The following is a 60,948-nucleotide window of genomic DNA, read 5'->3' as shown; positions in this document are numbered from 1 at the left end:
ATAACATCAAATTAACAGGGATCATCTTATATTTTTTGTTTGTACTTGTTAACCTTTATTTGCGAACAATGCCCACACAGTGCCTGATATAATGAGGAACTGGAAACTAAAAAGCAGAACCTACCCTTCCATCAGGGATTAACAATACACTTCCTGTTATGCAGGCCTGGTGATTTCAATCAGTAGAGGCTGCTCCAGACCAGAGACAATCAGATAATGATAGAGAGACTAAGAGCTTTTATATTCCCTGCAATATCCCCATACCTTTACCGTGAATTCTGGCTCTGTGTGGAATTTAAACTATTCCTGTTGGTAAGCATGCGTGCCCGGTTCAGCAGGCAGGTTTTTTTTTTAAATTTGTCCACTAGGTAAAGCAGATGAAGACAAATCTGTTGTTTTCAACTACAGCACATGATCATGGAGAGAATCCATCACAAGCTGGCATCTTCTATTTCAGGGGCGGACTGAGGGTGGTCTGGGCTTCCCGCCCGGCTGCTGCCCGACACCCCCCCCCACACACACACTGCTGCTCCGATCCTACCTGAGGGGTCCTGGTGGCCTCTGCAAGAGGGGCATGTTCTTTCCTGCCTGCTGGCACCGCTGTGTTTTCAAAATGACAGCCGAGATTTCCCGCGGTAGTCTCGGCCGCCATTTTTAGCATACAGTGGTGCTGGGTGATAGAAATAGTGGCAGCCCAGTGGACCGAGCAGGAAAGAACATGTTCCCCCCTGCTGAGGCCAATAGATCACCAGCAGCGTGCTGGGCATCCGGGCATCGCCTCTGGGCCCTCAAGTACTGCCCGGTTGCCCGAATGGTCAGTCTGCCTGCCCCTGTTCTATTTATACCCCTGGATTTGATGTAACCACTGGGTCACATCTCCTTGCAAAATCTATTTTCTGAAATCAAGAGGTTTTAGACAATTATATGACCTAATTAGCTGAAGGCTTCTGGCACATGTGTAGTTGGGAGGAAAGGGCAGGAGAGGGGGGAGGGCAATCCAATCCCACCCCCACCACTGCTCCAAGTGTTAATGCTGAATTGCCCCACCCCACCAATATGATTTTCTTTCCTCTTGCCCCTACACAGTCAATAGGCAAATTGCACCTATGGCTTCTCGATAGGGTAAAACTGCCACTAGTGCTATTTCAGGGTAACGATCTGCAGTAACTATCCTCTTTAAGACTTAGATTTCTTCATTGTATTACAACTTGCTTTGCTGGTAGAAAAATAACCAGGAAGGAGGAAGTAATAAAGACATCCAGCAATACTTTAGTCACATACAAAAAGAAAAGAGAAAATCCCTGCAGGTAGTGTTACTCTGGCCATAGGTTGAACCACTTGGCATTTTCTTCAGGCTGGACAGAGGTCTCAAGTTTTCAGCTGTCCACCAGCTGCAGACTACATATGGATTCTCAGGTTCTCAATGGTACGTATTTACTTGTAACAACTTGTTTTTAATGAGTTTCTATTACAAAAAGATTTGCTTTATTTACGTACAAGGAGGCTGTTATGTAGCGCGAGGGATACAAGACAAGCCAGGGGCTTTTCCAGTGTTTAACAGACACCTATTTAATTTCTGCTTTTTTTGCATTCAGTGTTTTTCTATTAAACCCTAAAGGAAAGGGGATTTGATATACCGCCTTTCTGTGATTAAAATCAAAGCAGTTTACCTATTCTATACAGGCACTTATTTTGTACCTGGGGCAATGGATTACGCATCTTGTCCCGAGTCACAGGGAGCTGCATTGGGAATCAAACCCAGTTCCCCTGGTTCTTAGACCGCTGCCTTATTAGGCTACTCCCTTCACTCCAACTAAAAATCAAATGTGCTAAATATGTATCATATATTAATAAAACAAACATAAACATCTGCTTGTTATAAGACACTACTACTACTGCTTATCATTTCTAAAGCGCAATTAGATGTACGCAGCGCTGTACACTTGAACATGAAGAGACAGTCCCTGCTCGACAGAGCTTACCATGTCATCAGGACAGACAAACAGGACAAGTAAGGGATAAGGACAAAGAGTAGCAAGATTCTGTGCAGAATCCTGAATAGTAGCAAGATTCCGGAATCCCATAGTAGCAAGATTCTGTGCAGAATCCCAAAGAATAGCAAGATTCCGGAATCCCAAGACTACTACTACTTATTTCTATAGTGCTACTAGAAGTACACAGCGCTGTACACTTGAACATGAAGAGACAGTCCCTGCTCAACAGAGCTTACAATATAATTAGGACAGACAAACAGGACAAACAAGAGATAAGGGAATATTAAAGTGAGGATGATAAAATAAGGGTTCTGAACAAGTGAATAAGGGTTAGGAGTTAAAAGCAGCAAAACAATAAGTCAGCTTGGATGGAAAAACTAAGGCTTTTATTCTTGAGCAGGGTAGGAACAAAGCACAGCTGTAATGTCAAACTATTCCATAAATCCGGTGCAGCTTCAGAAGTTTCATGTTTATTTGATATTCTGCCCTTTAGGAACCTTTCAGAATGGTTTACAAAATCAAAACAAGTTACATTGATAAGATGAGGAAAAGAAATACAATATTTGCGAAGGAAAGAGAGAAAGAGAGTATTCAGAGCTGCAGGACACAGCACTGCCAATTCGGATCAGCTCACACAGAAGCGGAGGGGCGGGGTGGGGCATTAAGGTCCGTTGTTATAGGCATCCTGAAAGAAAAGTTTTTTAAGACCAGATTTAAATTTGGTATAAGAGCAGAGGCAGCTTAACCACTGGACCAGGTGAGGCTCTGGCCCAGGGCCCCAGTGATTAAGGGCACCAAAATACCCAGCCTCTGACCTCACCTGGACTACAGTTTAAGCCTTTTATGACACTCCCCTTCCTCATCTGGTCTCTCCCCTTCTCTCCCCCCCCCCCCCCCCCCCCAACCATGGGTCTGGCACTGGTCCCTCACACCCTGGATCTTGCCTCTGCTGCATTCTGCCTCTTTTGATGCAATTTCCTGTGGGTGGGATGCAACAGAGAGAAGACCCTGGGGTTGGCCGAAGGCAGCCTGTCATGCTGCTGTTGCTGAAGTGGGTGACTGATGTAAACTTTATAAGCTGCGGGGGAGTGAGAGGGGGGGTCTATAACACTGAAAATTCTACTGTGTACAAAGTTGAAGCACTTATTTCGGAATGACGGCATGATGATACAATTGTTTTGAGAAGACCAAAGCGTTCTGGAGGGGGATTAGGTTTATCAGTAATCAAGAAAGATATAGAGGAGACCTGGCCGCCTTGCTGGGCAGATAGAAAAGCCCTGTTTGGAATGAAGGGGCAGTCTGAGAAGCTAAAAAGAGTGGAATAAGTTTATTTGTCGCTAGCCATGTAAAGTGAATTTATTTACAACCAGGAGCAAACTATGTGCCCCAATCGTGCAGCTGGCAGAGGTTTGCATTATTTGACATTTATTTTCAGGTAATCCAGAATACAAAGCATTGCAATAATGTAAGGCAGAAATTCTATAAATTGGGACCTTATTTTAGGTGCCACAAAAGGACGTAAGGCACTAATTCTATAACGGTTTAAGAGCTTGCCTAAGCCATTTATAAAATACTAGTGCAGAGCCACAGGGATACACCAGAAGTTAGTCAGGCTGCTTACGAAACGTGAACGGCTGGTGTGTGGGTGCCTAGGTGTGCCATTTGACACACGCAACCGGCAGTATTCTATAAGTTGTGCGTGTCGCTTAGTAACCCGGCCATGACATGCCCATGATCCATGCTAGGCTTACTATTTATAGAATAGCACCTAGCATTTCTGTAATGGACAATTTTTGCTGCCAGTCACCCATGTAGGCATGACTGTTCTATAAGGTAGGTGCACCTTGAATACTGTGTGCGATTCTGGTCACCGCATCGCAAAAAAGATACAACCGAATTAGAAAAGGTACAGAGAAAGGCGACAAAAATGATACAAGGGATGGGACGACTTCCCTATGAGGAAAGGCTGAAGTGTCTAGGGCTCTTCAGCTTGGAGAAGAGATGGCTGAGAGAAGATATGATAGAGGTCTATAAAATAATGAGCGGAGTGGAACAGGTAGATGTGAATAGTTTGTTTACTGTTTCCAAAAATATTGGGACTAGGAGGCACGCGATGAAGCTACTAAGTAGTAAATTCAAAACAAACCGGAGAAAATATTTTTTCACTCAGGGGCCATTTTACTAAGCAGTGAAACAATCCAGAACTATCGCTGACCCAATGTGGGCGCCACCGGTAGTTCCACCCCCAGCGTGTGGCATTTCTAGCGCTAGGGAAAATAGGTCCCTATTTTTTTTACCATCGGGTTAGCGCAGGAGCCCTTACTGCCGCCTCAATGGGTGGCGGTAAGTTCTCTCCCCCACATGGCCACGTGGTGTAATAAGAAGGATTTTAGAGATTGCTTTTCAACTCTATCTGCCTTGACTAACAAGTGCAGTTGGGGTCTGTATTGTTGATTAGAAGTAATTCTGTTTAAAATGATTGTTTAACTTTGATTGTGTGAAAATAAGTTGGAATGCAGAAGATAAGGCACAACTCTAATTAATTTGGTATGTGAAGAGGAGGATGGTGGTGCTTGTTTTCGAAGTTTAGACTATTCCAAGGCCACCTGGACTTGGAAACATGTGACCACATTCCCACAGTAGGTCTTGTTTACCTATTCTAGAGTATTCTGTAATTTTCCTTGGCTCTGAAAATAAGCTTCAGCTTAATAAAAAGGGGGGCTTGTTGCGGCAGAGCTTTGAGGCTCATCTGTGGGTGGACGCATCGTGCAGAAAAGACTTGTTCCTGGTCGTAAGGAGACTTCAGGTTTTCGCTGCAATGGGCCTCCAGGCTGATGAGATAAGGGCCTGAAATTCCTGACCAGTGATGTTGTATGTATAGTGTATTATTGCTTCTTTTCCTGGTCTAAGAACTCTTAGCATTGCTTAGATGTAGAGACCAGTGATGTAATGATTGTTTACAGATAGGTATTGTTTCTTTTTCGTTATATAGCTAATCATTTGTATATATCTTAATCATTGTAGATTTTAGCACCTCTAATAAAGGTCTCATTTACCTAATACGAATCCAAAAGAATCCACAGTAATTATTGAGTAGTCTGCGTCAGTGAAGCAGGCTGTAAATCCATACAAGTGCAATCTTACCACATGGCCGTTTCTTTTTTTCAGCCTTTTTACCTGCTGCGATAAAAAGGACCTGCAGCTTAGTAAAAGGGCCCCTCAATGTGTAATTAAACTCTGGAATTCATTGCCAGAGAATTTGTTAAAAGCAGTTAGCTTAGCAGGGTTTAAAAAGGGTTTAGATAATTTCCTACAGAAAAGTCCATAAGCCATTATTAAGATGGACTTGGGAAAATCCACTGCTTATTTCTAGGATAAGCAGTATAAAATCTGTTTTTCTGTTCTGGGATCTTGCCAGGTACTTGTGATCTGGATTGGCCACTGTTGGAAACAGGATACTGGGCTTGATGGACCTTCGGTCTGCCCCAGTATGGCAACGCTTATGTTCTTATAAAATTGCCTTTTAAATGTGTCAACACAAAGGTCTTCGACAGTGATTGCGGGAGGGGAGCTGGGCTCTTTAAAGGGGTTTTTAAGGAATTTTCTGTGGGTTGGGTTTCCTTACTTTACCTTTATTATGTTTTTTCTAAGGATTAGATTGGGAATATTTAGTACGTAGCGTCGTTACATTATTTAGCTTAACTGTAGGGAGGAATTGCATTACTGATTTGATTGGTTTAGTTTAATATGGCCTATTTTTATTCCCTAGTGGAAGCAAGGGCTGTGTAATAGGAAGTTTTCTTTTGTATATCCATTTTTAAATTAGTTGTGATATACCTTAAGGAGGAAATTATATTAATTGCGTTGAAAAATGGGTTGCTAGATAAGATCGGCACTAAGCACAATTCTATAAAAAGTGTGCACCATTTATTGAATTGCACAGAGGTTCGATTCTCATCCCCAAACTTTGGGTTCCAGACTTAACACCTGCTGAAACCTGGTGTAAATGCTGATGCACAGTCTGGGCATGCTGAACCTGTATTCTATAACACAAATGACACTCCCGTGCCTCTCCCATAGCTACTCTCCCTTTCAGATTCCTGCTATGGGAGTTAGATGCCCTGCCTTATAGAATAACAAGATCATGTCCCAAACAGTAATATATTCAGCAGGAATTTTCTTCAAACTGATGTTCAAATATATACAATAGATTATTTCTCATGATCTTATAAATGTCTTTATAGGGATTATCAGACTTCTATGCATCTCGCAACCATCTGAACAGTAATGTTCTATCGTTCTTTCTTTGCAAACGAAATGGCGCGGTGCAAATCCTCATAGAATCCCACTTTTGCTCTAATATTTAATTAATTTAATTCAAAAAAGATTTTCTTAAAAATTCTTAGAAATCCTTAGAAATTACGACTTATCTTTAATGGCAGCAGCATAAAGTTATCAGGAACCCCCGCCGACATGGCCAAGTTTCGTGATCCGCTTTATCAAGGAGGAGGCTCACTGCAAACCAACAATAAAAGTGAGAATCAAACACCTTCAATAAAGGGATTCCTTATAATCTCGAAATTTAAACTACATAAGGTATTTATTTACCGTTAAGCTTTCATACTGTTCCTGCATCAACAAAATGGCCGCGGCATCTCAGCACACGCCTTCCTTTTAAATAAGCTACAGCTGATCAAAGGGAGAACTCCAGGATTGGATAATCAATCAAAGTAACCAGCCAATCAAATTAGATCAGCGACCACCAGTCTATTTCAGAATTCAAACCGTCAGGATACAAGAATTAAGCTGGAAAATCCATCTTTTTATCTGAAGGATACAACTGACTTTCTTTGCAGTCTTCAAGATGTAAATCTTGGGGAAAGTTCCATCTTTGTCACAGTAGACGTTACTTCCTTGTATACTGTCATTCCACAGGATGGGGCTTTAAATATCATTCAAGAAATATTGGATCAACGTTCTGCTCCCCATCGGATTTCTACTGAATTCCTTATGAAACTTGCTCATCTGGTTATTGAGCATAATTACTTCTTTTTTCAAAAACAATTTTTTGTACAAAAAACAGGTATAGCAATGGGGGCCACGTTGGCTCCCTCTGTTGCAACATTATATTTAGCTAAATTTGAGTATCAGATGATTTATACATTACAGGAATTCAGTAATATTTCTTATTGGAAACGTTATTTGGATGATATATTCTTTATCTGGGAAGGTTCTGAGACATCTTTGTTACATTTTATGAATAAATTGAACTCTTTACAGAATAATTTGAAGTTTACATTCCATTATCATCATCAGAGTCTGGAATTTCTGGATGTCTGGATATTTAAAACATCCAATCAGATACATACTACTGTGTTTCAAAAACCCACCTCTTGAAATACCCTGCTACATTTTTCTAGTTTTCATCCCTATCATCTTAAAACTAGTTTACCCATAAGTCAGTTCTTAAGAATTAGAAGAATATGTTCTGAAATGGGTAGTTTTGAGGATCAAGCTAGAAAACTGACAAAGAAATTTTTAGAAAGAGGTTATCCAAAATCAGTGGTTAGAAAGGCTTATTTACGAGCAAAATTCTCCAATAGAGATCTATTGTTACAATATCGCGCCAATGACACAGAAGATAAACTTACTGTTGTTCTTCCCTACTCTCCATTAAGTTCAAAAATTTTGGAAAGTATTCATCAGCATTGGCAGGTTCTACAGATCTATGAATGTTTTGTATATCACCCGATTGGGGCTTATAAACGGAGTAAAACTCTGGGGGAGTTATTATCATATAGAAGATTAGATTATGAGTGTACTAACTGTGCCGTTTTGGGTCATTCAAAATGTGGAGCATGCCAATGGTCTGATACTACTATTGAGGGTGTAGTTTGGAGATATTCTGATGATTCTCGACCTATATATGCTAGATCGAATACTAACTTTGTCTAATAATGTGGTATATGTTATAATATGTCCATGCCACAAGATATATGTAGGGAGATCCAGTAGACCTATCAAGGTGCATTTGAATGAACATAAATCTCGTATAAAAAATCAAGTGCTTTCGGCACCTCTGGTTCAACATTGGTTAGAATTTCATCATTCTTTTACAGACCTTAGATGGAGAATTATTGACCACATATGTGCGGGATGGGAGGGTGGTAACACTGGTCAACTATTAAACTTTAAAGAACAAAGATGGATTTTCCAGCTTAATTCTTTGTATCCTGACGGTTTGAATTCTGAAATAGACTGGTGGTCGCTGATCTAATTTGATTGGCTGGTTACTTTGATTGATTATCCAATCCTGGAGTTCTCCCTTTGATCAGCTGTAGCTTATTTAAAAGGAAGGCGTGTGCTGAGATGCCGCGGCCATTTTGTTGATGCAGGAACAGTATGAAAGCTTAACGGTAAATAAATACCTTATGTAGTTTAAATTTCGAGATTATAAGGAATCCCTTTATTGAAGGTGTTTGATTCTCACTTTTATTGTTAGTTTGCAGTGAGCCTCCTCCTTGATAAAGCGGATCACGAAACTTGGCCATGTCGGCGGGGGTTCCTGATAACTTTATGCTGCTGCCATTAAAGATAAGTCGTAATTTCTAAGGATTTCTAAGAATTTTTAAGAAAATCTTTTTTGAATTAAATTAATTAAATATTAGAGCAAAAGTGGGATTCTATGAGGATTTGCACCGCGCCATTTCGTTTGCAAAGAAAGAATGATAGAACATTACTGTTCAGATGGTTGCAAGATGCATAGAAGTCTGATAATCCCTATAAAGACATTTATAAGATCATGAGAAATAATCTATTGTATATATTTGAACATCAGTTTGAAGAAAATTCCTGCTGAATATATTACTGTTTGGGACATGATCTTGTTATTTGATATATAGTCCCCACAGATCTCTGTTTAGGTGATTTAAATATAGACTGCCTTATAGAATAGCATGCAGCCAGATGTTTGCGCAAATTCTAATGGGTGGCAATTAACCTCAATAATTGGATGCAGAGGAGTAACCTAATAGTTAGTGCAGTGGCTTTGATCCTGGCAACCTGGGTTCAATTCCCATTGCAGTTCCTTGTGACCTTGGGCAAGTCACTTAACCCTCCGTTGCCCCAGGTACAAAAAACTTAGATTGTGAGCCCCCTAGGGACAGAGAAAGTACCTGTATACAGTGCTGTGTAGATCTAGTAGCACTATAGAAATTATGATAATAATTATATTATTATTATTATTATTCCCTGAATCTCCACTTCCCAAGCTTCAAAGGACTAAAATATAAACTGACACATGCATCCAGTTTTTCTTATATAGGCACGCAGCTATGGAATGCACTGCCAACTGCCATGAAAATAATACATGACCTAATCAACTTTCGGAAATCCTTGAAGACCCACCTCTTTAACAGAACATACCATAATGATCCATCATTTGAACTTTAGTAAAGCACCGTCTCATCTGTTATTCCATAAATGTTCTCTTTATACATGTTACTTTTATGCACTATATTTCCCTTGTTTCCTATGTAATTACTAATTGTATATGTTTATTCAGTCATGATGATACCATGACGGAGCAATGTAAGCCACATTGAGCCTGCAAATATGTGGGAAAATGTGGGATACAAATGCAATAAATAAATAAATTATTAGTAGGTTGCTAGCACCCAATCATTGATGGTTCAGAGCATGTTATTCAATAAATTTGCACACAAATCTCAGGAGCGAGTGCAAATCTGGGTACCATATATAGAATCTGGGCAAAATTGTTCCCGTAAACTCCTGTGAGTCCCTTGTAGTGAAAAAGGCAGTTTAGAAGAATGACATGCATGGACATCACTATGGTATTTTGATCACTAATATTTCTTAAGCTTCTCTTGCTTTAGGAACCTAGGATGGATTATCCATTTACAGAAGCTAAGCAACACTCTTTGGACAAACAGCATGGAAGCAGGTCGTCAAACACAGCTTTGCTAAGCGCTCTCAGCAGGCAAGACATCTTGTCATTTAAAATAACTCTGCCTACAAGGAAAATCAAGGAAGACTCCCTGGAGGAAATTGCTGTAGAAATCCCCACCCACTCTACAGTTAGGAATCTTAGGCTACAGATTATATTGACAGCAAACAAGGAGAGCGTTCATTCTCAACAATATGAGCTAGCTGATCCAGAGACATATCAGCTGCTCTACAAGAAAGGGGAAGATTGGTATGAAATATATGATGACCAACAAATCATCCAAACTTTGGATGCTGTTAGGTATTGGAGGAAGATGGGCACACAAAGGGGTCACGTTTATCTCAGAAACGGCCCACATAATTATGTGGACAGTGACAAGTTTCAGAATTTATTAAATGAGCTGATTGGATATGATCTAGGGGTGCTTAGTGCGAGTCACTGCCATGATGAGTTAGCCTTTGCACGTAGGCAGCTTGCACGTCCGAGGCAGATGGAACTGAGAAAAAGAGACCCCATGTCCTATCACATGGAACCTTGGGTTTCCACTATCCCACTGCCAGCAGACCTCAGGGCTTTGGTTACTGAAAAACAATTGGTGACCATTCATCACTTAAAAGTTGCTCATAAAATGAAAATAAACATAAATGATCTCCCTAAGACTATTATTCAGAACTGTATTCATAAACTTGGCCTAGTTGTGAGTCACCCTCAGGATAACTTGGTATTAAAAGTTTGTAACCGAGAAGAGTATATTGTTGGTAACAAACCACTTGTAGATTTTTTGTGGATAAGAAATTGCCTGAAAACTAGACAGGAAATCCATTTGTCTCTGATACCAATCATATTTACAGAAGATAATGCTACCTTTGAAGACTGGCCATTGATTGATGAGCTAACAGGACTTAGTGGTACCCATGAAGAACTTCAACTGGAAGATAAAGATATAAACCAAATTTTATTTTTGTCTCTCTGGGATTGTGCCAGAAAATTTAGAGTCAAGATCGTTGGTATAGACATTCCAGACCTTCCAGATAAATGCCCCCAGTCTGTTTACGTTGTGGCGAGTATCCTGCATGGAAGGAGAATTTTGTCGTCAGTTATAACCAGGCCCAAATCCTTTCAAGATGAAGTTCTGTGGAATATCTGGCTTGAGTTTGACATTCTAGTAAAGAATCTCCCAGATAGAGCAAAGCTGAGTCTCTGTGTATATGGTAAAAACAATGAAACCTTGCTCAAGGGGCACACAAATCTGCTCCAGAAAACCAAGGAAGATAAGCAAAGAGGGAAATCTACGCTTTTGTACTTTGTCAACTTGCTCTTAATTGACCACAGGTCCCTTCTGCAGCAAGGAGAACACATTCTTTACATGTGGCCTTATCCTGAAAAAGAGGAAGACTTGTTCACTTTCGAAGCAGATCGGATGACCTCTAAAACCAACTACAATGTGGAAGATACAATGGCTATAACCATTATCCTCGATACATACAATTATCCAGTGGTCCTACCTCATAGTAGGGGAGCTGAATCAAGCTGCTTTAGTCCAGGTGGGTGCTCTTCAAAATCCCAAAGTAAGGAAGAAGAATTTTTCTTTCAAAACCCTGTCTCTGGCACAGAGTTGGATCTCCTGAAAAGATTTAAGGAAGAATGTGCTAAATATAGTAATAATCTCCCAACATTTCTGAGTCAGGTAAAGTGGGAAGACCTGAATGCTGTCCAGGATATCCATTGGCTGCTCGAACACTGGAATCCTAAAAACTTGGACATTGCGACTGCTCTGGAGTTGTTGAGCATTAATTTTGCTGACAAGAATGTCAGGAAGAAATCTGTGCATCGCCTCAAAGAACTGCCCAATGATGAATTTCGGAGATACTTATTACAAATGGTGCAGGTGACTAAGCTTCTTGTGATACTTTTATACACACAGGGGTGGCTATTCTATAAATTAGAACCTCAGGTGCCCCAATGCTGTGGGTTTAGTGTCAACATTCTATTATAGAATACTGGTGCAAGCTGGCATTGGCGCCTCCATGTTTATTCACACCCTCTTATGCCAGGTCAATGGCAGATGTAATTTGGCACACTGAGATGCACCAAGTAATGTGTGCAGTTTATAGTATTCTATAAACTAAGCACATACTTGGGAGACACGCCCATGGCCAACCTTTTCTCTGCCTACATGTACACCTCCCTTGCAGTTAGGTGCTACCTTATAGAATATTGTACGTGGAGGGGCATTTTTGATATGATGTCTAAGTCCAACTGGACGTTTTGCTAAAAACATCCAAAATTCAAGTGGGGAATATAGCCATTTTCAAAACAGAAAAACATCTATCTTTTTTTTTTTTCCAAAAATGTCTATTTACTAGATGTTTTGGTGCTCTGTGCATTTATCTTTTTGGTCCATTTTCAAAAACAAAAATGTCTAAGTGAAAAAACGCCCAGAATCCAAGCCATTGGAATGTAGGAGGAGCCAGCATTCTTAGTAGACTGGCCACACAGACATCCCAGGAGAGCAATGGGGCACCTTAGGGGGCACTGCTGTGGACTTCAAATAAATGCTCCAGGTACACATCTCACCGTTGCTCCCTTATCTTGTCTGCTGAGCTCCCCCCAAATCCACCCAAAACCCACTGCCCCAACTGTACACCACTACCATAACCCTTACGGGTGAAGGGGGCACCTATATGTGGGTACAGTGGGTTTCTGGTGAGTTTTGGAGGGCTCACAGTTTCCACCACAAATGTAATAGGTAGGGGGAAGTATGGGCCTGGGTCCCAGCAGAGCAGTGATGCAACCTAAGGGGTACTGCAGTGCATTTCACCTAAAAGCTCCCAGGTACACAACCCATCGTTGCTCCCTTATATTGTATAGTGAGCCCTCCAAAACCCACCAAAAACCTGCTGTTCCCAACTGTACACTACTACAATAGCCGTTATGGCTGCAGGTGTCACCTATTTTTGGGTACAGTAGGTTTTTGGTGGGTTTTGGAGGGCTCACACTTTCCACCACAAGTGTAACAGTTAGAGTGGATTATGAGTCTGAGTCCCCTTCTCCACAATGCACTGCATTGACCACTAGGCAATTCCAGGGACCTGCTTGCTGCTCTACTTAGACTGGCTATAACTTCTAAGCTGGTATGTACTGTTTCTTTTACATCTTTGGAGGGTGAGAGAGGGTCAGTGACCACAGGGGGAGTAAAGGGAGGTCATTCCTTTATTCCTCCACTAGTCATCAGTCATTATTAAAACAGGTCTAGCTCAAAACATTCTAGATTTAGTCCTGGATGTTTTGTTTTTTTTTAAATTTATATTTATTCATTTAACAATATGTTACAAGAAAACTTCTTGAGTAGGATAGAGTCAATAGTAAAAGTTTTACACCAGTAAATAAAAGGGAAAAAAAAGCAAAAAGGAAAAGAAAATGTGAATAAATCTTCACTTTTCTAAATCTATTGACTCTCAAGTCCATAAACGGAGATCCAAGATTAAATAATCTAAGGGAGAAATATAACATAGGAATTAATTTAAACAACAATTATAACTCTGCTAGAAAGTTGTACATCATCTTCTCTACTGCTTCTCAATTTTAACTGAGGCTATCAATGTTGAAACATGAACAGGTTCAGTAAACATATATTTTTTACCCCCAAGCCTTATTATGCACTTGCAGGGGTACTTTAAAAAGAAGGTACCCCCCAAGTGCAATACCTCCGGCTTAGTGAGCAAAAATTGTTTCCTCCGTCGTCTTGTCTCCTTGGAGACATCAGGAAATAACATTATTCTAAAACCCAAAAAGGGTTTCTCTTTATTTTGAAAGAAAAGACGGAAAATCCAATTCTTATCGGGCATTAAGGCGACAGTCGCCACCAAAGTAGAGGCCGTCGCCAAATCAGAGTCAGAAGTCTCAAGCAAAAGAGAGACGTCGATCGGTTGTTCAGTTTCTTGATTAAAATTCTTCCCCGGGACATAGTATACTTGTGAAAAGGGTGGAAAGTCCTTTTCCATAATATTCAAAACTTCAGAAAAATAACGCTTCAACATATCCAAAGGAAGAACATTTGGTAACCTGGGAAAGTTGACAAATCTCAGGTTATGATTTTTAGTAAAATTATCAAATGTTTCCATTTTTTGCCTAATATTCGTCAAATCTTTTAACATCGTAGTTTGTACTGTTTCCAGTTTCACAATCCTTTGATCAATTTTTTCTACTTTTTTCATTCAAAGCATTAGTCTCTTCTTCCTTTTTTTGTAATTCAGTTTCAATATGCTTTACTTTTGGTAAAACCTCGTTAACTTGTTTAAGGAAAAGCTGTCCCAGGTTAGACATTAAGTCCCACAAAACATCTAGAGTCACTTCTTTTGGTTTTACCGCTAACTCTTTAGGCAATTCAAACCTTACTGGAAGCTGCTCATGAACCTCACTTCGGCTCTCAGTTTCTCTCCCTTCATTCCCCGCCGGCTCCATGGGCAAACTGCCCTCCATTCCCTCCTCAGATAGATTCGTCGCTTCTCCCCGGCGTTCTCCTGGGTCCGTACCTACTTCCAAGGGGGACCCTGTCGGGTCAGAGAGGAAGGAACTTGCACAGAGGGGTTGGGGAGGCGGAGTTCGCGCTGTGGGGCTCAACGTTGTTTCTAGACCGGAGGAAGTCGAAATCTCCCTTTCGCCGACATTCCTAACCGGTAGCGTTCCGTGTTCCAGTACAGTTGCTCGTGGCCTCAGAAATTGGTCAATTGAACCAGGTAAAGGACGTTGCAGCGGGGAAGCTCTGCCCGCTATTCTCCCCCTATGCTTCGGCATCTTCAGAGAGAGGTTCAGAGCGTCCTAGCAGAGCGGCGCCATCTTGGATCTGGGTCCTGGATGTTTTCATTTTGTTCCATTATGGCTGAAAAATGTCCAGGTCGCTGGAACACCCAAATCCCGCCCTTATCACACCCCTGACCAGGGGCGTAGCCACGGGTGGGCCTGGGTGGGCCCAGGCCCACCCAGCAGTGGAGGCAGCGGAGCGGAGGGAGCAGGCTGAGCTCCGATCCCGCATCTGCCTCCCCAGCCCGCCACTGCCCCGCCCCCCGCCGTACCTTTAAATATTACAGTTTTGCTGGAGTCGCGGGCAGCCGGCATTGAAGACATCGGCAGGCTTACGCCGGTTCCAGCAGCCTTCCCTTCCCTCGTTGCAAGTCGGATGATGGCTCCGCCCTCTTCTGACGTATTTCCTGTATCTACGAGGGCAGAGCCATCATCCGACTTGCAACGAGGGAAGAGGGAAGGCTGCTGGTCCTGGAACCGGCGTAAGCCTGCCGATGTCTTCAATGCCGGCTGCCCGCGACTCCAGCAAAACTGTAATATTTAAAGGTACGGCGGCGGCGGGGGGGGGGCAGGAAGGAAACAGGGCAGACGGGAGAGGAGGGTTGCTGCACATGGTGGAAGAAGGGGAGAGGAGGGTTGCTGGATGGAGGGAAGGGGAGAGGAGGGTTGCTGCACATGGTGGAAGAAGGGGGGAGGAGGGTTGCTGGACATGGTGGAAGAAGGGGAGAGGAGGGTTGCTGGATATGGTGGAAGAAGGGGAGAGGAGGGTTGCTGGATGGAGGGAAGGGGAGAGGAGGGTTGCTGCACATGGTGGAAGAAGGGGAGAGGAGGGTTGCTGGATGGAGGGATGGGGAGAGGAGGGTTGCTGGACATGGTGGAAGAAGGGGGAGGAGGGTTGCTGGATATGGTGGAAGAAGGGGAGAGGAGGGTTGCTGGATGGAGGGAAGGGGAGAGGAGGGTTGCTGGACATGGTGGAAGAAGGGGAGAGGAGGGTTGCTGGATATGGTGGAAGAAGGGGAGAGGAGGGTTGCTGGATTGAGGGAAGGGGAGAGGAGGGTTGCTGCACATGGTGGAAGAAGGGGAGAGGAGGGTTGCTGGATGGAGGGATGGGGAGAGGAGGGTTGCTGGACATGGTGGAAGAAGGGGGGAGGAGGGTTGCTGGATATGGTGGAAGAAGGGGAGAGGAGGGTTGCTGGATGGAGGGATGGGGAGAGGAGGGTTGCTGGACATGGTGGAAGAAGGGGGGAGGAGGGTTGCTGGATATGGTGGAAGAAGGGGAGAGGAGGGTTGCTGGACATGGTGGAAGAAGGGGGGAGGAGGGTTGCTGGATATGGTGGAAGAAGGGGAGAGGAGGGTTGCTGGACATGGTGGAAGAAGGGGAGAGGAGGGTTGCTGGATGGAGGGAAGGGGAGAGGAGGGTTGCTGGACATGGATGGAAGGGGAGAGGAGGGTTGCTGGACATGGATGGAGGGAAGGACAGGGGAGAGGAGGGTTGCTGGACATGGATGGAAGAGAGGGAAGGGAGAGAGAAGAAATGCTGGACATGGATGGAGGGGATGGAAGAATGAGGAAGGAGATGAGATGAGGGAAAAGGAAGAGAGGAGAAAAACTGCACATGGATGAAGAAAATAGGCAGAAGCTGGATCCACTAGACAGTCAAGTCTGCAGAGGACCCAGCTTTTACTTATGGATATAGAGCAAGAAATGAAGGAGAAAGGAGGAAAGTAAAGAAATAAATGGAAAGGAAGCCCTGGAAACGGAGTTAAGAGGACAGATAGCAGCAGAATCGGATACTGGGCCAGCATGATCAGAAAAACAGTCACCAGACAACAAAGGTAGAAAAAAATCATTTTATTTTCATTATAGTGTTTGGAATATGTCCACTTTGAGAATCAGGTGCTCAACATTAAAAGTTTATATTTATTTACTTATTTATGGCATTTTATCCCACATTAAACATGAATTAAATTGGAACCTGGGATCATTTAATTTTTTTTTCCTGGAGACAGTAATGCATTGCCCCCCCCCCCCCCCAGGCTCTCTCCCCGGCTACAGCCAGCTCTGCAATTTTGAGGGGAGGTGCACAGGTGGATGGGGGGGGGGGGTGCAGAGGTGGACCGGGGAGAGAGCCTGTTGTTAAACATTTACCAGCACACCACTGTCTAGTGCCCACCCATCCAACCTGTTGGCCCACCCAAAAATTGACTTCTGGCTACGCCACTGCCCCTGACACGTCCCCTTGAGATTTGGACGCACTGCAGATGAACTGCATAGAAAAACATCTGGAAAATGGGTTTCAAAAATACTGATTTGGACGTTTTGGTGAGAAAAACATCCAAGTGCTGCTTTATGCCACTTTTTAGATGTTTTTTCTCTTTCGTAAATGAGCCCCTAGTGTCCCAGAAATTAGGCTCCATTTCTTCTTATAGCGAGTGAATGCTTACAAAGCTGATGTTTTTGGTATTATTAGTATTTTAATTTTTCATTTGCTTTTCTAATATAAGCTCAAGACAAGGGAAAACAGTAGTAATACATACGAGTCTGTAAATTACTATATTTATTTAATGCTTTCTTAACTGAATGTATTTTAGTCAGATAACTTTATTCAGTACAGATGTGAACTTTGCATTCATGTCTGTCCATAATGTACCAGAGTTTAACAGGCTTTCACATAATTGACCATCACCTCATTGGGAACCTACTATCCGATGCCACTTCCTGTAGTCGGCCTGGTTATTCCTTTATTATAAGACAAGATAAGGAACCAATTGGCTGATGTCATTTCCTGTAGTCTGCCTGGGTATTCCTCCATTATTTTCTTTTTCTTCACTCACTCATTGAAGTGAGATTTCAAACAATTAGCATACTGCAATCCTCGTAAACAGTAAAAAAAATAATAAAATAAACTCTGTAAAATAGAAACTTCTGAGGAAATATGGCAATAATTCTGTATGTTATCATTTGTAGGCTCTAAAGTTTGAGGCCTATCATGACAGTGCCTTGGCAAGATTTCTTATCCATCGAGCGCTGAGGGTGAGTCATGTCGGCACCTGAAAGTATAGCTGATATTTCAGATAACAAAGAAAAACTATACCTAACCTTAGCTGTGCCTCCAAAGAGTTTGTACATAAGAAGACAAAATGGTAGGAATTTGAAATATTACTAATTCTATATCTGGGGCTTAATTCTAGCAGAGGGTTTATTACATTTTAACTGGGTTCAAACATTAATTGTATGATGGGGAGAAATCCTTTCATGCAGCACTTGCTCCTGTAACCTCATTTTTTGCAAGATGTTCCCTGAAAACTCAAGGGGGACACCCTCAGAGGTGACAGGGCAAAAAAAACAACTAACGAGTGTCAGGAACAGAAATTCCGGTATGAAGACCAGAATATGAGTTAATTCCGGTCCTCAAGGTCCACAGCAGACCAGGTTTTCAGGATATCCACAATGAATATGCATGAGAGAGATCTGCATGCACTGCTTTCTTGGTATGCAAATCTTTCTCATGCATATTCATTATGGATATCCTGAAAACCTGGCCTACCTCTGGAGCTTGAGGACCTGAATTGAGTAGCCTTGCCCTAGGGAATCCCTCAGTGTCTCAAAGAAAAATCCATGATCTGAGTGTTTTGTCCAAACTTGAAATGCAGGGCTCAATATTCCAGAAATGCCAAGCTACCCAGTTCCAGGCTTTAGATTGTGGGACAGTCCTGGATTTCTGACTACGCCATCAGGGTGCATTAAGGGACTTGCAGCATTGATTTCAATGGGCAGGATCAGGCACTACAAATTGGATTGGAATTATTGATTTAATATACCGCTCTACACTAAAGTGTCTGAGTCGTTTACAAAAAAAAAAAAAAAAGTGAACATGCAGCATACATCATTATCATACTAAAACTATATAAAATTTAAAGTATAGTATATAATTTATTAATGATATAGCAGCAACATCATCACACAATCAGCCATAGTATTGCTGAAACAAAAGAGCCTTACAAAGTTTCTGAAAATTACGATAAAATAAGCAGTCAGAAAAGCTTTGCAACCACAAGTTCCAAAGAGATGGTCCACTATTAGAAAATGCCCACCTCCGGGTTGAAGTCAACCTGATAGTATCCAAACCTGGCAGTTTAAGGAGTCCTTTCTGAGAAGACCACAACTCGCAAGAAGGAGAATACTTAATTAGGGTTTTTTTTTTTACAAATATTGAGGACTTCTCAGGTTTAAAGCTTCTTAGATTCCGTCCTTTTCTTAACAGGCAACCAGTGGAGTTCATACAATATTGGTGTGATGTGATTCGATTTTTTTTGCTCCTGTTAACAGCCTTGCTGCAGTATTTTGTATCAATTGTGAGCATTGTAGACTAGCTTTACTGGAACCAATCAGTAAAGAATTACAGTAGTCTAGCCTACTAGTAATAAATGCATGGAACAATTTTGTCAGGTTGTCCATAGTGAGAATCGGTTTCAACTGCCTTAGCATACACATATAATAGAATCATGATTTCACTACATGACTTATCTGTAGATGGAAGGACAAGTTGATGTCACAATGAACAACCAAAGTAACTATATTCTGGGAGAGTGACAAAGGATGGTCACCAGTCTCAGGAAGGATCCTCAAAACATTGTGCTTTTGTGGTAGCTACATAGCTGTACACTTTTCTGCATTTAGAATTAATTCTCTAGAACTCATCCAGCCTGCCAGAAAACCCACCCAGCATGTCATTAAAAGTAGAAATGATCTCTTCTTGATTGTCCTCCATAAAGACGATTAAGTGAATATCGTCCGCAAAAAATGAAAATCTACTTGCCAATGGAGCTAAGTACAAATTAAAAAGTAGTGCTGATAAGAGGGAGTCTTGAGGAACTCCTCTTTGGGAAACCTTTTTGGAAGACAGGTCAGAATTCCAGCAAACTGAGTGAGTTCTACCTGAACAATAAGATTTGAACCAGTGAAGCACGATAAAATCAAGACCGACATCTCTTAGACACTGCAACAATTTGGAATAAGAAATTGTATCAACAGCTGTGGAAAGATCCAGAGGGCATCATACCCTTGATCTGCTTTAAGCAAAATTTCATCAGCTATCTCAAGTAGCAAAGATTCCACTGAAGCACGTCACTGACCTCTTCACATCAGGGAAGGTTCTGGCCAAGGAGCTCTTCAAATGGCAGGGCTTGGGCATCCCCGGCCAATTTTTAATGGGGGGAGGGAGAGAGCTGAGAGGAATGCTTGACCCCCCCCCCCAGTCCACCCTGGGGGGGGTCTCCCCCCAAAATGGGCTGCTGGCTATCCCCCTGATACACTCATATGTGACACATATGAAACAACCGGTGCATAAATGTTAGGGTCCCCTTTGTAGAATTACCCCCATACTCTAGGACAGGGGAGCTCAATGTCAGTCTTTAAGGTCTGCAATCCACTGGGGTTTTCAGGATTTCCCCAATGAATATGCACGAGATCAATTTGCATGCACTTCCTCCATCTCATGCATATAGATCTCATACAAATTCATTATGGAAATCCTGAAAAACTGACTGGGGTTGCGGACCTCGAGGACCAACATTGAATATACTACCTACACTCTCATTTTGAAGGTGATGCCATATAGAAAGATAGTAAGTCTCTTAACTATATCTAGGGTTTTTTTCCAGGGGAACTCGGGGGGTACTGAGTACAGGCATCTTTTCTATTGCCTGCTAAAAGTGACCCATTTTCCCCAAGCTTAGGCTGAGTGGAGGAGTAGCCTAGTGGTTAGTGCAGTGACTTTGATCCCGGGCAAGTCACTTAACCCTCCATTACCCCCAGTAGATCCCTCAGTGTTCACTTGAATATACAGTTCAACCATGATTTATGTCACTTTATATTCCATAAATGTACGTTATAAAGTTACGAAGTGTGAGTTCTGGGAAGGAAAAAGCCTCAGAGCTCAGCCTTACTGATTAAACATGTCCAGCAGTTTCATGATTGACGCATAGCCCTACGATTCCCTCATGCAGCATTAAAGCGAAACGCTGGCCACCATCATCGCATAAAGCACAGATTTTGTTCACTGTGCACAGTTGAAAACACAATAGGAAGTGGAAGAGTGGCCTAGTGGTTAGGGTGGTGGACTTTGGTCCTGGGGAACTAAGGAACTGAGTTCAAGTCCCACTTCAGGCACAGGCAGCTCCTTGTGACCCTGGGCAAGTCACTTAACCCTCCACTGCCCCATGTAAGCCGCATTAAGCCTGCCATGAGTGGGAAAGCGTGGGGTACAAATGTAACAAAAATAAAATAGATACTATTGGAGATTCTACATGGAATGTTGCTACTATTGAAGATTCTACATGGAATGCTGCTATTCCACTAGCAACATTCCATGTAGAAGGCTGCACAGGCTTCTGTTTCTGTGAGTTTGACGTCCTGCACGTACGTGCAGGACGTCAGACTCACAGAAGCCTGCGCGGCCACATTGGTGATCTGCAAGGGCCGACTTCTACATGGAATGTTGCTAGTGGAATAGCAACATTCCATGTAGAACCTCAAGTGGAGGAGTGGTTAGGGTGGTGGACTTTGGTCTTGGGGAACTGAGGAACTGAATTAGATTTCCACTTCAGGCACAGGCAGCTCCTTGTGACTCTGGGCAAGTCACTTAACCCTCCATTGTCCCATGTAAGCCACATTGAGCCTGCCATGAGTGGGAAAGCACAGGGTACAAATGTAACAAAAAAAAAAAAAAAAAAAAAAGGAAATTACTTTATGCTGATAAAGTAATTGCCCTTGGAGCTGTTGGAAGTGTTTGATCAGTAAGGCTGGGCTCTGAGGCTTTTTCCTTCCTAGAACTCACACTTCATAACTTTGCAACTTATTTTTATAATGTACGTTTACGGAATACAATGAGACAAAAATCATGGTTGAACTATATATTCAAGGGTCAAATCCATTTACTTGAGAAGAGCTTTGAATGCAAAGCTATTTACTCTCTTCTTTCCTCTTGTAACATTTTTTGTTCCCTCAGTGATTATTTTATTTACTGGGATTTATTACCTGCCTTTATAAAAAGATTCACCCAAGGCGATTAACCCATCCCTGAAGGATGGCCTGGCATTTCTGTATTGGCATCTTTTTTGCTAGAAAAAAAATGCACTGACTAAATCATGGGCCTGCAGGAATATCATCCTGTGAACTCGGAATAACCCCCAGTATAACAACTGAAGAGTCATTGTCCCCCCCCCCCCAGATTCTATATATGGCGCCCAAGATACGTGTGCGATTTAATTGAGTAACGAGCTCTTAATTAGGGGTGCTAACAGCTGGTTATTGAAGTTAATTGGCACTCATTAAAATTTGCACAGGCTGCGTGCTATTCTATAAGGCATGGCGTCTGACTCACAAGTGGGTGTGGTCATGGGCATATCAGGGGTTTTTCCAAAATGTTGTGCATGTAGTTTTGGAATGTGGCCTCAGAGTTGACTAACTTAGGTACTGGCATATACCCCAGGTTTCATCAGGCGTAAGTCTGGCACCTAAACTTAGGCATGGGAGTTGGCGCTGCACGTGATTCTTTATGGGGGGGGAATGTGCCTCTTATAGAACTGCGCTTAGCATTGATTTTTTTCAATTCTGAATGTCATTTACTGAGTCCAGTCCTATGTAGTGTCAGGAAACTGAGAACTTTGGCACTTGACTTGTGAACTTAGTTTTTCAATAGATCTGGGATAGCTCTGTTTAGTGCTACTTAAGTGTACGACCCATTAAAGCTCTTTAAATTCTTCAAGCAAATCTAGCTTTAGATGCTGGTATATCTGCAGCACCACATGTCAAAATGTACATTTATACTAGTCAACACAAGCGTTGTAAGACAATTTTGGTAGCTATATCCTGAAATGCTAACGACAAATCAAACTGTGGAAGGAATACCACCACTGTCTCATCTTATAATGTTCTCTTAATCCTTCTACCTGCCTTTTCAGAGTAAGCAAATCGGACACTTTTTCTTCTGGTACCTACGAGGTGAAATCAGTGGGTCTCCATACTATCAAGATCGTTTTGCTGTGATTCTTGAAGCATACCTGAGGGGCTGTGAGCGTTCCACCTTGGAGGAGTTCCTTAAGCAAGTAGAGGTAGTGGAGAAGCTCAGCAGGGTAGCCACTGAAATCAAAAAAATCCTACCTGAGACAGGCGACCTCCCAAGCCATGGTGAGTGTTCCTTGTGGTCTTCTATAGTAGACAAAGTTGCTCATCATATTTTCTGCCCTTAAACTCTTCAACGGACAGCAGACCATGCTTCAAGTGATCAATAGCTTCCTCCTCATCTCCCAGTCCATCCCTGTCCTCTGGCAGTAGTTCCTGTTGCTGCGTGCCAACTCTTTAGTAAAAGGGCCCCTGGTTTCTACAAATGGGGGAGGTATGTGTGTAAAGCATGTTTTACATATGGGAAATGGGTTTATAAAATCATGTGAGTGAATATGCATAAACACATACATACTTTCACATGGACCACCTAGAGGTGTTCCCAGGTACAGCTGTAATCCCTGCCAGTCTGGGGACCCTCACAGTGGGGGGAATAGGGGGGGGCACAACTTCAGAGGCGCAAAACTGTTTTTTGCAGGTTTATCTCTTTGGAAATTTAGGATTCCAGGTCGGGACCAGTTAAACCTGGGAGGCTGAAGATATAACTCGAAGGCACAGGAATGGCGTGCTCTAGACTCTATTTTGGACATGGAAACTTCAGGAGATAGACAGGGTCCAACAGCCATAAATATGCGGGATGGGGAGGGGGGCTCAGAATGATGTTGTACACGTAATGTTTATTGTTTAAAGTTCATTGGTTCAGTTGAAAATATGGTTGTATAACAGTTAAAAAATGTTACAGTGCTTAATGTATGGAATTAGAAAAAATTGAATAAAAACATTTCAAATTAAAAAAAAAAAACTTGGGAGGCTGGTGGTACCAAAATCCACATTTTCCTCGCACCCCCCTTCCTAAATGACACTGTCCAGCCCAGATATTGTTCTGAACCAAGGATTTACTGAAAGTTTTAAGAAGTGAATAAAAAAAATCCAATAATGGCAGAGTAGAAAAATATCAAACAGTTACTCCTGGAACTTTTCTTTCTTCCTTTGTCCTTCACTTCCCCTCCAGCAGTGGTACTCTGACTTACCCAGCCAATCTCCTCCTTCGGGAGGGGGGGAGGCTTAGCTCTCCCCCTCAGTGCACTTTTGTAGTACTTTGGCTTACAGGTCATAGGCTCTTCCCTTTGCTTTATGGCTGAAAAACCAAAGACAAGGATTGCAATGGGGCTGGCGTTTTATACCAGTCTAAGGGATATGTTTACTAAGGTGCATTAGCGTTTTTAACACGCCTGTAAATTTAAGGCGCATTAAACGCTAACACACCTGTGCATTTCTATGGGCGCATTAGCGTTTGATGCGTGTACACTATTTACGCGCGTTAAAACGCTAAAACACCCATAGCGCCGCTTAGTAAACCTAGTCCTTAGTTTCTTTTCATAAGGGGTCGCCTCCCACCATTACCTTACTGGTCAGCACAGCCCTCCCCTCGTTCTGGAAACTGCAGGAGGTATAATTGGGTCACAGGCATTATTAACGCCACTAGAGGTCTCTCGAAGCAAGGCAGTGCCCTGGGGGTCTCTACACAACATTTGGGCTGAACTGGGTGGAGTTGTGAGGTACTTTATAAAATATATACTTGCATTGGACAGATATAAATTTACGCACGGACATATGTATGCTATTGGCATTGGTTCTGGGAGTGGATTTTTTGTTTTTTTGTAATAAAGACACATAGGTGCCTATATTGCCGTTAGAAAATAGGAATGTTGTTTTGGAAATTCTCATAGATGTCCTATTAAATATTTACTCCATGTGTCTCTATACAGCACTACATCAATCTTGTATGTGCTTTATGAATCATGAAAATCACAATCATATTTCCACTGTAAAAGAATTTGAAATATTTTGCATTTGGCTTTCAACAGCGGCCTCCCAGCTTCAAAAGATGCTGCAATCTGTTGATCTCCCCCAAAATTTTAAGGTTCCCTTTGATCCCCGCATTCGAGCTGGAGAAATTCTGGTAAGTTGTATACATTAAACTTTGGCATTTAAAAATTGGTTACTTGTGCTTTTTCACATCATTTTTCAAATATCGGAAGAACTAAACCACCTCAATTTGAAACCAATCACAACTAATCAGTGGGTTTTTTTCTACTATGTAAATTTATGAATTGTATCTTAACTGTGGAGATTTTTTTAAAAATTTTAATTTTTTAATTTTCTCAAACTTTTTCAATTAATAAATTAAATAATCAAATTGTCTCTTTTCTTGATGAAATGGAATTTTGAAAGAGGGAAAATGCCTCTGTATGTCGGCGGTCTGAATATTCCAAACTAGATTTCCATTTCCATTGGACTGAGATTTGCAACTCAAGCCACCAGTCAGCATCATCGAATTGGCAAAAGCTGTCGTCACCTTTACCATGGAAAGCCATTTGTAGAATAAATAAGCACACAGAGGGCTGTATTCTTGCTTGAATCTGTTATAGAGTGAGCTTCTTCAGGGTGTCAACAGGGGTGGGTTGAGTGGATGCCAGTTCACCATGCTACCCCTATTGTGTCAACAGTAGAAATAAGTCCTCCTCTAATGATACAGCCATTCCTGTATGGAGGAACAGATAGTCATTATTGGAGATGCACCTGTCCACTTGTAATCATTGGGGGGGGGGGGGGGAATATCCCCTCCATTCCATGTATGCTCTAGCACTATGGTGGTTCTAAGTTTATTCTAGCATATTAAAAATCGAAATACCATAGGAAACTGAAACAGGACTCTTTGTAGTTTATTACAGCTTGAGACAGAAAATGAGTTGTGTCCCTTCTGTGAAAAGATCAGTGAAAACAGCAACTGAATTAAAAGTCATTACCACATAGTGCTTGCACCCATAAGAACACCATCTGGTGGATTTTCAAGAGATTGTCATTGTATTAGGCTTTCGTGTTGGCTATTGTATATCTCAACAGAATCATCAAATAATAATGTCCATGTTGGCAAAATGATTTCTTGAGTATAACTACTTCCACAGCAAGCAATTCTGATTTTTCATTTATTTATTTATATTGGATTTTAATGTTTCATTTAGTCGTTTATTTATTTTTTACGTAGAAACATAGAATAATGTAGGCAGATAAAGACCATGGTCTATCCAGTCTATTCATCCATGGCATCTACTCTCCCTATCACTCCCTTAGAGATCCTATGGACTTGTCCCAAGCTCTATTGAATTCAGATACTGTTTTGTCTCCACCACTTCTACCAGGAGGCCATTCCACAAATTCATCGACCTTTCCATGAACAAGTATTTTTTCAGGTTACTTCTGAGTCTATCCCCTTTCACCTTCATCCTATGTCCCCTCATTCCTGAGCTTCCTTTTAATTGAAAGAGTCTTACCTCCTGTGCATTTATGTCATATAGGTATTTAAATTTCTCTTATCATATCTCCCCTCTCCCTCCTTTCTTCCAAAGTATACATACTAAGATGTTTAAGTCGATATACACTTTTTGATGAAGACCACTGACCATTTTAGTAGCTGCCCTCTGGTCCGACTGCATCCTGTTTATATCTTTTTGAAGGTGTGGGCTCCAGAATTGTACAGTACAACAAAAAAAAAAAAGTGGGAGAGCAACCAAGGAAGCCAAAGACAGGAAGATGTACATTAATAAGAAGGTTTATTTGAAGTATGAAGACTCGACACAATGTCATGTTTCAGCCATTAGGCCTGCATCAGGAGTCTCTTACACAGGATGTTTCTGAAAAATGATGCAGAAGTGCATGCAGAAGTCTGTTTAGACCAACGCGTCCACGCTAGCAACAGTCTTTTTCAAGACTATTGTGCTACTTTTGAAGATTTCTCTTCATCATTTTTCAGAAACATCCTGTGTAAGAGACTCCTGATGCAGGCCTAACGGCCGAAACACGACGTTGTGTCAAGTCTTCATACTTCAAATAAACCTTCTTATTAATGTACATCTTCCTGTCTTTGGCTTCCTTGGTCGCTCTCCCACTTTTTTTGTTGTACTCTTGTATCTACTGTGGGGCGTTTTGAATTCTCCGTCTTCTGGTGGATTTCTTCCTCCAGAATTGTACACAATATTCTAAACGGGGACATCATAATCTCCTTTTTCATACTGGCCATTCCTCTCCCTATGCACCCAAGCATCCTTCTAGCTTTCGCCATCACCTTTTCTACCTGTTTTGGCCACCTTAAGATCATCACATATGATCACACCCAAGTCCTGCTCCTCTTTCGTGCAAAAAAAGTTCTTCACCCCCTAAACTGTACCATTCCCTCTGGTTTTTGCAGCCCAAATGCATGACCCTTCATTTTTTAGCATTAAATCTTAGCTACCAAATTCCGGACCATTCCTCTTGCTTCGCTAAGTCCTTCCTCATGTTATCCACACCATCAAGGGTGTCTACTCTATTGCAGATTTTTATTTTTCATCTATTTATTTATCTTTACTGTTACAAACGTAGAACTCATTTAGGCAAACAAAAGACTTCCAGTATGAGGAAGTTACTGGAGTTAAAAGCTATTTCCCAGCTCTTACCTTGTTTGTTTTGTACAACTGAAATATATGGTTTATCAAATATTTAGGTCACCTTCACCTTCCTTGTTGCCCTCTGTTTTGCATTCCATAGCGTTCTTGTTTTGTAGATTATGAGGAGACTCTTTTGATGTGGGAAGGCATCTATTATGGTCTGCTCTTGTTCTTCCTTGTAGCTAGATAAGTGTAAGGTGATGGCATCCAAGAAGAAACCGCTGTGGCTGGAGTTCAGCTGCAATGACTTGGAAACTGCAGACAGCCCTCCGATTGGGATCATTTTCAAGCACGGAGACGATCTGCGGCAGGACATGCTCATTATTCAGGTACTGAATTTCAGGTTGTTGTTATTATTTATTTGGATTTTGCTCACACTTTTTTCAGCAGTAGCTCAAAGTGAGTTGCATTCAAGTACACTGGGTATTTCCTGATGTAACTATTAACACCCATGTTATGGATGTGCTGTCATATTTTCAAATTCTATGTCATTCTCATTAGTTTTGTGTCATTTTCTCATCTGAAATGACACAAAAAATAATGAAATATTTGTTGTTTCTGCTGTTATAGCTACACTAAATTCTTAAAATATATCTTAAGGCCCAAAGACGAAAGCAAAATGGAGAAACAGAGAGAGGTAGACTAAGGGATCCGCTCCTTTTGAAGCACTCTGTGAAACAGGAGCTCGCTGTCGGGCGTCACCCATTAGTCCAAATTGCAAAAGATAAGTGCTAAAAAAAACTTTGAAAGAGAAAGAAAGTGAAAATAACATTAAGATTGGAGAGGGTTTTTTGACACTCGTGAGGATGCTCCCCAGGTAGTTTACATAAAGAAAACTCATTTTCAAAAGTAAACACTGAGCAGCACAATACCCGCTACAAAATATGTAGTTGCGTTATCGAGCGTCTGAAGTCTTTTTCCTCTCTTTAATTATATGTTTAACTATATTTGGAATTAGAAAAGATTGAAATAAACAGTGAATGGTGAATGAGACTTCTATAAGTAAAGCCATAGTGGAATTTAAAATATATCTTTAAAATGTACAGAATGCAAAAAAGTAGCAGGTGTTTGGAAAAAAAAAGAGTTGCATGATAAAAATGAAGGACCTGATATTCAAAGGATTTATGCTCTTAAGGGTCTTTTACTAACGTGTGTTAAGCTAACGCTATAAAAATCACCAAAACTGTGTGCACAATTTAATTGAATAACGAGCTAATTAGCACTAATAATTGACTTTTTAACAAGCAGTTATTGGCACTAATTAGATTTAAATGGCATTTATGTGTGTAAATTTGGGCACGGAACTGCACCGAAAAATTACATGCAATTTGAAAAAGGGGGCATGGAAATTGGAGGGTCATAGGTACAATGGGGGTGTTCCTAAAATTAATGTTAATTATTATAGAATAACAGGGATACATGCCTAACGTAGGTATGTATATATGCATCATATTTCAGTTGGTGCAAATGGCTGTACGTAAGGTTAGGTACAATTTCTGGGCATAAGCGCTATTCTATAAACCACAGCTAACTTTGAGCGCAGCTTATAGGATAGCGCTTTTTTCAGCTGTGCGTGTTTTGCTCTTCAGGAGGCAGTAAGTGCGTCCAAGTGGTTCTTCCCACATTGGGCCTACCACAGCTTTGTAAAAGGGTCCCTTTATTAGCAAAACACTGCTGCTTGTGTGAGAGAGTTTGGGACATTGTAGAAATTTTTTAAAAATTTCTGAAATCCTAAAATTTCTAAAATGTATTAAAAAAATTTGTAGACCACACTATCATACCATTCCAAAAAATACATACATAATAAAAGTTCTTAGTAAATGACACACAAGTGTCTTTAGACCTTTGGAGGTATTTTCAGGATCGATACTTGAAACTTGTAATTTGGACAATTCAATGTTTGCATAACAAGTGTCCATTTGATTTCTGAGATCCCTTTTCCTCCTTTTCACCTTTAGGGGCCCTTTTACTAAGCTGCAGCAAAAGGAAGCCTGCGCTGGCATCAGTCCATGTTTTTGACGTGCACTGAGGCCCACTATTACTGCAGCGGGTAAAAGGCTATTTTTATTTAAAGAAATAGCCTTTGCCGCACGACCAATTTGGGGGCAGCACTTATCGCCCATTGAGATGTCGGTGAGGGCTCACACGCTAACCCGATTACCACTGGTTAAACACCAGCTCTACAAAAATAAAACTATGTTCGTAGCGCCGGAAATGGCATGCACTGGGTGTGGGAACTACTGCTGGGCCTGCTGCTGTAGCCCAGCAATACTTCCAGTTGAGCGAGCAGTAAGCATGTTGGGCTTACCGCCACCTAGTGAAAGACTCCCTTATTTCTTGGGAAACTTTTTTGATTATTGGCTTACCAATGGCTCCCAAGGAATTTGAAAATCTAAGCTGTAGGAAAGGATTTTTCTTTGTTTCCCAAAGGCCAGCGCTTTGTAAGAGTGGAGGAGTAGGGCCCATTGGTTAGTACAATGGGCTTAGAACCTGGGTTCAATTCCCACTTAATTGCATATCTGTTCCAACATCTTAGGTTTGGGAGACATGATGATAGCAGCAAAATCATCCTAACTGCATGTATCTTTCACCTTCCAATGCAGATGTTGGTTGTCATGGATTCCATCTGGCAAGAAAATGCTCTCGATTTGAATCTGGTTCCTTATGGCTGTATTTCCACTGGCTTCAACATTGGTACAGTACAGTTAATCCTCTTGGGATTTCCTATGATATAACCCCTACCCACCTCTTGGGACAATATATTTAGTCTGTGTTTCCAACCAACATCAATTATACTCAGCACTTTGGAAAGTAAACATCCTGGGGCTCATTTGCTCAAACTCAGGGTTTTCCAAAATCTCTGGTGGGACGATAAAAATAATCACATTCTGTAAATGAAATACTCATTGAGGGCCAACAAGTCCTGCACATCTCGAAAGAGCCACAAAAACTGTAGGGAACATGGGAGAAGGCGGGTCAGTTCATTTGAATTTTATTTTGTTGGTATGAGGGTTTTTGCTTCCTTTGGGTGTTCTATGCGGTTTACATCAAAAAGAACCGGGCATACCTTAGAAGTAACAATCAAGAAAAAAACCGACAAAAATCAATCAAATAAATTATAAAAGAGAATCTAGTATTAAACTTATTTCAAAAATTAATCAAAATAGCCATGTGTTAAGGGTTTTTCTAAATAGCAAAAGACTATTAAGAGATCTAAAAATACCTGGGAGCTCATTCCATAATTTTATTCCCATAAAGCGAGGACTGGAAAGCTTACTTAAATATGTCAAATTTTGAGGTCGGGAGATGCAGGGCCACATTTCAGTAGAGAGCATCAGACGGCAGCAGCAATTTTCATATCCTGTCAGCTGCCGAGCCCAGAGCCTCCTCACTGCTGCGTCCCATCCCCTTTTGATGTCACTTCCTGCTTCCGCGGCAGCTGACGGAATATGAAAATTGCTGTCTGCCGCTCTCTACTAAAAACTGGTGGATGCATATCAAGGTATGGGGTGAGGTGGGGTTCCAAGAGCTCTAAACCTCCTTTTAAACTGATAAATTATGGTTTATGATGGCAGGCACGGGTGGGCGCTGGTGGGGGGGGGGGGGGGGGGGGGGGCAGGGGGCCCATTGAACTGGTCTGCACAGGGCCCCACAATTGCTAAGACCAGCCCTGGGGAGACATTAAAGTAACATATTCCATAGTTTTATGTGTTACCCCAACAAGGAAGAGTAAATAATGACAGCATATATTCAGGAGCAAAACCATGTAAAGTTTTAAAGATGGTTGGACTGGACAAGCTTTAAAATATATCCTAACTTTAATGGGAAGCTAGTAGGCCTTCAACAAGAGGGGAGGTGCCCTATCAAACTTCTTTGAAGAATAAATCAAACAAACGGCTACATTTTGCAAAGTTTGCAGCCTCTTTAGAATTAGTTGCCTGCATCCAATAAAAAGTACATTACAATAATCTAGCTGGCTTAAAAATCAAGGCCTGAACTGTAGGTTAATCTATCTCACCACTCTATCAACTGCAAGTAACAGGTTAGTCTTACATCATATCAACAGACATACAGTAGCGTACCTAACATATGGCCATAGGCGTAGACTGAGGGGGGCGAGGGGGGGCAATGCCCCCCCAAACGACGATGACGTGGACTGGCGCTAGAATGAAAAAAAAAAAAAAAAACAAGCAGGCACGCGCTCGTCTCCGTCCGCTTCGCTGCTTCCCTGCCCTCTCGGTCTGCGTCCCTCCCGAAAGGAAATGACATCAGAGGAAGGCGGGACGCAAACCGAGAGGGCAGGGAAGCAGCGAAGCAGACGGAGACGAGCGTGTCTATAATCTACCCCCTCTCTTCCTACCCTCCGGCGCAGGCAGCACCAATCTTCTCTAAGCCTTTCTTGTTCCTGGCAGCGGTAGCGACGTACACGCTGCCTTCAGCTGTGCCCCGAAGCCTTCTCTTCAAGTTCCTGTTCCCGCATAGGTGGGAACAGGAACTTGAAGAGAAGGCTTCCGGGGCAGACCGAAGGCAGCGTGTACGTTGCTACCGCTGCCAGGAACACAGAAAGGCTGAAGAAGACTGCTGCCTGCACCGGAGGGAGGGAGGAAGAGAGGGGGTAAACGGAGTCACGATCCTGGACCTCGCGGGGGGGGGGGGGGGGGGCAGCAGAGGGAAGATGAATGGGACTGGGAGGGTGGAGAGCAGAGGGAAGGAGTAAGAGATGGATGGGACTGGGAGGGGTGGGTGGGGAGCAGAGGGAAGGACCAGGAATTGGATTGGACTGGACTGGGAAAGGAGGTCAGAGGGAAGGAGCATGAGATGGATGGGACTGGGAGGGGTGGGAAGCAGAGGGAAGGAGCAAGAGATGGATGGGACTGGGAGGGGTGGGTGGGTGGGGAGCAGAGGGAAGGAGTAAGAGATGGATGGGACTGGGAGGGGTGGGTGGGGAGCAGAGGGAAGGACCAGGAATTGGATTGGACTGGGAAAGGAGGTGAGCAGAGGGAAGGAGCAAGAGATGGATGGGACTGCGAGGGGTGGGGAGCAGAGGGATGGACCAGGAGATGGATGGGATTTGGAGAGGTCAGGCACAGCAGAGGGAAGGAGCAAGAGATGGATGGGACGGAGGGATGGTGAGCAGAGGGAAGGAACAGAAGATGGATGGGACTGGGAGGGGTGGGGAGCAGAGGGATGGACCAGGAGATGGATGGGATTTGGAGAGGTCAGGCACAGCAGAGGGAAGGAGCAAGAGATGGATGGGACGGAGGGATGGTGAGCAGAGGGAAGGAACAGAAGATGGGTGGGACTGGGAGGGGTGGGGAGCAGCGGGAAGGAGCAAGAGATGGTTGGGACTGGGAGGGGTGGGGAGCAGAGGGAAGGAGCAAGAGATGGATGGGACTGGGAGGGTGGGGAGCAGAGGGAAGCCTACTGGAAAGAAGACACTGCATAAAACAGAAGACACTGGGATCAAAGCGAATAGAAAAACTAAATGATCAGACAACAAAGGTAAATAAAAGTTTATTTTATTCATAATTTATTAATTGAAATGTGTCAGCTTTTTGAAATGTGCATCTGTGATATTTTGCCTGTAAATTTCATTTCCTTCCTCCATATTAGCATATTCATTTGCATATGTATATATGCAAATGATATGCTAATATGCTCCGCCCATTCTTTGCCCCCCCAAATGAAACAGTCAAACTACGCCTATGCATATGGCACCTGGGGTGGGGCGGAGCACCCCTCCCCCAGGTGGAGCGCGAGTGCACTCCCCCAGCAGTGCACACACCCCTCCAAGCAAGGGGGTGCACGGAGCAGGCATGCACCCCTGCCCCCTCAGATGTCAACTTCCTGTTCTGGGCAGGGGACTGGCAGAGCCGAGAGCTCATGCCTGTATCGTGTACCTGCCCCCCTCTGCTGCCAGCACCTGGGGTGGACCACCTCAAATGCCCTGCCCTTGGTACACTAGAGTAGACATATAAACTAACAGTCAAATGAAGTTGACAAAACTCATAAACTGTCATTACCAAGAGATTCCCTCAAAATCTCCTCCATAGGTTAAAAGAAAATTGCATGGGTGCACCTGAAGTCATGCCAGAGCTATAGGGGTTCCAGTACTTAGATATCTATGTCAATAAGTTTTTGTGGCAATTCTATAAACTGGTACCAAGATTTAGGTGCCCCAATGCCATGTGCTTTGTGCCAACTCTATAACGGCATCTGGGCGACAAAATTCCATGATAGAACACTAGCATAAGTCGGCATTGACTCACCTAAAGATGGACGCCAACAGTTAGGCCAAGTTAATGGCAGTCGTAACTGTTGTGTGCAAGTTCCATGTGTACCTCAGAAACATGCCCTTGACCCGCCCATACTCTGCTCATGTTTACGCCCCCTCGCACTTGCGCTAAACAATTTTGGCACGTATGTTATAAAATAGCGCCTAGCTCTTATGCATGAAGGTGCCAATTAGGGGCACCAATCATGCATGCAAGTGCTTTTATGCTATAACTTATGCGCTCGATTAGCACCTATCTGTAGGCGCCAATTTATTGACTTGCCTTCATTGTGACTATGAGATGGTGTGGAGGGGTCAGAGCATCTCAGTGGTGCTTTGGAGCATTCCAGATATCCTTTCTCAGGATTCAACAAATATTTTTCAGGTTGTTAGTGTTGCAAATATTTGTTTTTATAAGAGTCGCTATTTTTTTCAGTTACCCCTCAGAGGCCAGATAATACTGAACTGTCTTTTTTCCTGTTCTGCTGCATATGCTCTGAGAAAACATCATTACACAAATGAATAATATCAGAAGTGATATCATTGCTTTTGATGTTGTGAGTCTGCCGGAGATGCTGTCTTCTAGTGTAGGTGAATTTTCTGCTTGTCTTTTGATCTTGTGAACAATGTCATCCTTGCAGGAATGATCGAAGTCGTGAGGGATGCTGCCACCATCGCATCTGTGCAAAAGAGTAAAGGGGACAGCAGACCATTGACATTCAGGGATGATGCCTTGTATGACTGGCTCAGAAACAAGTGCAAAGTGGAGGAGATGGTAAGGAAAGTGGGTATGAGAAAAGGTACCGAAGGACTGCAGTGGGGTGTCAGGGGATCGAAGTAAGGAAGGGAATCCTCCCTTTACAGCAGGTAAATTCCACTTCATCATTTTTGTTTGCTGTAGTTGTTAAGTAGAAGAGTAGCCTATGGGTTTGAGTAGTAGGCTATGAACCGGAAGAACCAGGGTTCAAACGCCACTGCTGCCCCTTGTGATCTTGGACAAGTCATTAACCCTCCACTGCCTCAGGCACAAGCTTAGATTATAAGCCCTCTGTGGAGTCAGAAATACTTAGTGTACCTGAATATAACTTGCCTTCAGCTGCACTGAAATGGTGTAAGTTAAATTTATTTAAACATTTTTATAAGATGCACATCAATATTCCTATGCAGTGTACAAAAGAATAATAAAACATTGCAAAAGAGATTCATAAACCTGTGTGTTCAAGAAAGCTGTAACCAGCCTGATAAACTTCATATAGTATTTCTGTGCTCTCAATATGTTGGCAAAGTATTCCAAAGCAAGGGGATGCACAAGTCAATGCAAGTGAACGAGTTTCAGCTTTAGGAAATACACACGCCAAGTAACTCTTGCCCTTCTGACCTCAAAACTGGTTGAGTAGATACTTTTGAATGACCTTCTGAAAATAAACAAGAGCAAACCCACTGGGCACTCTAAAGGCCAAGATTCAAATCTTAAACTTCAGGTGCTCAACAAGAGGTAACCAATGAAGATGCCTAGCAAGGAAAGAAACATGGTCAAACTTCCCCAGACTGTAGATTAGGTGTACAGCTGTATTTTGTACAGATGGTTACCTAACATTATATTACAATCATTTTTTGTATTCCATCTATGCCATACAGTTCTATGTGATTCCAAAATTAAAAGTGCCAGGCATCTCCTGGGATAAACATCACAATCCTATAAGTGAAAATAGTCATCACACATCCAAATATTTTTTTAAATAAAAAGCCTTCGGCATTTTACAAAATAACAATTAATTCAGAAGCTTCCTAATTTGATATGGAAGTGCATTCCAGGTAGCAAATGCCAGATATGAAAATCCCATTGAAAACGTTCTTGTAAAACAAATTTCAATGACTGGTAAACGTGTTAGATACTTTGCTTGAAGCCAAGGTATATCCCATTGCAATAATCTAAATACATTTTCTGTTTCCACAGTACTACCAAGCCATGGAGAAGTTTGTCACTTCCTGTGCTGGCTACTGCGTTGCTACTTATGTCTTGGGAATTGGGGATCGTCATAATGATAACATCATGATAACGAACCAAGGTACAGTGTGTTAGAAGGTTCAATGGTGTACCCTAAATTCCTTCTGAAGGTAAGGGAATGGGATTTGATATACCACCTTTCTGTGGTACAATCAAAGCGGTTTTACATATATTATATATAAGTACTTTTTCTAACCCTAGTGGGCTTAAAATCTAACCTGCCTGTTTACTAAGCCGCATATGTGCCTACGCATGCCCAATGTGGACCAATTCAGAACTAACGCCCAGCTATCGCATGTCATGGGCAGTAATTTCATTTTGTACATGCGTCCATTAAGCGTGCACTGATGATTACAACCTGGTTAACACGCGAGACCTTACCGCTAAGTGAATGGGTAACGGTTAGGTCTCAGGCCCAAACTGGATGCGCACCAATTTTCATTTTGCCACGTCCATTTTCGGCCCCCCCAAAAAAGGCCATTTTTGCAGGCGCGCTGAAAAATGGACCTGTGCACATCCAATACACGCGTCTACAACAGTGCAGGCCATTTTTCAGCACACCTTAGTAAAAGGACCCCTAAGCTGCGTGGCAATGTCAGCACGGCCCATTCAAAGCAAATGGGCTGTGTCGGCATTAGCGCCTTGCAGCTGCTAGTGTGGCTTAGCAGACGGGGGGGGGGGGGGGGGGGTAAGGTTTTGTACCTGGGACAATAGAGGGTTAAGTGACTTGCCTAGGGTCACAAGGAGCTGCAGTGGGAATCAAACCCAGTTCCACAGGTTTTTGTGCCACTGCACTAACCATTAGCTACTCCTCCACACAGAAGGGTTGTGGTTTTTCCACTTACCCCAGTCTATCCTTCAGCCATGACTTTACAAACTGGTGCTGTTGTGTACTGGCTTGGTATGGGCTGACTCTGTCATGTTCCATGTTCAAAGCCTAAGCTGAAAACACTGCAACAAAATAAGGCCTCTGTGAGGGAGTCGGTGCACTCCATGGTCATGCATGAGCTCTAAATTCACGAGACTTCAAGATTCACATGGCTTATCCTGATTCATGGAACATGATGGACATGATGTGGTGTAAACAGAGGCAACAAGTGACATAGGGTAATGGAAAAATAAAGCAGAGTACCAACGAAACGGGAACATAGAAACAACATGGTGGCAGATAAAGACCATAATCATGCACTCTGTCCATCCATACCAATTGTTCAGTTCTACAGCAACAGCAATAACAAGAACAACAAAAGAGGTAATATCAGCACCGTTCCAGGGGCTGTGTGAATGGTGCGACCGCATAGGTTGCAAATATGGATGGGCACAAAAATTGCTCCCAGCCCACTGTCTCCTCTCATTGGCAGTGGCGAAGTGGGAGGAGCACCGGTGAGTGAAGTCACATAGCTATAGTTCATTACAGTCTTGGATGATGATGCCCTTGTATTGGACTAACCAAGTGTCCTTCAGAAATCCTCTGTGCTTGTCCCTGGCTTTCTTGAACTCCTTGTCTCTCCACCCATGTGTCAATCAAAAAATATTTCCTTGTACTACTCCTGACTCTACCCCGTTTCGCTCTCATCCCTAATAAATCAAATTCTGCTTTGAACCTGCATGGTAAACATATTCCTCTCCTAGCAATAAGAAGAAAACGATGAGCTCACGGCCTGAATGTTTCTGTCTTGCAGGAAATCTCTTCCACATCGATTTTGGCCACATCCTGGGAAATACGAAGCACTTCTTGGGAGTGAACCGGGAGCGAGTTCCCTTTGTTCTCACTCCTGATTTCCTCTTTTTGATGGGAAGAGTGAACAAGAAACCCAGTCTTTACTTTCAGAGATTCAAGGTAATGTCAGAATGCCACCACCACACGAGACATGAAAATGGAAAATAATTATTTATAGCCTGCCTCCAGTGAGCAAAATAAAATAAATAAATAAAAAGGAAAAGACAAAAATGTGTCGTGTCATGGCATGGGAAACTAAATAAAATGCATCTTTTCCTACACACCCCTAAAGATCTGTGCAGGCACTGTCTTGTGGGCTTCAAAATAAGAGGCTGGCTGCACTGTACATGCTATAGAGAAGGTTTTTTTCAATGAATGTTGAAATCCAGTACAGCTTCTGAACAAGTACTGCACTTAAACCTTACTCTGGCCTGGTTTAACCAGCAGGCAGACTGGATGGTTGCCTAGGGGGTCAGCAAGGGCACCTACATTTAAAGGAAAACAATAGACCCCCAACAGCCAGAACTCAACAAACCATCTGCAGGATATGTAGGGTTTTGTTACTCTAGATCTTTGGAACAAGTTTTACTTTTGTGAAAAGCAAATTGGTTAAATGTAGTGAATTTTGTAGAATTCTTTGGTTCCTGCCTTGAAGGGCTGGAGTTTTTGTCTTTTTTGTAAATTTTGCATATTTAAAATTATGGTAACTGCCTGGACAAAAAATGTTGTGAGTCAATTTTGATGGTAAGCTGTAGACTCTATGATTATATTTTGATCCCTTAGTACTTGTATGCAACTGCATTTAGCATGGGACTTTGAGGGTCTTGCTTCCACCCCTTCCCCTCTTTTTTTCTTGTACTGAAATTATTTAATGGGAATTTGAATGGTGTTTGTGTATGATAAACCCACACTTACCCAATTCTATTGACAACACTATTTTGTGTTGGTATAACTTTCAAATAATCCATTTATCTAGACAAATAGTTATTTATCCAGGTAAATAGCCTTCGGAAATTGTACTCATTATGGAATGTACAAACAAAACAAAGCTTGATATCTAAAAGTGTGATGTCCATTTATACAATTTTACAGGGTTGTTTTGGATGGAAGAGGCTGGGATAATCATGATTGTTGAATTTAATTCAGAGGGTGCCTAGGGGCATGAAAGATAATTGGAGGAGAGCCTGAGATTTTGCCTGGAACATCTAATAACCTTGTACTATCCCCGTCCTTATGTGACTGAGGGACTCAGTTGAAATTTGATTCTTCAGTATTGTGTCTATTGATAAATAATGGACAGTGTTGCTCAGTAGTCGGCGCTATAGAATGAAGGTATGTTCTGTTGCCCAGTAATGAGCAACAATGTATGCTATTAACGAAATTGCCCTGAAACAAAAATTAAAAAGTAAAAACAAAATGAACCCCCCCCCCCCCCACACACACACAAACAACATGGGGAAGCCTGGACCTCCCTAGCCTACAACACCTGTGCAAGTCAAGAGTCTTGTTGGGTTCTTGTATGTTGGTCGCCCAGTTAGATTTAAACTGAACCTTAAATCTAATTCTGATCTTCTTCTGCCTTAGGACATTTGTATTCAGGCATATGCGAACCTACGATCACATTCCAACCTTCTGGTCACTCTCTTCTCTCTCATGATGTTGACGGGTATTCCCGAGCTGACTTGTACAGAGGATCTCCAGTACCTGAAGGAGGCCTTGGCACTAGGGCAGGATGAAGAATCAGCAAAGAAACATTTCCTGAATCAGATTGCTATCTGTGAGAAGCTGAACTGGACAGTCCAGGCCAACTGGTGGATCCATGTGGTGATAGGCATAAAGCAGGCTTGATGTGGAGGAGGCACAGATATGGATACCAGTGTCTAGTCCATCTCATAGTTAGTAGGATTCGTTAGGAATGTGCTGTTTCTTTTGTTGTTAAATTGTTATAGCATGAACTGAAGAATTTAGCAGGAGCCAAAACAAAATGAAACAACACAAAACAAAAACAAAACATAAAAATAATGGAAGATAAAACCTGCTTTTGCCAGAACATTCCTAATTGCTAAAGACCTGTTTCTTTGACCTGACATTTGGAACTCAGGGTGCAGGGATGGGAGGAGCTCATTACAGGTTATCTGCAAGGTTCCCTTTCTTTTTATGTTTGAATGTTTTGTGGGATGTCTTTTTGAATGTCTTAGGTCTTTCCTATCTTAAATGGAGCTCTTTTCTTTTTCAGTATATTTTATCATTTCTTTTTGTAAGCTGCCGTGATCTGTTAAAGTTGGCGGTGTAGTAAGTTTTAATGAGCAGAAGTATATCTCTTAGTATCAAAGGGATTTTTGGATTTAGATCATGCCTTCTTCAGTTGTAGCTTAAGTTTCCAAGTTTTCCTAGTTTTATTTATGCTTAATAAACTTCCCAATCAGTAATGCCATCTAGGCAGTTTACATTTACACTAAACCAGAATCCTTTGAAGGTTTTAAGAGTCACCATTGATTCCGCACTTACTTTCCCTTCCCATGTATCCTCTGTTGTATCTAAGTGTTTTTTTTCGCCTTTGTCAAATTCGGTCCCTCTGCCTGTTCCTTGAACCGGCCGTGTTTTGGTACATGCCTTGGTTATTTCTGCTGTTGATTATTGTAATGCTCTTTTTATTGGCTTGAGTCATCAATAAATTGCAACATCTCCAAAACAACTCATAAAACTTTGCAAACTAGTCAACCTGCTCTTTGGCTACATACCTTTCACCTTACCTCCCTGCATGGACTCTCTGTTCTGTAGATCAATCTCTCCTAGTGGTACCCTCATTGTAGGAAGTTCCTTTAATTACTTTTCGGAAGACACTAGAACGCACTTCCACCTGACTTGTATAAGGTGCACTCTCATGATGAGTTTAAGAAGGCCCTCAAAACTACACGCATCCAATTCGGTATTTTCGAAACCCATTTTCATACGTTTTTCTATGCTGTTCATCTGCAGTGCATCCAAATCTCAAGAGGGCTTTATGGGGATGTGTTAAGGGTGGGATTTGAGCATCCTAAGACCTGGATGTTTTTCAGCCACAATGGAACAAAATGAAAATGCCCAGGACTAAACCTAATATGTTTTGAGCTACACCTGTTTCAGTAACGACTAAGCCTCAAAAAGTGCCATAAATGACCAGATGACCACTAGAGAAATAAAAGAATGACTCTGTCAGTGGTCACTGACCCCCCCCCCCCCCCAAAGATGTAAAAGAAACAGTACATATCAGCCTTTATGACAGCCTCAGATGTTATGGCCAGTTCTATTAGAGCACCAATCAGGTCCCTGCAGTAGCCTAGTGGTGGGTGCAGTGCACTGTAGAGAAGAAGACCCAGGCCCATATCCCACTCTAACTGTTACACTTGTGGTGGAATGTGTCAACCTTCAAAACCCACCAAAAACCTGCTGTACCCATATATAAGTGACAGCTGAGGCCATAAGGGCTATTGTAGTGGTGTACAGTTGGGTACAGTATGTTTTTGGTGGACTTTGGAGGGCATCATACAATATAAGGGAGCAATGGTGAGATGTGTACCTGGGAACTTTTATATGAAGTCCACTTCATATGGTGTCTCACTGCTCTGCTGGGATGTTTGTGTGGCCAGGCTACTAAGAATGCTGGATCCTCCTATATCCTAATGGCTTGATTTTGTGCATTTTTCACTTAGATGGGGTTTTTTTTTCCCAAAAAATGGGCCAAAATGATAAATGCACAGAGCACAAAAACATCTAGCAAGTGGCCATTTTGCTGTTTCAAAAATGGCTATATTTGCTATTCAGATTCTGGCCATTTTGAGCAAAATATCCAACGTGAGACCTAGATGTCATGTCAGAAATGCCTCTCATAGTATGATATAGGCTTGAGGGCCATTGGAAACTTATTTCACAGATGAATGAATTTTGTCATCATTTAGGTCAATTTTTTTTTACTTTCAGAATTTCCATTTGCTATTTCCTTAAAGCGTTATGTCTGTGGGGATACCTTCTTTTCTTGTCTGAGTTTTGAATTTTCACCTTGTAAAAGTATTGGCTTTGTCATGTGACCCACCCCTTGAATCTCCTTTATTTTGCTGGGCTTTCAGCAGATTCAGAATCTATGTCCTGCATTTCTTTGAGGGGGGGGGGGGGTGGCAGGGAAGGGGAAATGGGCTTTATAAGAACAATCTGCACCTGAAACTTTAGCCTATGCTTAGTGGTTGGTGTGGCGGGTTATGGGCCTGGGGGTTGGATTCAGTTCCTGCTGCTGCCTGGTGGTGGGTTGGGGTCCTAGGGAGCCAGGTTCAATTCCCTCTGCAGCTCCATGTGACCCTGGGCAAGTCACTTGGCCCTCCACTGCCCCAGGTACGACAGTAGATCAATGTACTACGTAGATTGTGAGCCCACCAGGGACAGATCCAGGACCTGTAAAATGAAACTATAAACCACTTAGGTCTAAGCGGTATATAAATACTGAATGAAATTAAATTAAATCACACACCATCAGACCTCCAGCGCAATTTCTGGGAATTAACTTGGTTGTCATTGCATACTTGGCCACCAGATGCCAGTGTAACATCAGAGACCTTCATATTCAAAGCATTTCAATGCTCTCTAGTCTCTGTTCAATTGAAAAATTACGCTTACTTACCGCTTTGGTTTACCCAAAGTTTTTGAACTACAAATTTAAGGCCATTTAATTTGCCTTCCTGTCTGACTTTTCTCATTCTTAATATTTTTTTCTGACTCTTCCTTGTTTGCATGCTCAAGCTTCCTCTTTATATCTTGGCAAACCCACTTGTTACACGCAACACACAATCTCTTTTGATAACTGAGACTCTCTCATTTTAATCTTAGTTGATTTATGTTATATTTTTATGATTTCACCAATGATTTTATTTGTATGGTTTATGTTTACATAGTCTTATTTATAACATGATTTTACTAGTTAGGACGAAACTTAATCAAGTTGGACTTTTGTTTGAACCTCTCATGTGTTGTTACTATAATAAATCTACATTTGGATTATTTCCTTGTCTGGTATGACCTAAGGAAAGCAAATTTTGGACCATGGCAAAGAGTAGCTGTAGTGAAAGCAAAACAGTATCAAGATTCCAGAATTCCAAAATGTAGCAAGATACCATGCTATCGATCCCAGGGACAAATAGAGGCTTTCCTCACTGCTAGAGCAGCAAAGGATGTTCTTGGCCAGATGTGAGGTATATTGTAGAACTAGAGTGGGATCAGGGGTCAGGACTGAGGTGTACTAATAGCTATATTGGATAGCCAATGCAGCTGCAGCATGCCAAAAATTATATGTGCTGATAGAAGGACTACTGGTATCCCCATGCATGTCTTTAGTAGACACAAAACCAACCTTTTAAAGAGATAGAAATGGATGAAATGTTTTGCTACAGTTAGGGCAAAATGAAATGAACATTTTCTACTGCACGTTATTCATTTTGTGCATTTCATTTAGGAAAAGTGCACATTATTACCAAATGAAACATCCTGTTTTCTTGACCTGTGAGTTAGTATTGCACCTCTCCAACCACAGATCTCTCTCTCCCTCACACAGGCCCACCCATTCTTGGCTCAGGCCCACCCAGCGGCAGCACCCCACATCAACATTTCTCCTCCTCCATGGCACCCCGGCATCTGACCACCCGTCGCTAAACTCCATCCCTCCCTGGTGTACCTTAAAGGCGTCCCCAGCACCTGCAGTGATTCAATTATTACTGCCTGCGCTGGCCCTGCAGGCTTCCTTCGGCTGGGTCCCACCCTTACTTTCATCATTTCCTGTCTGGTGGGACCTGGCTGATGAAAGCTTGCGGAGTCGGTGCAGGCAGCAATAATTGATTCACTGTAGGTGCCGGGGATGCCTGTAAGGTACACTAGGGAGGGACGGGGTTCAGCGATGGCTGGTCAGATGCCGGGATGCCGCAGAGGAGGAGAGATGTTGATGTGGAGTAGGTGAAAAAAATCTATAATTTTTTTTATATCTCCGGAGGGGGGGGGAGGGGGGGGGGAGGGGGCTGTTGAGTGCCATGCCATGCCATGCCATGGAAGGACCCATGTAAATTAGCTCTGGGCCCATCCAAAATACAGAGTTTGGCTATGCCACTGCTCTGTCTCTCTCTGTATCACCTCATCTCGCCTTGTTCCTTTTCCCAGAAGGATGGCACCAATGCACACTAATCTGACACAGCATAAACAGTTCCTGATGCCATTAATAATTACCTGGGGAAAGAAGAAGCACCATTTCAAGAGATCATCTTGTCATGGCAACCCTTCACCCTGGCAATGGAAACATAAAGAACATGTAGAGCGAAAGAGTCTCACATCTGGAACCAGCACACTAAGAGCAGGAAGATTTCTCTGGTATTGATAGGATGAAGCTATCCGGGTAACTCAGTGCTAATGGAGGTGCAGGTGGATCTGGGTTTTGCAGATTCCCTTCCTTTAACTTGTTCTTTCTCTAAGTAACCTCCTTCCCTCCCCCCCTCCAAAAGAAATCTCCATGCTTGGAAGGTCTGTACTCAGGTAGGTGCCCTTGGCAACCTTGAGCACTGAGGGGGTCTTTTTTTTTTTTACTAAAGCTTAGCTCGAGTTATCTGCAGCAGGACTAAACTGGCCCTTGCTGCAGATAACTTGAGCTAAGCTTTAGTAAAAGACCCCCTGAATGCAGTAGTGGCAAGTAGGCCTTATTGTATGAAAACAAGCGATTTAAGATATTGACAACAACAGCTATATAAGGTACAAAAAAATGGGTCACCAATTGTACCTCCTATAAATTGAGCAGCCGCAGTTGCTGCAACGTATTTGATCATGGAGAATGTGGCTATTTCAGTCAGTCAATGCAGAACACATTTCCTTTGCACTTGGTTTAGTGATGTACAGGGATGGACTGAACGAGCAACCGGGCAATGCCCGAGGGCCCAGAGGCTCTGCCCAGATGCCCGCCGCATACTACAGCCCTCCCCGGTCCTGCCGTTAAAGGCACACCACTGGTGATCTAGTGGTCTCTGCAGGGGGGGAACATGTTCTTATCTGCCCGTTGTGCTGCTGCTACTCCCCCTGCCCAGCACTGCTGTCAGAAAGTTAAAAAGGCATGGGATAAGCATGTGGAATCGCTTAGGAAAAGGAAGAGTTAGGGGTTAGAGAGGATGGGCAGACTTGATGGGCCATTTGGCCTTTATCTGCCGTCATGTTTCCATGTTTAAAAATGGTGGCCAAGACTCCCTGCGGAAGTCTCATGAGACTTTTCGAGTTTTGGCTGCCATTTTGAAATCATGGTGGCGCCAGCAGGCGGGGGAGTAGCGGCAGTGCAGCGGGCAGAAAAGAACATGCCCTCCGCAGAGACCACTAGACCAGCAGGGCCCTTCAAGTAGGACCAGAGCAGAGGGAGCGTTGGCTGTGGTGGTAGGGAGCAGCAGCGTTGGCGGTAGGGGGTGTTTCGGGCAGCGGGCGGGGGGCCAAGACCACTCTCAGTCCACCCCTGGTGATGTACGACTGGCGTATCATTTCTCTTCCTATGTACCATTTGGCAGTATGTTCATTACCCTGAATGAACAGAAACAGCTCTGTCTTCTGTAATATCGGGGTTACTCTGATACTGCACCCAGGGCTGGTGTTAGACATTCAGGGCCCCAAGGCAGAAACCGAGGAGGGGGCCCAAAAGCCGGCTTTCAGTCTATGCCTCCTTCAAATTGAAGCCCCCTATGGTATGGGACCCAAGACAATTGCCCTGTTTGCCACCCCCTAACACAGGCACCACACTCAGGGTCATCGTTAGCATGAGCTGCTATGTGTCAGGGTCACTCCAGCTATTTATTTCTAGTTTGTTCAACTGGTTTTCTTGAATGCCTTTCCAGAGATAGTCCAAGGTGATTTACAACAGAGCCAGAGTAAACAAGAGCAGCTGAGATATAAGAATGCACTGTCATTGTTTTGTGGCATTACAATCCAAAATTACACAGACACCCTGGGATTTTGTTCCATTTCTAGCATTTTAGGGCATAGTAAGGGGGAGAGGTACTAATATGCATTAAGAGAATAATACAATATTTGCTATTAACATGCATTATTTTACCATAATCACATTATTGTAAGTCACCACAGCTGCAAATTAATGAGCTGCAAATCGAATAACACAGCTTGTGATGAACTTCACAAGGTGTGTTATTTGTGGAAAAACAATACCAGTTTAAAGCTGACATTATTTTTCTGCCCAAGAGCATCAGGCTGCTAACACACAGCCTTTTGCTCCCAGGCACCATCTTAAAAAGAGTCGGACCTGCATAAATAGAAGCCCTCTCCCTTGTCCCTCTTTCCCCTAGTGGTAGTACTGCAAGACTACCTCTAGGGGTCATCAGTGCCATTTTGAACCCAATACTGGCAGGGGGCAGCAGCAGCACCTGGGGATCACTCCTGCCCTGCATCCCCTAGACCACCAGGGATGGACTTAGGTAGGCCAAGGGAAACATCAGAGAGGTCAGGGGGTCTATGGGGAGGGGGGTTCAAGGAGCTTGTGGAGGAGTCATAGTACAGGAAGAAGGAGAGAGGGGGCACTCCTTTATTTGTTGAGCTCCACCCCTTTTAAGAAAGGCTCATCAGGAGCATCAGGCTGGGTGTTACTGGTCCTTTGCTCCCAGGCAGCACAGTAATGCGGTTTGCTAGATTGATTGCAAGTTGCAGCATTCATTTGCTGTGGAAATCACTAACTGCAATACCGATTTACCACAGAGTAGTGACTCCCACAGTAAACTAAGCTATGGGAAAATGCCATATGTTACCTCAGCTTAGTAATTTCCCTCCTAAATGGTTTTAATGTACTAGCGCTAAAGCCACAGACAAATAATTAAATAAAATGAAAACAAGACCCCTGAAATAAATAGAAAATGAAACAAATGCTTTTGCCGTGTACAGCTCTACTAAGGTTTCTGGCGTCATGCACATGTTTCAGTCTAATAAACTCTCATTGCCAAAGTCTTTTCTTAACACCTCTATTTCATATCAGCTGAGAGAGTTCTAAGTGCCGGAATGAAGGGTGGATATTTAGAATCAAGAATCAGAGAGAAGATCCCTACCATGCCCTGCAAAACCTCATCAGATGGTGCTCAGCCCGGCCTCAGTGCACTATCGGAGAGTGAAGAACTGGTTGTCCCCACACCTCAGCCCCAGTATATACATCAGCTGTACAGGTGAGCTGGTCACTGGCCTGCTTCTACCCTTAGGAGTTCTCTTCCACAGTCTGTAAGATTAAGAGCCACCATCACGGTGGGCAACACAATGAGACTTCGGAATTCGGTGTCTATTAGGATCTGAGGTACAGGAACCAACAGCAGCAAAGGTGGTCTAAAGAAAAGGGAACAACCACAGACAGAAGCTTTCTCCAATTAAGGTCCAAAAGTGCCTTTATTGGAGAAAGACCCGACTTGGCCAAGTTACAACAAACTGCCTGCATCAGGGATCATCAGATTCTTCAATAATAAGCAGTTGGTTTGTTCCTTTGGAGCAAGTAAATTCTAATCCAGAGATTGCTGTACCACTGTTTGGAGGAATTCTTATGGTTCATGCTATCTATTTTCCAGGTCAGTTGGTTTGTTGTATGGTGTCTCTCACTGGTTTGAATTTTAGGAGGAAAAGAGGTTTTTAAATCATCCGATTTTCTCGCAGGAACTAATGATAATAGCTCACTCCCAATTTGATAGTGGTTTTGCAATACCTATATGTATTTTCCCTATCTGGAGTTCTGAGGTTCCAGTTATAAATTTAAATAACGGATTTCCTCATTTAAATCCTTCTATTACAGGTGGGAGATTACACACACAAACTAACTCTCTAGAGTGTTTTGGATTTAAGTATTGATCAAGTTTGAAAATCCCTGTTTAATTTTTATACTTGCAAGTCAACCATTTATCCACTTAAGAACCCAAATTTCAACCTCAATGTATTTAGCTCCCAAGTTTGAGACTCACCTTATTATTTGGAGGTTTATAAGTATATGCATAAGTAGACATTAAGATGCCTTTCCAGAGAGTTTGACCCAGATTTAACACAATGCTACTCTGTATTGGCATCTGCTGTAAACATGAAGCTTGTGTACACACCAACCATGCATAACACTTTACATCACTGATTAGGTTGTAATAATAGCTACTATAATATCAAATGTGATCGCGGGGGGGGGGGGGGGGGGGACTTAGATACAAGAAACAGGAACATCAGATTATGAGAACAATGTAATGTAATGAAAATCTTTAAAATCTTTAAAGCTCATGGAGGAGCTTGCAAGACTTACGAGGCAATTTTCAAAGGGAAATTCCCTTCCTTGATGCTCCCAGATATTGGGGAGACTGTGATTCCAGTCTGCTCTGCTAATCATTGTTAATGGATTTATCCTCCAGAAACTTGTCCAGACTTGTCCTATAGCAGATACAAAGGCCACAAGGTAAAGCAATTTATAGAAACCAGCCCTGGCTCCACCATGCTTTGCTGAGGGAATACATCACCAAAATTGTCATCACTGACTGAGGGAATGCTACACTGGCTACCGGTTTTCCAAACAGAATGGCTATAACATAATTTACAAAGTACAATAAATTGCGTAATCTATGTAGGTATCTACAGAAGGTTCTATGATAGCTATGATTCAATCTTTCACCAGTGAGCTTGGTTGGCCTTGGCTGATGGATGTAAGAAATCATGAACTAAAGTTCCAGTGTGAAAATATCTCTTTAATGGACTGGAAATCTGTAAACATACAGTAGATTGTAATACTGGCTCTCTGGCTTCCCATTCTATCAGCATCCTGGGTCCCGAGACTGCAGAATATTTCCTGAATCCTCCTCCTATCAAGTTCCGGACCAGCCCACGAGTGCAAAGAGTTATAGAAGCTATGGGAGGTAAGATGGCTCATAAGATCTTCAGAAGCTCTTTTCTTTGCTTGTACAGACAACAGATGCCTCACTGTCTATGGACCTTTGACTGCTAATGAGAAATCAGGGCAGAAAAATGCAAGCAACAAGGGCTACAATGCCTACATTCGTTCAAAACGAGTCTTCTGAAGAGCTCATTGTCTTTTCATCTTATCTAGAGGTTTGCACTTTGTTTGTGCCAACAACACTAATAAACATCAAGGCAGTGTGTTACGCAGTCCTGATCTTTCCTCGTTCTATGTTTCCAGGATATCGGGATGCTCAGGAATTGTGGAGAATCCTCCATCAGGAGATTCAACAATGTCTGCAGGAGGTTCTACCGGAGAAGTCACTGGTCAGTCAGGCCATTGTGAGGGTTATATAGAAGGAACATGAGGGTAGGGAAAGCATAGCTGAGGGCAAAGGTTTCTTCTGAAGCCAGGGGTACTTCTTCCACCCTCATGTAGGAGAATTAGATCAAGATTCTGAAGCATGTGGTGGGAATAAGGGGCAGGATACGATATATAGGGATATGCAGTTGATACTCATACAGTGCCTTTTTCAGAACTTTATTAAAAGCATTCCATAAAGTAATGAGTTATCCCATTAGTCCACTTTAATGTCTGTAAATATATTATTATTATTTGTTACATTTGTATCCCACATTTTCCCACCTTTTTGCAGGCTCAATGTGGCTTACATAGTACCGTAAACGGCTTTAGCCGATTCCAGTATGAACAAATACAGGTTTGAACAATACAAAGTGAAATTGTGGTAGAATGGGTTGCATGTATGGTAAATACAATTGGGGGAACTAGAGAGGGAGAGAAAGAGTTGGGGTATGTCCATTACGGTCTTTGGTTACGTTATGTCGCAGGTATCCAGGTTTTTTTATGTTGGGTCGGTGGGGTATGCTTTTCTGAACAGGTCTGTCTTTAGTAGTTTCAGGAACTTTAGGTGAGATATAGGCTAAGAAACAAAAATATATATTGTAAGGTGATGCCTTTATATTGGACCAAGTTTCAGGAGCTACACTCCCTTCTTGGTATCTACATCTGTCACTTTTTTATCACTCTGCCAACACATCATCTCTTTCTTTCCTTCCCCTTTCCCCTTCACACTTCCAGTGAAATATCATCTACGGTTCACCTTTGACCTTTTCATTCTGTTTTAATATGATGAAAGGAGTTTAGTTTCTAAAATCGAATCAGAGAAGGGAGCAGTTCTATAAGGGAGGGGGCTTAGATATGGCATTGGGAGCACCTATTGCTTAATGCCTTCTGGGCACCCATATGCCCTTATAAAATACTAGCATTAATCCACATTACTGCATCTGACTCCCCACTTAGGTGAGGTATATGAATTGCCCCTAACAGGACAGTTCTCTAACTGGGTGCCTTGCACATGTAAGATGTGCAAGTGCCCTAAGTACAATACAATACAATTTAATAAATTGCATCCTGCAGAGCCCAAAAAGATGGTTCAATACGGTTTATAATAAGGTCAGCCTGGTAAATTCCAGGGAAAATACAAAACAATAATACTATATTAGCACTTGGTGCTATTCTTTAAGGGTGTGTTGTAAGCATGCTAGAGGCACTTATATGTCTCAGAACACTGCTAAACAGGTATCCTGGACTCGTGTCTAAGCCCACTGAAAAGCTAACAGTGCTGGAAAAAGGAACAATGCCACAGGTGGAATATATACATTATTTATTAGGTAAAGAAAAATATATATAAATAGTTCTGAAGCAAAGTGCCAAGCAAAATACAAAAATAACTGCTTTAAAAATAGATTATCACCAGAATAAATAATACAATCTGATTATCCTAATGCACTAACTAAAGGAGTGATTACACAACCCAGTACAATCCTGAATTCCTAATAATTCTTATAAGAACTTATTACACGTTTTATGCAAAATACAGCAATCAACTGAATACACAGACCAGAAGTCCTGACGTAAACCTATCTGTCTCAGACAAAAACTAAGGACTAATTATCTCCGACCATAGGTAATATATCTTGATATCTCACCTTGCCGCCTGACACAGACTCCCAATGGTAGAGAAGCAGATTTTACACAGAGTCTCTAGCTGACAACCTCAGCAAGCCTCCCAGTCCAGGAATAGGGTCCAAGAGTTGAAATCTGGATGCAAATGTTACAGTCTTAGATATGGCCTGATGTTGTAGCTGAGGAGGTCTTGTCAGTTGGTGATAAGGCATGCAGTTCACTGGTGTAAGGAAAATCAGTCTCTGGCTGTTCCGAGCGTTCTGTTCACCTGCAAATCCTCCGGTGTTCTACTTCTGGTGTTCTCTTCTTCTTGTTCTCCTACTAACTTTCTCTTTGGTCCAAACCTTTGGTATCCAAGCGTCAGATGATACCTGTGGACCAATCACATACGAGGACATAATGTCCAGCCAGATACATAGTCATGAAGAAGCCTTTGTTATAGCCATGAAGCGGTTATCAATGGCATGCAAACACCTTGTCTGATTCCATTCTTTTAGAGCCATGGGTGTTTTTCTCCTCCAAGCTTCCCAGGGAGATAACGGGGGCCAGTTTGCAACAACGAATATGTCCTTGGATGTAATAATCTTACAAGGCTCAGCAGCAATTTTCCTTTCTGTAACCAAACTTGTTTCTGATAGTTACAGAAATATTCAGGTCACAGCCTGTAGAATCCATATTGTTATAAGAATGGTTCAGGCTTGTATAGGCCAAGACCAGCAAAGGTGAGATCTCAGGTAAATACCCATACAGTGTGTAAGTGGCATGGGGGGGGGGGGGGTATTCATGGATGAGACATGGGCATGTTTCCCACTTATGAACATACTTAAGCATTGCTCATTTGCACCTGCCATAAATGCCTTCATTTAAGCCCAACGTTGCAGGTTTCACTGCTGTTTCTATAAAGGAATCTTGCTGCCCAGATGCCAGTTTCGAATACCTACTCTCTGCACTCCATTGGGGGCACCTACATCTAAATTGCCCCCTATGCGTGGCAAGGAGCAAATGCAACTTACAGTATTCTATAAGTTGTGTGCATAAGTGGGAGACCCTCCCGCATCCCACCCAGGCTCTGCCCATGTGTCACCCGCTGACAGTTATGTGCTCTGCAAAGTGATGCACTTAGGGAATAGAAATCCATGGGAGACGTATGTGTTAGGCGGTGAGAGTCTGATAGGTACGGACGGGGAGAGGGATCTTGGGGTGATAGTATCTGAGGATTTGAAGGCAACGAAACAGTGTGACAAGGCAGTGGCCGTAGCTAGAAGGTTGTTAGGCTGTATAAGAATGGTGACCAGCAGAAGAAAGGGGGTGTTGATGCCCCTGCATAAGTCGTTGGTGAGGCCCCACCTGGAGTATTGTGTTCAGTTTTGGAGGCCGTATCTTGCTAAGGATGTAAAAAGAATTGAAGCGGTGCAAAGAAAAGCTACGAGAATGCTATGGGATTTGCGTTACAAGACGTATGAGGAGAGACTTGCTCACCTAAACATGTATACTCTGGAGGAAATGAGAAACAGGGGTGATATGATACAGACGTTCAAATATTTGAAAGGTATTAATCCGCAAACGAACCTTTTCCGGAGATGCGAAGGTGGTAGAACGAGAGGACATGAAATGAGATTGAAGGGGGGCAGACTCAAGAAAAATGTCAGGAAGTATTTTTTCACGGAGAGAGTAGTGGATGCTTGGAATGCCCTCCCGTGGGAGGTGGTGGAAATGAAAACGGTAACGGAATTCAAACATGCGTGGGATAAACATAAAGGAATCCTGTTCAGAAGGAATGGATCCTCAGGAGCTTAGCGGAGATTGGGTGGCAGAGCCGGTGGTGGGAGGCGGGGCTGGTGGTTGGGAGGCGGGGATAGTGCTGAGCAGACTTATATGGTCTGTGCCAGAGCTGGTGGTGGGAGGCGGGACTGGTGGTTGGGAGGCGGGGATAGTGCTGGGCAGACTTATACGGTCTGTGCCAGAGCCGGTGGTGGGAGGCAGGGATAGTGCTGAGCAGACTTATATGGTCTGTGCCAGAGCCGGTGGTGGGAGGCGGGGCTGGTGGTTGGGAGGCGGGGATAGTGCTGGGCAGACTTATACGGTCTGTGCCCTGAAGAGGACAGGTACAAATCAAAGTAGGGTATACACAAAAAGTAGCACATATGAGTTTATCTTGTTGGGCAGACTGGATGGACCGTGCAGGTCTTTTTCTGCCGTCATCTACTATGTTACCACGTTACACAATAGCCCAGTATCTAGCGAGGAGTGAGGGTCTCCCTGCCGATGCCATAGCCACGTCAATGCAGGTTTAGAGTTATGTAAATTGGTTTGGAATCTCAGGATACCCCTATTTGGAACACTTTCATTGTAATGTTTGCACTGGGTCCTTTTTGCAAACAGATCTCCTTCATGGATCATGACACACAAAGCACGAGGAGGAAGAAGGTGGCAAAGAGGAGGAATCAGCTCTGCTTAATTCGACAGATGGCTCAGCTCCACCAGGACAGAGCCAGCCTGCTGATAGCTAACAATCCCTTCCCAGACCTCAATGACAGCCGTGGTGAGGAGGGGCCAGACAGGTACCTCCCTCAGCTGCCAAAGAAATTGCCTCACAGAAGTGAGTATTACCCCACTTATACTTATTTGGTTATTTGTCACCTTTATTTCTGTATTGTTTGGGATTTATTCTACTGCCTTGCTGTTGTAGGGAATTAGATATACAAGTTCAGGCACTGGCCCACCCAGAATTTCCACTCAGTCCTAAGGTCCTCTTGCAACATTGTAAGGGTGATTTTCTTGACTTGGGGAATGGACTGTGTTGCTTTTATCCTGCATGGGTAGTTTTTTTTTTTTTCGTGTTTGTAGGGGCTTTTGTTGTTTGACTTTGATGTTAACAAAAAATGTTCTAACCTATATCCTCTTTTTGTTTCAACCCTTAGGTAACTGATTCTGGGAGCTTCAACTTGGCTTTCACAGAGTCTGGCTTCATCACCTTTCCATTTGATTTCAGAACAGCTAATCGTACACCCTGCATCCTAGGCATAGCAAAACTAAATTTCTCATGTGTTGTGTTCAAGCTGATCCTTGAAGGCTGCTCCGGTCTGGTGTTAGTAAAAATCTGCATGGCTTTTTACTGCTGTTTGACCTCTAAAGCTGATGCAGGATGGTGAAGTAGGTCTTGGAAAGAAGTAGAGAGTGTTCTGGGGCAGGTAGTGGATGAGTCTTAAGGGACCTGCTATTCCAAGCTGCGGAAAAAGAGCTGGCAGCAAATGCAACAACATTACATAATGGTATGCAGAGCTGGGGGGAGGGAGGGTAAAGCCAGGATGAGCAGCAGAAAACGAATCCACAATATCATTATCTCTGGTAACATCTAATGACATATACACACAAACCAGGACTTGTAGCCACCAACTCAAAGAAAGTGCTTGAAATAGTTCACACCAGTATAATATAATAGAAATTTTTATGTATGTAGAGTACCCTCAGATATTTACCACTATTACTGCAGTCAATAATGCTGCTACAAAGTGGCATAGCACTTCTTTCATTGGGTAACTCTAACAAATTTTTTGGGGGGGAGCAACATATGCTCATTTTTTCATGCTTCCAAATCACCTCAGTGCTATAAAATTGCTTATCACTTTTAAAAATGTATATACTAGGTGAAAACTGTGCACTTATCTTGACAAATTCTTGCCTCTGAGCAGCAGAGCACCAGAGAGAAAGAGAGAGAGAGAGAGAGAGAGAGAGTGTTATGTGTTTCTTTGAAAAATGACATGTGCATGTGCATTTTATGTGTGTGAAGAGTGAGAATGCAAGCATCCGTATGTGGGTTTGTCTGAAGAATGAAACCGTGCCTGCGTGTTTCTGAAGTGTGAAAGTGCCTGCAATGTGTGTGTGTGTGTGGGTGTCTGAAGAACGAGAGTATGAACACACGCGTGTTTTTGTACGACTGAAGAGCAATTGAGTGCATGCATGTCTGAACAGCGAGAATGCATGCATGTTTCTATGTCTCTGGTGGTACAGTTTCATATAAATAGAGTTTCTCTTTGACAATTTGGGCTGGAGTGGAGAAGTCCACTGGTACAAATGTATCTGTGTACTTACTAAGTATTTGGCCTTAAAAATCTACCCAGCTAACTATTTAGTTAACTAGGTAAATTCCCTAGAAAACTGTCCTGATATTGAGAAGCACCAAACAAAGCCAAATATCAATTTATTTTGCTTGTTCCATTTGTGGTGGGTTCTTCACATGTAAAACTTCAAAAATTTATACCTTAGACAAATCGCCCACAAATCCTAACTCTTTGGGCTCGTGATGCACCCTTAGTATCTCTGCTTTCTACCATAAGCACTGGAAGGCAAACTTTCCTGATCATAACCCAATGCTCCAGAGCTGAAAAGTTGCCCAGTTCCAAGATAAAGTCCTGGTTTTGAATTTACATCCCAATTCCAAGTGATATTTGTAATCCCTGATTCTACCTATTCTGATTTGAATAGGTAGAATCAGGGATTATAAATATCACTTGGAATTGGGATGTAAGTTCAAATCAGCTCTGCAGGTTCCATAATGCATCGGGATAGGGTTGTCAGAAACCCAATACTGGCCTAAAATTTCCCTCCTGGAAATGGGCAATTTGGCAGCTCTTCAGCTCTAACCATTAAGCCGTTCCATTTGAAACATACGCTTGCCTGATTCCCTTGCTCACAAACTATAACTGGTGCTACAGCCACAGCTAGATTCTGCATTATTCCATGTTGTTTCTGGAGAAATGTGGGGGGAAGACCATGAATAATCTTGTGTTGAGGGGTCGAGACAGGGAAAGTGAATGTTACTTGGGGGGGGGGGGTGAGAAATGACGCAAATGCATGTCCATGGTGAGGGGGCTTACAAATATATGTTTGTTTAGGGTCTGATTTAGAGGTAATCCAGCCCTGGAACTTCTGCTTCTCTTCAAAATGAAGGATAGCAACAGGGCCGGTCTTAGGCAGAGGCGACCAAGGCGGCCACATAGGGCCCCGCGCCTAAGGGGGCCCAGCTCAGCGTGCCTCAACTCTGCCTCGTGCCTCCGCTCCGACCCGGACCGGGACCGCATCGAGTCACCCAACCTCTCTCCAGCCATAGGCAGATAAAGCATTCCTGGCATACCTTGTACACTGTAGCACTGTGCTGGATCTTTTCTTAATATTTTTCCTTATTTTCTCCTTTGTTATGAGAATTTGAACTACTAATTGTAGTGGACTTGAATTGAATAATTTCTGGGGAGGGGAGGTTTCATGATGATAGCATTGTGCTTATTATTTCAATCAGTTTTTTTGTACAAGTTTAGCTTCATTTGTCTTTATTTGAAATTTCATAAATAAAAAAAATTTCTAAAAATGGAATAATCTTATCAATGGGGTGGAGCTAGGGTGGGGGCCCCACCAAATTGGTCTGCACAGGGCCCTGCACTTGCTAAGACCGGCCCTGGATAGCAACATGTCATGGTTCCTGTTATGCAGAAGGTGAAAGGGAATGGAGCTGGGTTGGTTTGACGTCCTCTTACAGTATATTCATAAATCAACAGAAGGAGACCTGTAGTACTGGAAACTGTTTTTTCCTTTGACCTGAGGGCATGTGTTTCTTTTATATTCAACTTTCCAAAGAAGACTTTGCAACTTCACATACAGGCCCTTCCCTTCCACTGTGAATTCAGATAATACTTAGGTGTGTATCCAAGAGCTGGCTGTCAAGATGAAAGGCAAACCCACTTCCTGTGAAATGAAAGATTAGCTCTCAATGCAAGGATTGTTCTCAGACTTAAAAAGGAAATGGAGCAGGGTGCGGACTGGATTTCTTCGTCCTGAAGCTTTTTTTCTTGCTACTGGTATTTCCAGTCAAAGTGAGTGACCATCATACAGTGAGATTACCTGGAGCACTCTGCTGGTTACAAAAAGAGAGAGAATGGAAGTTGTAGATGTTCGCAGCCTTCAATCCATCCAGGCTCTTGTAGATGAATGAGGAGTTGCAATAGTTGTATAAAACACTCTGTACTGCATGATAGTTCCATGGGTAGAAGTAAATTTGGTCTTCATCATCCAGTCTTTTCATTCCGATGAAGGAACTGAAAGTAGAGTAACTGCCTAGTAGTGGGCTGAGAAAAGGGGAAGACAGAGCCGTTGTCACTCATTCAGGGGCATTTTCAAAAGAGAAGGGCACCCATCTTCCGACACAAATTGGGAGATGGGCGTCCTTCTCTCAGGGTCGCCCAAATCGGCATAATCGAAAGCCGATTTTGGGCGTTCTCAACTGCTTTCCAGAAATGCGATTGTTCTGTTTCTTGTCCTAATGCCAGAGGCAATGTATTTCATCATGTTGAGGAAGCTTCTAGAAAGTCTCCCCCATACAAATTGTAAATATATATCCTTGACTGATGGAACACAAAGGCAATTCTCTTGGTCAAATCTTGTGTCGTGAACCAAATCCAGTGTACCCTGGGGACACTTTAGACCAGTGGTTCCCAAACCTGGTCCCGGAGGCACTCCAGCCAGTCAGGTTTTCAGGTTATCCACAATGAATATTCATGAGAGAGATTTACATGCACTGCCTCCACTGTAACTACCTGAGCTCAAATTTGGTTGGAACAGACTGGGGAGCTCTCATAAAGACCTCGAGAATGAGCTCTCTGGCCTTTTGTAGTGGAGTACTAGGCACCAGTCTGCCTATATAGAATCTATATAGAATTACCCCCCCCCCCCATGCCCTAAAATTCTCGTGCATGATCAGTTTCATTAAAACGAGCGTGCATGGTGCTGAAAACAGGACAGGGTGCCAGGCAATGTGAGACCAGTGCGGGACAAACGCTTTAGTTGGCAGGGGTTGGGGACCCCCGCCAGCCAAGGTACCTTCCAGTTGCTATGGAGGGGGGTAAGGGAGTGGCAGTGGACAGGGGATGGCGGCAGTGGTGGGAGGGCAATAGTGGGGAGGCAGGCCAAAATGTGCCCCCCCTCCCATCAAGGTCTGGCTACGCCCCTGAGATACAGCCTCCAAAACTGAACACAGAACTCCAATTGAGGTCTCACCACAGATCTGTACAGGACAGGGGAATTATTACCTCCTCCTTCCTGCTGGCTTTGACCCCCACCTTGTCATATTGTTTCGCCACCTTGAAATCCTCGGATACTCTCACCCCAAGGCAGAGGCGTAGCCAGACCTCAATTTGAGTGGGGAGCATGTTTTGCCCCTCCTTCCTGCCACTCTGTGCCTCCGCTGTAACCCCACATACCTGGGCTGGCAGGGGTCCCCAAGCCCTGCCAGAAGAATCCTTCCTGCAGTGATATTCAACGTCACACTACCTGCCACGCTTTTCCGCCCCGATGTGCATGCTTGATTTAAGAGAAAACTGAGCATGTCTATGGGGGAGGGGGAAAACAAGAGAGGTAGCACGGTGCTGAATATCGCCACAGGAAAGCTTCTGCTGGCGGGGATTGGGGACCCCCACATGCCAATCAGCAGCCCTTGGGTGCCCAAATCCAAAATCGGGGGGCTCAGACCCCCAAAGCCCCTATGGCAATGCCACTGCCCCAAGGTCTCACGCCTCATGCGTGGGTTTTTTAAAAATGCAGCTGGCTTTTTTTTTTAACTGCTTATTACCATGAATATTGAACCGTTAAACTGAGGGTCCATGATAATTCCAGAAGGAGCCTCAGTGCACGTCCCAAATCAAAGAGTTATCACTGCAATGACTGGACTAAAATAAGTTGGGAGGGGGTATTAATTGGGTAATGGGGAACCGCGATATCTGCAAATCAAGACTCACAGAGCTCAGTGTTCCCTCCAATAATTGACAGCTTGTGTGTAAAATTTTCAGCCCATTTGCAAGAATTTCCACTGACCAAATTCATGTTCAGTGGAAGGCTATTGATAAAAAAAACTTGTAATCATAACAAGGCAACAAAATGAAGGCAAGTATTACATTATTACCTTCACAGTAGTACATTAATATCATTCTCATTGCACAGTTCTCTTATGTTTATCACTTTTTCAGAAAGAATAAGCAACTACCCAAATTAATGGTCTGTACTGAAGTGAAATAAAGTTGAATTCTCATACATTTGTCCATGAGGTCGACTCTCAAACACTTCCTTATCTTTGTTGTAATTTGGGTGTTCAGGCTGAATCCTCTCTCACAACTGGCACTAGATGTCCGAAATGTAGCAGAAATGTCCAGAAGGAGAGACACTCATTGAACTGAATATGAAACTAGGGGCAAAATCAGCAAAAAAGGAGGTAAAAGACCTCACACACCGTGAGATGTAGGAAAAAAGTGAGGATGAACCAAGGAGGAATACCAAACAAATTTATTAAAGATTTTCAAAAAATGACCCAACAATACTCCATTTTCTACGGAGAAGAGATTGAAGGAGGCACTGTATTGTTCAATAATTGAGCGTATACTTTCATCGGTGTATTTATTTTACACTGCTACACCCAAGATTGTTCAAGACCCCTGAGGCAGGCCTTTGGGCCGAAACATGGCCGTGTCGGGTCGTTTTTTGAACATCTTTAATAAATTTATCTGGTATTCCTCCTTGGTTCATCCTCACTTTTTTTTCTACATCTATATGAAACTAAGGACCATTTTACTAAGTCGCGTAGGCGTCTATCCATGCCGGAAAATTTCTGGCGTGCGGCACTAACCGGGCGGTAATCGTCAGTGTACGCATGCTGATGATTACTGCCTGGTTAACGCATAAGACTTTACCACTAAGTCAACGGGTGGTAGTAAGGTCTCAGGCTTGAAATGGACATGGCCAATTTTTATTTTGCCACACGTCCCATTTTTGCCCCCCCCCCCCCCAAAGGCTATTTTTGCAGGTGCATTGAAAAATGGACTTGTGCATGTCCAATACACACATCTACACCAGTGCAGGTCATTTTTTTGGCACACCTTTTTTTTTTTGTTACATTTGTACCCTGTGCTTTCCCACTCATGGCAGGCTCAATGTGGCAATGGAGGGTTAAGTGACTTGCCCACAGTCACAAGGAGTTGCCTGTGCCTGAAGTGGGAATTGAACTCAGTTCCCCAGGCAGGACCAAAGTCCACCACCATAACCACTAGGCTACTCCTCCACTCCACCTTAGTAAAAGGACTTCTATTTCTTTTTAAAATTCTTCATTGCATTTGCCTGGCTACCCAATCAATCAATACTCTTTCCACCAAAAAGACAACAGCTTTAGCGTCTACAGCAGATTCATTTGTAAACTTCTCTTCAGAATGGGACAGTTTGGTCAAGATACTGTGATTGAAGTTTCATCATTTTGACTTACAAAGCTGCCCCTTCTCCTGACACATCATTCAGATTTGGCAATAGCAGCGTAATATTCTGGTCTGACTGGTTTGTGTCAGCATTATTTGTGAATAGGGTCATTGTCCTCTTCAACCTGTTTTTTACAATTCTGTGTCAGTGTTGCATAATAATTTATTAAAAAACTCAAAGCAAAATGACATAAGGCTGGTGCAAATGCTAAAAATCATGTCTAAATTATTCTCCAGGGGCAGAGTGACAGGGATCTGGGCCCCCAGGCAATAAGAGAATCCCCCCCCCCCCCCAACACCCCTGGGTCCCATATCCCTCCCTCTCTGCCCTGGGTCTGGCACACTCTCTCTCCCACCCCCCCCCCACCCCGTCCGGCCTCCCTCTCATCACTACCCCTGTCCTTGGACCCCCCCCCCCACAAGCCCCTTTCTCCGTACAGACCCCGGCTGTCTGCTGCTGACTGGAACCTCCTTACCATGGCCCATCCTTATGGAAGCAGGAAGTTACTTCAGAAAAAGGCGGGACGTGGCAGAGAGAAGGTTCCTATTAGCAGCAAACAGCCGGGGCCCTGTACAGAGAAAGGATTTTTGAGATAAACGGAGTGGGGGTGAGAGAGAGGGACCACTGGATCTGGGGGGGGGGGGGGGTATGTGAAAAAAAAGGGAGTGTCAGACCCAGGGATGGAGGGGAGAGAGATGTCAGACGTGGGGATGAAGTACTGGGCCCTCGGGTACTGCCCATTTCCCCTTAGGGACAGTCCACCCCTGGTATTCTCAAATTTACACAAGTTACTGTGTGCCTCACCCACTTTCAAAGTACATGCCATTGCGTTTAGGTGGAATGTCATAGAATAGTCCTCATCCGGCAGATTGGAATTTACGTGTGTATGTCCAGTTTTCTGGTCATTTATGCTCTTTCTTGATGCCTGAAGTCAACACCTTGCCCTCTTGAGGGTTAAATCTATACAATTGCACCCATGCGGCATCTAAGTTATAAGTGAAAATAACCTACTTTCCCATATAGAATAGCAGGTTAGACACGTGCTTATAATTTAGGTGCAAGTACGTGTGTCAGTCACAGAGCTGATATAAGTTCTTGTGTCTAAGTGCTGCTGATATTTGTGTAGCTTATACCGTCCTATAAGTTATGTGTGTAAGCGGGAGTCTTGACCATGTAAAATATGCACTATGTAATATATGAGTTAATAATATATGTACCCAGCGTAGTCTTTATTTACTCAATCAAGCAACAACCAGGCAACAAACATATACTAAGCTTAGACCTCAGCGGAGACTCATTTCACAAGAGCTGCAATGCTCTTGGCTCACCTGCCTCCTCATCAGTCAAACTATA

At 42.9% G+C, this 60,948-nt stretch overlaps 1 protein-coding gene across 1 annotated transcript; it reads left to right on the top strand.

Annotated features, from left to right (window-relative positions):
• Positions 1 to 1,333: 1,333 nt before the first annotated feature.
• Positions 1,334 to 40,353, top strand: LOC115472943 (phosphatidylinositol 4,5-bisphosphate 3-kinase catalytic subunit gamma isoform-like). Its single transcript, XM_030207486.1, has 11 exons — positions 1,334 to 1,426; positions 9,890 to 11,848; positions 17,731 to 17,796; positions 22,728 to 22,953; positions 24,756 to 24,850; positions 27,557 to 27,703; positions 29,978 to 30,068; positions 34,290 to 34,423; positions 35,606 to 35,717; positions 37,339 to 37,496; positions 38,961 to 40,353. Exons 1-11 carry the CDS (start codon positions 1,424 to 1,426, stop codon positions 39,222 to 39,224), a joined length of 3,255 nt encoding a protein of 1,084 aa, XP_030063346.1. The 5' UTR covers positions 1,334 to 1,423; the 3' UTR covers positions 39,225 to 40,353.
• Positions 40,354 to 60,948: the final 20,595 nt, after the last annotated feature.

Source organism: Microcaecilia unicolor, chromosome 6 (assembly GCF_901765095.1).
Source record: "Microcaecilia unicolor chromosome 6, aMicUni1.1, whole genome shotgun sequence".
NCBI lineage: Eukaryota > Metazoa > Chordata > Amphibia > Gymnophiona > Siphonopidae > Microcaecilia > Microcaecilia unicolor.
This window is presented reverse-complemented; position numbering and strand designations above follow the sequence as displayed.

Excerpts from the sequence above, each read along its gene's own strand:
- LOC115472943 (XM_030207486.1), top strand. Across the intron at positions 22,954-24,755 it reads AGGCGACCTCCCAAGCCATG|CGGCCTCCCAGCTTCAAAAG; the intron begins GTGAGTGTTCCT and ends GGCTTTCAACAG. Across the intron at positions 35,718-37,338 it reads CATCATGATAACGAACCAAG|GAAATCTCTTCCACATCGAT; the intron begins GTACAGTGTGTT and ends TCTGTCTTGCAG.